This window comes from Tamandua tetradactyla, chromosome 2 (genome assembly GCF_023851605.1).
Source record: "Tamandua tetradactyla isolate mTamTet1 chromosome 2, mTamTet1.pri, whole genome shotgun sequence".
In the NCBI taxonomy this organism is placed as follows: Eukaryota; Metazoa; Chordata; class Mammalia; order Pilosa; family Myrmecophagidae; genus Tamandua; species Tamandua tetradactyla.
The window spans coordinates 34114813-34186901 of NC_135328.1; the positions used below are offsets into that span (position 1 = coordinate 34114813).

At 43.3% G+C, this 72089-nt stretch overlaps 2 protein-coding genes and 1 pseudogene across 2 annotated transcripts; 2 read left to right on the forward strand and 1 right to left on the reverse strand.

Moving 5' to 3' along the window:
• Positions 1-8670: 8670 nt before the first annotated feature.
• LOC143655930 (ral guanine nucleotide dissociation stimulator-like) lies at positions 8671-38837 on the forward strand. Its single transcript, XM_077127480.1, has 8 exons — positions 8671-8847; positions 9066-9216; positions 34074-34404; positions 34693-35242; positions 36988-37062; positions 37963-38084; positions 38172-38270; positions 38606-38837. Exons 4-8 carry the CDS (start codon positions 35081-35083, stop codon positions 38835-38837), a joined length of 690 nt encoding a protein of 229 aa, XP_076983595.1. The 5' UTR covers positions 8671-8847; positions 9066-9216; positions 34074-34404; positions 34693-35080.
• A 5387-nt stretch (positions 38838-44224) lies between these two features.
• LOC143655936 (olfactory receptor 1L1-like) lies at positions 44225-45195 on the forward strand (annotated as a pseudogene).
• A 15131-nt stretch (positions 45196-60326) lies between these two features.
• Positions 60327-61271, reverse strand: LOC143655942 (olfactory receptor 1Q1-like). The gene is given in 1 exon segment (XM_077127501.1): positions 60327-61271. A coding segment is annotated over 1 exon segment (945 nt).
• Positions 61272-72089: the final 10818 nt, after the last annotated feature.

A 72089-nucleotide genomic window follows, 5' to 3' on the forward strand; every position in this document is an offset into this window, starting at 1 on the left:
GGCTGGTCAGGGCCTTTTTGGGCCACTAATGATGGATCTGGCTTTGTGTCTTGTAGGGGAGATTGAGAAATTATGAAATAGGATTGAAGGTGAGGAGCTGAGGGCATCACTGCGGGGTTGAGGTGCAGGAGGGAGGGTCTGAGACTCACAGGGCATGACGTCCTATTGCTCCGTCACCTGCAGTTTCTCACCAGGAGGGTTTGTTTCACAGAGACGGGGTAGAACTTTCCCATGGGGCTTGTGGAGGTGCTGGCATCCAGGACATTTCCCTGCAGGAGGGTCTGTGAGAATCCTGGGCTGAGACCACGGAGGCCTTGGATGAGAGTGCAGGGAAGAAGGCAGCTCCTGTGACCAAATCCACAGACCCCAGCTGCAGCCCCTGTCCCACCCAGCAAGGCCACCCTGGCCTCTTCTCCATCTTCTTCTTCCCTCTGCCTCAGGAATACAAGGTCATTCCCAGTATCAAGTGCCTGCAGGCGGGATGCGTCTATATCCACTTTTGGACCATGGAGGAATTTAGGGCCTGGTTTGGGGCTGTGGATCACCTCAGGGAGTCTGCGTGGTAAGGCCAGGGCAGAAGGTAGCAGCAGCAGGGCCCCGCCATGAGCTGTGGCTTTCTGTAGCCTCAGAGCAGCCCTCTGCCCTGTAGCTACCATCTCTCTTGTGAGCGGGAGCCCCCAGCCCTGTTGGCCAGCAACACACTCAACGCTCTAAACCTCCCAGATGTTGTCAAGCCTCGGAGCACAAGGTGAGTTCCCTTTCCAGGCCAGCAGGTGCAGCTGCCTCGGTTCTCAGTTTCTTTTTGGACTCAGCGTTGCCTCAGGGAGTCAACACTTTAGTATTGGGGACCCTTCTCCTCTCCTGACCAGCCTTGTGACAGCATCATGCCCCCATCGTTCTGTGCCTGGGTGTCCCACAATGGAAATAGGAGATGCTGAGTGATCTCTCTGGTGCCTGGGGTTCAGGCCTCCCGTGGCCTGCAGGAGCCCTTGGCAGGGCGGCCTGAGCGTGGATGGTAGTATGCCCAAGAGGGAGTGGATGGGTCTCTGGCTCCGGCCCCAGCTAAGGTGCCCTTCTATCCAGCCCGCAGGAGCTCAGCGCTGAGCCCAGCTGCAGCGGTGCCTTCCTGCCCAGTGTCCGGCTCCAGTTTGGGCGAGACCTCAGCAGTGGAGTCGCAGCTGTCTCACTCCCCGGACATGATCCCGATGCACCCAAGTCTGACCTGGAGATGAGTGTGGGCCTCATCTCCAAATGCCCTGATCTCTAGGAGAAGCAGGTGCCTGCCCATTTCTCTCCCTGAAGCTCTGTCTTCTGGGCCCCTTTCCAATGCCAGCCTTCCCCTCTCCACACCCTCAAAAGGGGTCCGGGGTCCTGCCTTGGAAACAGGTTCTCAAACCCCCTGAAGCTCGTCTTCAGCCGGAAGTGTCCTGCAGGCTCTGGGGTTGACCCTGCTCTCACTGTCCTCCCACAGATTGGTGACTCAACCTTTGCCTCAGACCACCTGCAGCCCGGGGCCCCTCTGAGTGCCCACAGAGCCTCAGGCCCCCTGCCATTCTACAAGAAGCAGGTGGGCAACTCCTGCATCGTCCTTGTCAGCCTGGATGGGGACCATGTCAACGTGCCAAAGAGCATCGTGGTGAGCTGGGCAGGCGGGTGACCCCGGGGGCCCCTCGCTGGAGAGACAGGAATGCAGAATGATTGACATGTTCTCTCCCTGCCCTCCTGGAACCATGAGCCTAGTGGGTTGGGAAGGACAGACAGCCACGCAGATCCATAAGTAGTAAAGAAAGGTGTTCTGTGTCGGTCAGGGCTGAGGACAGTGGATGCAGATGTGAGGCTTCCACCTTGAGGTGGGCCAGCCTGGGAAAACCTCACTGAGGCAGCCCCTGGAAGAAGGGAGGGAAAGGGCAGCACAGAGAGCCCTAAGCTCAACATGGGCCTGCCCCAACGGAGGACACTCATGGGGTCAGAGGTGAAGAAACAGGGGCCAGGGGAAATGACTGAGGTCACAGAGGCCTCAGGGGTTGAATCACATCTCACTGCATGTAGGGTAGAGGCAGGGAAGGCAGTTAGGGGGTGCCACAAACACTCAGGAATGGAGTGTAGGGACTGATGCAGGGAAGAGGCCATGAGGGGAGCAGATTCTGGATAGATCTGCTGATGGAGCCACCTCATCCCTGACCTGTACAAAGGCTACCTGAGGTGCTGGATTAGACATAGGCCCATCTCTGTAGTTCAGTTGCAGACTGGAGTTTGGGTGGGTGCATTGAGATGTCACTAGTATGACTCTTTATCTGAGCCCTGCTCCAGCTCAGGGCTTGGCTCAACCACCACATGCCTGACACACAGTAGGCCTCTGGGCATCCAGCTCCCCTTCCTTGCTGCCATCCAGGCTTAGACTGCATGCCTCTTGTCAGAGTCACTAATTCTGTTATCCTTGAGTGGCCTGTTCAAGAGGACAGATCTCAGGGAGAAAAGAGATGTCCAAGGAGTGGTGGGAAGAGCTGGCCCTGAGTGGCCATCTGTTCCCAACACCCTGTTATAAAGTGATATTTGGAAGCCAGTAGGAGCTGAGTGGGCCGAGGATCAGAGGCAAGGGGCTCAGCCCTAGGGCAGTGACCTGCAAGGGAGACATGCCTTTCTTGTAGGAAATGGGATGGAATGATCGGAACGGACCCTCCTTCCATGTAGGCCTATGAAGGGAGCAGCAGAGGGCAGTGGGGCCACTCTACACCCAGATCCAACTGGGGTGGGTCTTTGAGCCCTGTGCTCCCTGCTGAGACAGCTCCAGCAGGGTCCCTGCCACTACCTTTGTGGGAGCCAGCTCCAGAACCCATGTCCTGATGGCCTGTCTCCCAACATGCCCAGATCACCTGCCATGACAGGGCTCCGGCTGTGATCCTCAAAGCCCTGGACAAGTACCACCTGGATCAGGAGGCAGCAAAGGACTACAAGCTGGTGTAAATCATCTCACCAGATCGAAGTAAGTCAGGGAGCTGGTCCAAGAGTTTCTCTGTGAGGAGCTGCCTCAGCACTCTCCTCCTAGCCCCTGCCACCTGGGGTGTCTGCCCAAGACAACCTCCAAAAGGGAGGTGTTCAGCATTTCAGGGCCCTCAGGGTCTGAAGCGTCTCACCCTGCAACTGGCATCTCCTCTCCGTGTGTCATCCTGGGTGTGGCCCAAGCACTGGAGCCCTAGTGCAGAGCTGCAGGATTGAGATCCAAGACAAAGGCCTCTCTTCTTGCCCCAGGAGCTCTGCGGGCAGGGCACCCTCTAGCCAGGATGGGCTGAGTTGTGCATCCCAAACAATCATGGGTCTGTGGACACCAATAGCAAATACTGAAGTCCATGTTTTATGATGCAAAGCAAAACAAAAGCCTCTTGATCCCCTTTGGAGGCTCCAGGAACCCAACTCATATTCACTGCAGTGACTCAGAGTCAGGCAGCCTAGGGCCTGGGCCTGTGGAGCAGTTACACATGTGGGCTCTGTTTCTTGTTCCCAGTGGGAGAAGAAAACACTCCATGTGAGAGCGCAGAGCCTCTCCATACACTATAAGAGTAACTATTATTATTATTATTATTATTATTATTATTATTATTTTATGGTGAGCTGCTCAGGCCTTCTCACCAATTAGCCCAGGGAATCAGTTCTGACTCCCAGAACATTGTTGTCTATACCCTACCTTATCTTCCATCAGCATTTCATTGAGATGAGCAGAGTAAGTGGGACTGTGTCTTTCAGAAAAGGAAACCTGAGTTCCCACAGAAGTAGGCAGACAACAGAGGCAGGAGCAGGAAGTCTGATGAGCATTATGGTCATCAGCACTCTCTAGGCCGGAGCAGTCAGGTGGCAAAGAGGATCAGAGCAGAGGTCAGTGTTCGCTTGAGGGACCTCAGGTCATGGAGGACTCCCTGGCCCCCATCAAAGCCTGCACTTGGCCTGCCCTGCCTTGGGCCTCAGTTACCTTTTCCCCAAGAGTGCAGTACTCAGGGGCATCCACATTCGAGAATGGTTCTTATAGCACCTACCTCCCCATCAGTGAAGGCATCCAGCACTTGGCCATAAGGTGTGCTGGTGGGAGGACCCTCTGTTAGCTCTAGGCTGAGGTTCCCAGGGGTGCAGCCAGAGTCACGTGTTAACAAGATTTGTTGGGTTCAGTGATTCTTGAGTTTTGCCCCTGGGCAGGCATCAGTCCAAGGGCTCTTTGGTGGTTCTGGAGCTAATTGGGAGACTCATGTCTCTGGGAGAGTCTGATTTTGTGTGCTGCACAAGGGGTGGAGTGGTTTGGGAAACCTGTAAGCACAGGTGACTCTGCCTCTGTCTGTCCCCACCAGGGCTGATCATTCCTGACGATGCCAATGTCTTCTACGCCATGGACCCCTCAGAAAATCATCACTTACTTCTCACAAAATGGACTTTCTGCATGGTGAAGAAAGTGAAGAAGAGAACCCGCTGCACCCTTCTTCACAGGAAGAAGAAGGGGATCAAGTGGTCAAGGGGCTGCTTCTAAGTGGTCCTGATGCCTGTCGGCCTTAGGGTCATCCTGCCTGTCTCCAGCTGGTCAGGTGGCTTAGCCATCCCCAGGGAGACTAGGCCAGTCCAGGTAGCCACTTCCCTCCCACCAGTGACCCAGGGCCTCCCAGCCCCAGGCAAGTTCCAGCCCTGAGCCTTTCCTCCTGCCTGGCATGACCCTGTCCCTTGACAGGCTCACCTGGACTCCAGATATTATTCTGCCCCCCCCCCAAATAAACGATGTAATTTGAGATGAATTTTGAAGTGCATGATGGTATTTTGTTTTCACACTTTTGTCAAAACCTTCCGGGGCATGTTAGCCTGCAGTATAGGGGCATCTTCCCACTAGTATAGGGCACTGAGTTAGAGTAAAGCTAGGACTAGCTCACAATTTTGCATCCTAGTTATCAAAGTAGAGAAGATGACAGGGATTCTTAATGCCTTTGACCTCCTTTATGCTTATTCTTTTAATGTAATCATAAGGCAATTTCCTTAGCAGGCATGGAAATTTTAGGCACATACAGGCCAAAATGTCTAATTCTTGGCTATTAGAAGATGTTGTTCTCAATTTAATGAATTCCCCAGCAGAATATTCCTTTACAATGATAGTTTCACTTGCTGGCTAAGTAGGGCTCTAAGAGAGGTTTTGCACAGGTTTGACGGTTTGCCCTTTTGCTAATACTTGAATTGCATTGGTTATTTCTCAATGTTCTTCCAGGGATTTCAGGATTTTGGACCCTGATCTTTTATTTATTTATTTATTTATTTATTTATTTATTTATTTATTTATTTATTTATTTATTCATTCATTCATTCATTCTGTTTTTAGCTAACATAGCTGTCACATTTGGTTTGACCTCTGTCAACCCCCACTTCCCATATTGTTTTGGGTCATAATTTTTAAAATTGACAGCCTAGCACCTCTATTTTATTATCTGTCCTATTTAGTGTTCCTATAAGCTCGTTATTCAATGGGAGGTGGGAATCTGCACACTTCTATTTTGGTGCACCTTCAATTCTTTTGTTTCTGTAACATGCGCTCCATTTCCACCACCATTTCAGGTAGTTCCTTTACATACACTTAAAGGGGAGTTTGCACAGTTAAGCAATCCAGTATCCTCTCCTTACAGCAAAGAAGCAGGCCCGGCCCCCCCCCCCCCAAGATCACTCCTGCTGGACCCTACTCTTTCTAATGCTGTGGACCCAATAAACAAAGGAGTAGTGAGCATCTGTGATTCTATGCTGTTCTTAGTTTCTGTTCTCTTAGATTTGATTTTGAGGTTAGGGAGGATATTGGGGCGGGGTCCGATGGGCTAATATTTAAAGCATTAGGGGGACTGGAAAGGAGGTTGAGCTTGAGGAGGGGAGGAGAGAAGGCAGAGAGGGTTTTTAGCAGCACTGCCAGAAACAGAGAAAAGCAGCCAGCACAGTTGAGGGAAGAAAACTAAAGCAGCCAGGGGAAGCACAAGCTTTTTTTTTTTTATTTTGCTGAACTAGGAGCTATTTGTCAAAATATCTCATTTAGCAAATAATTTTAATTTGGGGGCTGTTAACATTTCTCCTTGAGATAATTCAATTTAACTTGACCAAAACATCCCCACAGGGGCTAAGTAAATTTGTGGTTATTAGAGTGCACCCCTTTCTGTTAGAATGGAACAAGAACTAGGACCAAAATCAGAAAACGTCAAGTGAGAAGCCATCCTTCGCAGATGTGCTTCCCCAGAGTTGACTGTCTGCCTATTTTTCATAATAGCACCAGAAGAACCAGAGAGAAATAGTTGAGCATTCTTTTACTTAATGGCCAGAAAACTCCATACCAGTGGGCCTGACAAGATTTTAGCTCTACAAACAGATTTGACATTACCTGCAACTCAGCGGGAGTTCAAAGATCCTAGAGGGGCTAGCCAAGGCAGGAAGATGTTAAACAGGAGAAGATGGACACAAAGAATCCCTGCTGGCACCAAGCCCTTCCCTGAGCTGTCATCCTGGTGTCATCCTGGTGTTCACCTTTGAGACCCACTCTTCGCATGCCCACTGAGTCCTTAGTGTTGGAGTTAGTTTTTGATCAATGTGTAAGAAATTACTCCCACATTTCAAACAACACAAACTGATTACCGTGGGATTTCTGTAGGTCAGAAGTCTGAACAGAGTGGTCACGTACTCTGCTCAGGGTGTCATGAAACAGATCAAAGTGTTGGCTGGCTGAGAGCTAACTCGGGTCTTTAGTAGGGAAACTCCCACACCTTCTCAGGCTGTTGGTAGACACATTTCTTGGTGGTTAGACAACTGATGTCTTCCTTGTGTTGCCACTTGTTGACCATATTCTGCTTTCAGCCCCTAGAGGCCACTCTCAGCGCCTTGCCACTTGGTCCTCTCTGTATGACCTCTCATATCTCCAAGCTGTGACTTCACGAAGGGCCCAGTTCCCTTTTCAGGCTCACCTGATCAGGTCAAGCCTACCCCAGACAGTCTCCATATTGATGAACTCCATGTCAACCAAGTAGACACCTACTCATGGCAGTGACATCCCATCCAGTCATAAGTTTCTCATGCAGTAAAGGGTAGGAGACCATACAAGGATCAATCACCAAAGATGGAAATAATGATGCCATATTAGATTTCTGTCTCCAACAGTATTTATAAGGAATACATTCTGGTGTGCCAAAAAGTGGATGTCAGGAGACTGGGGCAAAGCATTGCTGGGATTATTTAAGGAAAATGGGACAAATGTATTTTGCTGAACAGAAAAGTTGGTAGAAGAACAACAAAAAAACTAGTAATAAGATTGTTAGGCTAAACTTAATCTGATGAGAAGCACTCTGAAGAGTGTTTCTTAGGATCTCATTGAAGAAGCCTTTAGGATTGGATTCAGACACAAACTGAAAGGGCAGGTGAAACCTCCAATTACCAACCCCCATTAGCACTGAGGTGACCCCTCTGTTACCAGTTTGGAAAAGTTTTCATTTCTTTTGCTTGAACTCTCACATCCTCATGTTGATTCAGAAAAAGCTTGCTTCATGGCAAGAAAAGTGAGTTTCCTATGACTCTGCAGTTCCTGCCTTGGCTGGTCCTGGTGGGTTCTAGCCACACTGGGCATTCTAAGCTTCTATCTAAGACCAAGCATTTTTGGCAGCACTGATGCTCTGCTTAACCCTCCCCCTTAGGCCTGCCTTCCCCCAGACTGATTAGGCCACAGCCTCTCCCCCAATCTGTCACCACCCCTTTTGCCAGCCTTCTCCAGGCAGTAGAAAAGCCCAGGCTCTATTTTGTTCATGGAGCTGTTCTAAGGTTTCCTCCAGTCTCCTTATTAGTCAATGAAGCAATAAACCCTTTCTCTTCTCAAAATACATAGTGACTAAAATGGCTTCAGTGCACATCAGGCTGATGAGCTCACTTTTGGCAACAGTATAGGTTCAGAAAGTACAACCATGACTTGCTTTGAGCATTAGGGAGTGTTTACCTACGTGAAAGGTGCGAAGGGTCAAGAGGAGCCATCTATTTGGGATAACTTCACCACCTCTTCTACCCCTAGGTAAATTTCTCGAGGGCAAGTCAGTGCCCCAATCTCTCCCTAGGACCCACCACAGCACAGCTCTTAGTCTGCACAAAGTAAAATCTCAATAAATAACTGTTTAATGAATAATGTGTACATGAAATAGCACCTTGAGACACTATTTTTGCTTCAATTGCTTTATGATTTGGACAGAACATCAAATCTAGGCTCTTTCTGAGGAGTGGTGTATTCATGAACCTGCTCCTTCAAGTTTCTCATTTTTCTTATACTGCCAAAGAAATGATTTGTCATGTACTTAAGAGGATGGTATAAATATGACTTGATTTCCTCCTTTCTCTCTCTGATTTCTTTTGTCCTAGCCCTCTAAGACTGTCTATGCATAAGAATTCCCGAGTGCAGAGAACCTGGAGGCCTGAGTTAGAGATTCTGGGTCAGCAGTGTTCATGGTCCAACCAGCAGGACCAGGGACAGGGCGGCAGGCGCCCGGCCTTCCTGCAGGGACTGACTGAGCCCGCATCTGTTAGCTGCCACCTCACCAGCCCAGGACCCTCTCAGGCCCCCACCGCAGCCCGCTCCCCCTCCCGCCCGCCCCCTCCCCAGGGGCCCCAGAATCCCCCGCGTCTCCCCTGCAGGGGGCGCCATTGTCAAGATGGCCGCAGCATGGCCGCTGCGGGCCCCCTAAGGCCACGCTCCTGGCGGTTGCCCAGGGGGCCTCCCACTGGGGCCTGACGAAGCAGAGACCAGGCACGGGAGCAGGAGGCGGGCAGCGCGGGAGAGGCCGGGGTCCCGCGCCATGGCAGGAGCCTGGGGGCAGCGCCGTGGTGAGGCCACAGGGGGCCAGAGGCGGTTTAGAGGTCAAAGCTGGTCCCCCAGGGCTCAGGGGCTGGGGGTGGCTGTGGTCGGCCGGGGGCGGCACTTTGGGAGTCGGTGGGGTCCCTGTTGTGGGCTTTTTGGGTTTAGAAAGTGTTTTCTAATTGGGGTGTTTTTGTGGGCCCCATTGGTTTAATAAGCAAAGGTTACACATTCCTCATTTCAACAGTCTCTTACAATTTCATCAGAAAAGAATGAACATGTCAATGAAAAAAAGGAACTTGGCAGCAGGAAACCTATCAGTAAAGAAGAATTTGCCCTAACCAGTAAATCCCAAAGAATGCATGAATGATCCGAGTACAACTGAAAGCCAAAATGAGGTAACATGATTTTACTTACTGAATTGAAGTAAAGAAAAATCAATGATCATTGGAGATGTTCTGAATACAGTAAAAAAGATGCTCCCAGGTACAGAAGTCTGTGATATATGCTTTCGGTAGCCCCTTGAGGGAAAGCAGCTGAGTGCCTGAATCAAATGGGTTTACTACCTCTTCGAATGAAAAATGTCCTCACAGATACATCCCTAAATATTCCATGTTGCCGCTCATTTCAGTATTGCTTTAGATTAACACAAAAGGATTAGAAACCTAAATACAGACTAGGGAGGAAATTTATATGTAAGTTTTCTTAAGATGAAATTTTATGGAAGTATATTCAAAAGAGATGTCTTTCTCAAACTATTTTAATGTGTAAGAACATACACACAGTTTTAATATTCAGGTAAATTTCATGCCATATAGAGACTGATCCAAATTATAAATCTTTAATGTTTTCAATGTCATATATAGGAAATACTATGTCTACATGTAAATATATCTTATTTATTAATCAAAATATATTGAAAATAGGAAAATAAATGTTCATAGTAGATGTATTCAATGATCAGATTGTGGGTTGCTTTTAGTTTCTGCTTTTTGTTTCATAGATATCTTAAAGTATCTGTAGTGCTCACAGGATGCATTTACAGAGTGAAGAAGATCTATCTTTAGAAACATAATTCAGTAGAATTGGCCTTAGTTTTAACCCCAAAGTACCACATTACCCTGGTTTGAATTTATTTTTCTTTGCATATGAAATATCCAAAACCCATTGTACTTTTTTTTCTTGTACCAAATAAACATTTTGCTTTAGTCTCACATGTAAGGTAAAATTTTAAAATATAAATTACCATCTATTTTCAGCACCCTGTAGTAATAACATTCCTTTGTTCTTCCTCATGAAAAAACAGCTTTTAAATTTGTACATGTAGTCACTATCATTATACACTCTCGGCATTCCTAGATTATAACATCTCAGCCTTTATCGTCTATCTTTCTTTCTGATTTCATTTGTGCCCCCAGCCCTCCTCCTTCTGTCAGCCTCACATTCAGCTTCATTCAGTGTTTAACATAATTGTATTACACTTAGGTAGTATTGTGCTGTCCATTTCTGAATTTTTACATTCAGTCCTGTTGCACAATCTGTATCCCTTCAGCTCAAAATATCCAATATCTTACCCTATTTCTACCTCTTGATGGTCTCTGTTACCAGTGAAATTCTTCAAGTTTATTCACTAATGTCAGTTCATTTCAGTGAGACCATACAGTATTTGCCCTTTTGTTTCTGGCTAATCTGACTCAGCATAATGTCCTCAATGATTATGTTTTACAGCTGTATAATATTCCATCGTATGTATATACCACAGTTTGTTTAGCCACTCATCTGTTGATGGACATTTTGGCTTTTTCCATCTCTTTGCAATGCAAATAATGCTGCTGTAAACATCGGTGTCCAAATGTCTGTTTGTGTTCTTGCTCTCATGTCCTCTCAGTAGATACCTAGCACTGGTATTGCCGGGTCATATGGCAATTCTCTATTTAGCTTTTTGAGGAACCACCAAACTGCCTTCCACAGCGGTTGTACCATTGGACATTCCCACTAACTGTGGATAAGTGTGCCTCTTTCTCCACATCCTCTCCAGCATTTGTCATTTTCTGTTTTATTGATAATGGCCATTCTGGTGGGTGTGAGATGCTATCTCATTTTGATTTTGATTTGCATTTCCCTAATAGCTGGGGAAGTCAAGCATCTCTTCATGTGCCTTTTGGCCATTTGTATTTCCTCCTCAGAGAAGTGTCTGTTCAAGTCTTTTGCCCATTTTGTAGTTGGGTTGGCTGTCTTTGTGTTGTTGAGCTGAACAATCTCTTTATAAATTCTGGATACTAGACCTTTATCTGATATGTCGTTTCCAAATATTGTTTCCCATTGTGCAGGCTGTCTTTTTACTTTCTTGACAAAATTCTTTGATGTGCAAAAGTGTTTAATTTTGAAGAGTTCCCATTTATTCATTTCTTTCTTCAATGCTCTTGCTTTAGGTGTAAGTCTAGGAAACTGCCTCCTAGTATAAGATTTATAAGATATTTCCTCACATTTACTTCTAACAGTTTTATCATCTTAGATCTAATGTTTAGGTCTTTGATGCATTTTGAGTTAATTCTTGTATAGGGTGTGAGATATGGGTCCTCTTTCTTGTGCATATGGATATCCAATTCTCTAGGCACCATTTATTTATTTCTTTTCTAAAAAAGTGTTTTATTTTAAAATGTGACATATATACAAAGCAAAGGAAAAAGGAAAGAAAGAATTTTTAAGACACACTTCAACAAGCAGTTACAGAACAGATCTCAGAGTAGGCACCATTTGTTGAAGAGACTGTTCTGTCCCGGGTGAGTTGGTTTGACCACTGTATCAAAGATCAGTTGTCTGTAGATGAAAGGGTCTATATCTCAACACTCTATTCTATTCCGTTGGTCAGTATATCTCTCTTTATGCCAGTACCATGCTGTTTTGACCACTGTAGCTTCATCATATGCCTTAAAGTCAGGTAGTGTGAGACCTCCAAGTTCATTTTTTTTCTCAGGATACTTTTAGCTATTCGGGGCACCCTGCCCTTCCAGATCAATTTGGTTGTTGGTTTTTCTAATTCTGAAAAGTAAGTTGTTGGGATTTTAATTGGTATTGCATTGAATCTGTAAATCAATTTCAGTAGAATTGACATCTTAACTAAATTTAGTCTACTAATCCATGAACACAGTATGCCCTTCCATCTATTGAGATCTTCTGTGATTTCTTTTAACCATTTCTTGTAATTCTCTTTGTATAGGTCTTTTGTCCTGTAAGTTCAATTTATTTCTAAATATTTTCTTCTTTTGGTTGCAATTGTAAATAGAATTATTTTCTTGATTTTCCCCTCAGATTGTTCATTACTAATGTGTAGAAACACTGCAGATTTTTGAGTATTGATCTTGGAACGTGCCACTTTGCTGTATTCATGTATTTGCTCTAGTAGTTTTGCTATGGATTTTTCAGGGTTTTCAACATATGGTATCATACCATCTGCAAACAGTGATAGTTTTACTTCTTCCTTTCCAATTTTGATGCCTTGTATTTCATTTTCTGCTCTAATTGCTCTGGCTGGGACTTCCAACACAGTGTTGAATAACAGCGGTGATAGTGGTCATCCTTGTCTTGTTCCTGATCTTAGGGTGAACGTTTTCAGTTTTTCCCCACTGAGGATGATGTTAGCTGTGGGCTTTTCATCTATTCCCTTTATCATTTGGAGGAAGTTCCCTTCTATTCCTATTCTTTGAAGTTTTTTCAACAGGAGATGATGTTGAATTTTGTCAAATGCCTTTTCTGCATCAATTGAGATGATCATGTGGTTTTTCTGCTTTGATTTGTTGATACGGTGTATTACATGAATTGATTTTCTTATGTTGAAGCATCCTTGCATACCTGGATGAGTCCTACTTGGTCATGATGTATAGTTCTTTGAACGTGTTGGTGGATTCAATTTGCTGGAATTTTGCTGAGGATTTTTGCATCTGTATTCATAGAGAGATTGGTCTGTAGTTTTCTTTTTTTGTAATATTTTTGCCTGGCTTTGGTGTGAGGGAAATGTTGGCTTCGTAGAATGAGTTGGTAGCTTTCCCTCCTCTTCAATTTTTTTGAAGCGTTTGAGCAGGATTGGTACTAATTCTTTCTGGAATGTTTGGTAGAATTCACCTGTGAAGCCATCTGGTCATGGACTTCTCTTTTTGGGGAGCTTCTTAATGACTGATTTAATTTCTTTACTTGTGATTGGTTTGTTGAGGCCATCTATTTCTTCTAGAGTCAAAGAGTCAAAGTCAAAGAAATTTCCTCTACATTGTCGTGTTTATTAGCATGAAGTTGTTCATAGTATCCTGTCATGACGTCCTTTATTTCTGTGGGGTCAGTGGTGATGTCTCCTCTTCCATTTCTGACCTTCTTTATTTGCAGCCTCTCCCTTCTTCTTTTTGTCAATCTTACGAAGGGTCCATCAATCTTATTGATTTTCTCATAGAACCAGCATCTGGTTTTGCTGATTGTCTCAACTGTTTTCATATTCTCAGTTTCATTTATTTCTGCTCTAATCTTCATTAGTTCTTTCCTTTTGCTTGCTTTGGGGTTAGCTTGCTGTTCTTTCTCTACTTCTTCCAAGTGGACAGTTAATTCCTTGATTTTTGCCCTTTCTTCTTTTTTGATATAGGCATTTAGGGCAATAAATTTCCTTCTTAGCACTGCCTTTGCTGCATCCCATAAGTTTTGATATGTTTTGTTTTCATTTTCATTTGCCTCACGATATGTACTGATTTCTCTTGTAATTTCTTCCTTGACCCACTGGTTGTTTAAGAGTGTGTTGTTGAGCCTCCACATATTTGTGAATTTTCTGGCACTCTGACTATTATCAATTTACAGCTTCATTCCTTTCTGATCTGAGAGAGTATTTTGTATGTTTTCCATCTTTTTAAATTCATGGAGACTTGCTTTGTGACCCAGCATGTGGTCTCTCCTTGTGAATGATCCATGAGCACTTGAGGAAAAGGTGTATCCTGCTGTTGTGGGGTGTAATGTTCCGCAAATGTCTGTTAAGTCTAGCCCATTTATTGTATTATTCAAATTCTCTGCTTCTTTATAGATCCTCTGTCTAGATGTTCTGTCCATTGATGAGAATGTGGAATTGAAGTCTCCAACTATTATGGTAGATGTGTGTATTTCTCTTTTCAGTGTTTCCAGTGTTTGCCTCATGTATTTTGGAGCATTCTGGCTTGGTACATAAATATTTATGATTGTTATGTCTTCTTGTTGAATGTTCCTTTTACTAACACATAGTGTCTGAAATCCATTGTACCTTGAAGACAAAAACAGATGTACCACCTGAATATATTTGCCTGAACTCTATATTTCAGTCCAATGTTGCATTATGAGCCGGGCTATGTAAGTGAATTAAGTCAATGTGTCTGTAGAAGCTGAGAAAAAGGAACAAGTGATACAGTCTGACAGAGTCAGAATAAACACTGTTTCTTAATTCAACATACCTTGCATTGAAAAAAATCAAATCACTTCAGGAGCATAGTCTCAGGAGGTTCAAACAGCGAAGCTGCATTCTCTGATGCACTTGCTTTCCCCAGTCACACCAACAAGTTATCACCGACACACACTTACTACAAGAGATGTTTTGTTCTTCCTCTTCATTAGAAATGAAATGATTCTCCTCTGGTTCTTGCATCCTGTATTATGTTCTGTTATAATAACCTGTGATTCTTTTCCTTTGTAAAGCTTTTCATCGGAAATTGTTGAATTCTTATCTTTTTTTATCTGCTCATTTATTTATTGCTATTTCTGTCTTCTAGGTCCCCTGAGACCTATAATAGCAGAAATTTGATTTTTTTTGTTGACCGTCAATGCCAAGATCACAGAATAATGCTTGACCTATGGAAGACATTGAATAAATAAGAGGAAACTTGCTTATTGAATGGAGATACTACCAAGTAATGTTTTTCCTATTTTACCTAGTTCTAGTGTTTTCAGATTTAATTTTCACAATCTATGAATCTAATTTCTTTTACCTACAGCATAATTTGTGCCTATCATTTTGTTTATTTTCTCTAAACTTTTTGGCAATCCCTGAAGATAGAAAATTACTACTCTATGAAAATCTGCTCCTGGCCTCAGGGAGCCAATGGAGGGGCACCTAGAAGTGGGTAGGGATCAGGAGCCAATGCTTCAGCTTCAGGGTAAGGCTCAGGTGTCTGAGGGCTGGGCTGGTGCCTGAATCTGGCCCCTTGACCTTGGGCAAGGAGCTTCAAACTTTTGCCTGCTCACTCATTTTGTGACTATTGAGTGCTTACTATAGACAGGCATGGTGCTTGGTGCTCAGCGGTGAACAGTCTATGGGGCAGATAGCCAGACAGACAATGATTGAATGGAAAATGGAAGAATGAATGATTAAATGACTATCAGATGGTGCTGGATGCTAAGAGAAGGAAAATTGGTTGGGAGACAGTGAGTGCTTAGGGTGCAGGTTGCTGTGGGTTGTTATGGGATGTCCTGATTGACAAGTTCACTCTTCATGGGGTGCCTGAATGAGGTGAGAAAGGAGCCCTGTGGCTGCTGGGGAACGAGCCATCCAGGGTGAAAGAACAGCAGGCACAAAGGTCCTGGGGCAGGAACATGCTTGGAAACCCTCTGGGGATGATAGTTTTCAGCTCAAAGCATCAATGTGCTTGCCACTTAGTAAGTGCTCAATAAATAGCAGGAGTCATTGTTCCTCTTTGCAGTTCCCAGCTGGGTGAGGCTCTCTGTACTCTGTGACCTTGGGCCAATGGCTTCATCTCTCTGGGCCTGGTTTCCCAAAGTTTAAGTTGCAGAGTGGGGTGTGGTTAACTGAAATGATCTTTGAGGGCCCGCTATTTAGAACTGAATGATCTGATGGTTATGAATCACTAACCACACTGGAAAATGCAGCCCCTGCAGTAGAGGTCTTGCTCAGGGGGGTCCTGAGCCAGGGTGGCTGGGGCCAGGCCTCCTCAGGGGTCCTGAACCAGGGTGGACTCTGCACATGCACCCCAGGCCCTGTGCTCCCATCCAGCCTGCTCTTTGTCTCTGCCTCTTATATCGGTCTGGGGGACTTTCTCAGCAGTGATGTGGGTGACTTGATGGCTGGGTTCTGTCTCATCTCCTGGGCTCACCTCCACAGCCACCCATGGGAGATTTGCTCAGACTCTCCTGAGAGCCTCACAGAGAGCTCAACCCTGACCCTTTGCAGACAAGGACACCGAGGCTCGGAGACATGAATGGCGTGGCCAAGGTCCTGTGGCTTCTGAGCATCAGAGTCAGCTAACCACTCAGCCAGAATGTTCAGTGCCTGCCCCAGAGGGGAGCAGGACCCAGGCTCACAACCACTGCACCTGCTCATAGCCATGACAGAAAGTGAGAAACTTCCCTGAACGGGTTTCCTCCTCTGTGAAATCGGGCTAAGAACAGTGACCCCCTCAGAGGTTTGAGGGAGATTAGATGAGTCAGTGCAACGTGGCATCAGGACGTGCATTTGCTTGCAGTGAACTCGGGGCCCTGACGGCCAGGGTTCAAATGCTGCTCTGCCCTCCCTGCACAGCGACTTTCCTCTTAGTGCCTTGCTTTTCTCATCTGTAAAATGGGCTTAATAGCAGTGCATTTCTTATTGTCGCCATATAACAAAACTTAGTGTCTTAAAGCAGTTTATCATCAAGCGGTTTCTTAGGGTCAGACATCTGGGTTTGGCTTCGCTATTGGGTTCTGGTTCAGGGTCTCTCGGGAAGTTTGGAGTTGAGTTATCAGCTGGGTCTGAAGCCATCTGAATGTTCGCCCTGGGCCAGGGGGCTGCCTGAAACGTTGCTCCCTCACGTGGCCATTGGCAGGAGCCCCTGGGCTGCTCAAGTCACCTCAGATGTGGTGGCTGGCATCACCCAGAGAGAGAGAGAGAGGCAAAGCTGCAATGCATTTTGTGACTTACCCTGTAAAGTTGCTGTCGCCGCTGGTGTTCCATTGATCACATAGACCCCAACACGACGTGACGGGTGTAGGCACCACAAGGCGGGGTCTGTGGGGGCATCCAGAGGGCGCTGCCACAGACAGTGACTTCCTGATAGAGCTCCTCCGGGGATGAAATGAAATTATACATGGAGGACCTGGAAGGCTGTAAATGCTCAGTAAGCGGGGGCTGTTAGGATACATTTGCTCCTCTCCTTGAAAGCTTTAGGACCCGAAAGCATAGAATGTTTTGACAGATGTTGGGATTTTGACTTTGGGAAGAATACAGACTGAAACACAGAGTTCTAGAAGAGCCCTAACCTGGGGATCAGGAGACCCAAATTCTAACACCACCCCCACCGATCATTTGCTAGGTGGCTTCAGGCAAGTGCCTTTCCACCCTGGGCCTCAGTTCCCTCATTCCTGTGAGGAAAGGTGGGTCTTCCCTTAGGTTCTTGACACCTGTGAGAAGTGGCGGCACTCAGCTGTGTCCCGAAGGCCCTCCCCTCCCCAGCCTGTTTCTCCCAAACCCACCCCTGCCCTGGCTGAGGGGGCAGTTCTCAGCAGACCCCAGAATCAATGACACTCTTCAGACCTGGGCCATCCTTGCTACCTGGAGCTTTGCTCTGTCACTCAAGTCACGTGTGCCCTTCCTGGCCATGTCGGGTTCCTCCTCCATGGAGCCCAAACAGGGCAAGACCCGTGGAACCCTGGGCATGGCCTGGCTTCTTTTCCAACCCGACAAGCAAGGAATGCTTCTGAGGCTGCCGTGCCCCTCAGCCGACATGCTTCCTGAGAGGTCTTTAGGGCCATTCCCCTGTTGACAGCACTGCTTCCCCCTTGCTCCACCTGGTGGGGTTGGGTGCTCCTGCCATGTTTTTCCCTCCTTGTCAAAGCCTTGGGCCGGGAGATTTCTAGGCACTTGTTAACAAGAGGAAACATCAGGAGAATGAGCTGCACTCTCTCCTTCTGGATCACAGCCGGCCTCATTGCTGCCAGCAAAATGATAATTTTGCTGTAGTCGATCTCTCCCCAGTAGGCAAAATCTCTGGCCCATGCCTGCAGCCTTGTATCCAGCTTGGAAGGTGGGTGTGTGGGAATCTTTTTGCTGGCAGGACCTGTGGAGGAGGCAGTGGAGGTCAGAGGTTAGGGAATAGCAAACCTGTGGGGCTTAGTAATAACATGTCGGACGGAAAAGATAAGCAAACCTAGCCCAGAGAGGGCAGGTTCTTACCTAGTGTCATACAGAAAATTGGTGGCAGAGTCAGGTTCAGGACCCTTGCTTACTAGTACAGGGTGCTTTCCACATCCCTCTCTCTGTGTTCACATCTTCAGCTTTCTGAAGGAAAGACCAGTTCATGGTCTCACCTATATATTTGCCAATATGCTTCTCACATAGGGCATTTTGGCTTTAACCTCAAAACTCTTTCCATTCTTCCACCTCACAGTTGCCTGCTCATATCTCCTGCTAGAAAGAGAGATGTGTTGTGGTTTCCTGATGAAGGGTCTGGATAGAAGATGCTGTAAACTTGACTGGAGCTCCTGGAGGGGTTTCTCCTCAGCTGTGCTGGTGTGTTTGGGGCACAGCTCAGTGTCAATTGCAGCTGAAGACTGTGCTTTGCCTCCCAGCCATGGAGCTGTCCCAGGGGCTGGGAAGATGCTGCAGTGAATCTTCCCATCTTGTGCTCAGAAAATCCACTCCCAAGCCCTCTGCAATCCCTGGCAGGGCTAGTCACCACTTGCAGCCTGTCCTGTGGCCCCAGTCAGGCTGCAAGGCTAGTCCTGTGCAGCGAGGCAAGCAGGCAAATTGAAAGCTTTGAACTAAAAGGCAACCCCCTTGGTGTCCAGCTCAGGTAGGATTGGGACTGGCCCAAGGCCACACAGCCCAGCCATAATTGAACAGTATTTCTAATATGCTGCATGTAGGCTTTAGGAGCAGGGAGCAAAACCAAGTGAGGAAACTGAGGCCTTAGCTGTGGTGGTTCTTAGCTGTGGTGAGCTCCTAGCTGACAGTGTGGTTCCCAGCTGCCCAGCCTTGAACCAGAGCTGTCCCCGGGCTTTGGGTGACTCTCGGATCCTTGTGGGGCCTCTCCCTATCCATTTTCTCCTTGCTTCCTGTGATGACTTGAGTGGATTTCCTAGTGGATTTCAAATGGGCAGGGTGAAAAAATACTCAGTAGTGTGATAAAAGGGGGCTGAGGAACCTCAAGAATTAAGTTGTTTCAAGTGCAGTACGGAAGAGGCGGGTTAGACTTGTGTAGAAACTTCCTGACTCAGGAGAATTTAAGCATCATAAGGATAGTCCAATGTCTTCTGTCGGCTCTTCCTGGAGATCATTACAGATTCCCACGTTGGCCCCTAATTAGTGTAGCAATGGCACATTAAAACTTACCAGGTAAATATTGTAAACATCTAATGTCTTCCTCAGCCTAGCTCTTTAAGGAGGATTAGGCAGAGATAATCATTTTGCAGGCCAGGGAACTGAGTCAGAGTTTATCGAGTTATGTGTTCCAGGTGCTCCATGCTTCCCCTGCCCCAGTATCACCTCCTCTGGGGCAGGGACTACCTGGAGGCAGAGGGCTGGGTCCGATGGTCTTCAGAGGCCTCTTCTGGTCCTGGGATCCTGCCATGGACGCAGTGACGTGGACCAGCCTTGTCTGCAGCTCTGCTCTGAATGGCTTTAGCCAAGAGAGTAGTGGAGTCTCATCCCTGGGCCATGTTCTGCTTCCTCCTGGTCCTTGTTCAAAGTACGAGGCGTTCAGTTCCCCAGAAGGGCCCGACCTGGGGAAGTGGAGAAACCACGTGGCTGGGGCCCCGGCAGGGAGTGGAGCTCATTCTTTGGGCCTCAGGCTAGGCTGCTGCATCTCAGAGCACAGGCCTGCAGAGGATGGCCCCCGTTCCCAGCCCAACTGGCTGGGTGGGCATGCGTGTGATACAAGCAGATGCAGCCAGACGGATGGAAGGAGATGGGGCACCAGCGGGGGCCACATGTCCAGCTCAGCCGCTGTCTCTCTGAGAACCAGAGGGGAAAGCACTGGGGGCCCTGGGGTGAGCAGAGCTGCTTGGTGGTGGAGCGAGGGGCAAACTGGTGGGGCAGTGGGGCCTTGGGTGTGAAGGCCAGGAGCTCCTAGGGTCTTTCTAGCTTAGCCCATCTATGATTGTTCCAGTCACAGGTCTGTTCCAGCACTTTCAAATCTCCTATCTTTTTTCCTAACCATTGTGCACTTAATTCTAAACCTTAGATTCCCAGAGTTCATCCACTGTAGCCCTCCAGAGGAAGGAAGACTGAAGCCAGTGACTGGGGACCAGGGCCTGAGGCCTCCCCACATGTCTGAGGTGGAACCAGTCCTCAGCACCAGTAATACCATCCCCTTTTGTGTAGTACAAGGCTCTGATGAGCCCTTGGGGCACTGCAGCTTGCTCAGGTCCACTTTGTTTATTTGGTGTCCAGTCACAGCTAAGGGAGCAGGCTTAGGAGTCAGACTGCCTAGGTTCAAATCCCAACTCCGTTGTTCAACAGCTGTGTGACTTTGGACAATTTCCCTAACCTCTCTGGACCTCAGTTTCCATATCTCTAAAATGGACCCAATAATTGTAGGACCGGTCCATGACCCACTGGCCTACCTTTGGCTGCATTATGTTCTGTACAAGTGAATCCGTTGGGATTTTGACCATTCTGATGGTGTCTCCCTTGCCTATATCTCAGGGGTACCATCACATTGCTGCTGCTGGCCCTGTGCCAATAAGGGCTTAACTTCCATGCATCATCTCATTTCATGCTCATGGCATGCCCACTGTGCAGCAGAGAGAACTGAGGCTTAGAGATGCATCAGATTGCTCTGGTTCCAAAGCCTCATAGGGTAGGCAGACCTGGTAGCTGGGTCCTCAAGCCAGCCTGGAGTGGCCTCTGATGCAGACCCAGGGTGTTGATAGCTGTGTAGGGGCTGCTGGGTCTGAGTGGGCATTGCTACCAGGGCGGTGTCTAGAGGGCACTGTCAAGGTTTCCGTCATCTTGCCAAGGCTGGATGGAGATCCTGGGCTGAGGCAGAGGCCCTCTTATTACCATGACTTTTCTAGGGCTTGGGCTGAGCTGAAAGAGTTCTTGGAGATCTCCCATCCTCAACCTGAGCAGGACAGAGGGTCAAGTGGAGCCTGGGGTGCCAGGCCTGCCCAAGTCATTAGAAATGGGTAATTTTCTGTGATAATTTCCTCCACTAAGCTTTCTCCTCCTTTTCCCTTCTCTTCTCCTTCTCAGATGCCCACAACATGTATGTTCATGGGCTTCATGTTGTCATTCCATTCCCTGAGACACAGCTCATATTTCTCCATTGTATTCCTATGTTTTCTTTGGTATGTCCTATTTCAGATAGCCAGTCGTCTAGTTCACTAATCCTTTCTTCTACCTCTTCAAATCTATTACTGTCAGTTTCCTTTCTTTTTCTCCATCTCTTCTATTGTGCTTTTCATTCCCATAAGTTCCATGATTTGTTTTCCCAAACTCTTGATTTCTTCTTTATTTTGACTAATGCCTTCTTTATATCCTCCCTCAACTTATTGATTTGATTTTTGATGAGATTTTTCATGTCTGTTTGAATGTCCTGAGGTGGTTGTTTCCACTCATGTATCATATTTCAGTTGTTGGTATGTTCCTTTGACTGGGCCATATCTTCAGTTTTCTTAGTATGACTTGTTATTTTTGGCTGGCATCTAGGCTGTTGATTTCCTTAATTAGTGTATTGTGGAGATTGTGTTTTTTCCTCTTTTAATAAGGATTTTCTTGCTGGATGGCTTTGTTCTCTATCTGTTCTTTGACATTCAGTTCAGCTTATTCTAAACCTCTAGCCTATAGTTCCTTGGGGGAGGGATTCCACTTGATGTGGGCACCACCTTTCTGTTGGGGAAGGTGCAGCTTTCAGGGAATTAACTCCTTTCACCTGACTAGTTATTTTGTCTTTCTGAGAAGCTTAATTTTGCCTTTGCCTTGAGCAGTTGGAGGCTGAGAAACAGCTTCTGCCTTGATGTGTACTTTGTGTTTTGGAATCCTGTGGAAATGGTGACCTTGGGAAACCTCTGCTATAACTTGTCATCAGTCCCCTCATGAACTCATATGTCTTTCAAACCTTTGTAGCACTCATTTGGGGGGACAGAACTTCTTTGTGGTTGGAGTCTCCTACTGGCAGGTGAGCAGCATGGGCAACTTAACCAGGGGCTGTCACATGGTTATCCTAGCAGAACAATCAATCACCCAAAGGATCGTTGACAGGAAGAGACCTCCTGACCTCCCCTTCATCACTATCAAGCCTCCAAAGTCCTGTCCATGAATACCCTTGGGGAAACAAGAGCCCCTTCCCTACTTGTCTGAAGCTGATAGGATTTTCCACACTGGTGAAGTATGTCCTCTATCTAAGGAGGTGATGGGAGAGTAGGGGCTTCCAAGCACCTGGACTAAGATACCTGCTGCCAGGAAACCCCAGCAGAGCCAAACTATTCCAAGGATTCTCTTCTCAACGCCTTAGGTGGGGAGGAGACCTGGCCTGTTGGCCTCAGACCCAGCACGGGTGAAGGCGTTGTAAACTGTAAAAGGCTAAGTATGATGGAGATGAACAAAAGCATCCGAGAATGTGAAGCCCCATTAATGGTCAGTCAGTAGGAGGGAAGACCAGAAGTGAAAGCTACCAGGGCCATAGCACATGTCCTCAAGGGCCCCTGGGTTTGAGGCCAGGAACTTTAGGACCATCTCCACAGTCCCCAACATGCTAGAAATTCCACTTGAGTCCCCACTCTTGTTGCATATTAATCTACAGGCAAATTTGAACATGGATCTCCAGATCCCTTCCTGTAACTAGAGGGCTCCAGAGAACTGTGAGGCCTTGGGCCACAAGTGGCCAACTCTTTCCCCTGGGGCCAGGAATCAGCATTGAAAGGGGCAAGACCTGGGGTTTCCCTGGGTCTGAGTCCTACCTGCACCCCAAGTGGAGTCAGAGGCCCTTACTCTGACCACTGCCTGTGGAAGGGCATCTCAGCAGGATTTCAGATGAGTTCTTGTGCTAGGTCACTAAGCAGGGCTTTGTCCACCTCACATTAGAGGGTCTGCTATGACAGGCAGTGGTGATACAGATTGCCTGTCTTTGAAAAACACCACGCTGCAGGGGGCTGCAGGTTCAATAGCTATACAACCCTGGTCTCAACAGCAGCCTGGGGAATTGACTACTGTTCCTCTGGGCAGACTGGGTGATGTGGAAACATCCTGACTCTACTCACATCTTGTAAGTGAAAAGAAGCAAAGCCCATCCTCGGGAGCATGCTGAGGATTTGGTCTCCCCCTCCTTGAGTGCACAGTCATGTGCATGGGGGTTAACCTCAGTCCTGTGAGGCCACTGGCTGGCAAGACCCTCAGGTGGAGATGAGAGCTCAGGATAGAGGAGCTGGGGCCGAGGAAAGCTTGATGGCACATTGTCTCATCTGCACTCATTTGAGGAAATCAGCATTCAGCCCTATCCGCTCCTCATCCATCTTCCTCTTCCCACTCTAATCCAGAAATTGGCAAGAGCCTTTGGTTCAGGGAACCAACTACAGTGAGACAGCTCCCCTGCCCTGCACTGATCTGTCTGACGGACCTCCCACCAAGCACAATTCATGGGGAAAGAGGAAACAGGAGCAGAAACAGGGCTTTATCCATTTATGATCTGATTTAAAGAACAGACTTCACGATTTGGCTGTTGATACCTTTTTAAATTGTCTTAATCATGTATTTCAACAGCTTTGGTGAATTTTATCAGCTCAACCTTGCTCTTGTCACAGAGAAGACATAAAAGTCCTTGCCATGGGTTGAGGGCTCTGAAAAGAAGAGGTGAGCAAAGGGATGGGAGTGTATGGGGCAGAATCCAAGGTAGGAGACCTTCAGCCTGCCCCTGGAGGAGCAGGGCAGAAGTTCATAAAACACAGGTGTCAGTGTAACCAGGGCAGGTCAATGTTTGTAGTACCTGAAGCTTTCATCACTTGGAAGGTACCACTTTGTTGAATGTAATGCAAAATTACTCCTCAAATCTTCCTGCAGCACCCCCTGGCATTGGGTCACTGCAATTTCTTCTTCATGTCATTTCTTTAGGCTCAGTTGTCTCCCTTCCTGCCTTTGCAGTCTAATATCATCACATGAACTCTAAGGCCTGTTGCTGAACACATGTGTTTACACTGACCACCTATCAGTCATATTCCCTTGATGTCTCCGTCATCTCCTGGACAAGACCCAGTCCCTCTTTTCTATAATCCCCTCCAGGAAGCCTGCTTGGATTTTTGCACTCTCTGGAGAAGAAGCCTTTCTGTGTCCTCAGAATAAGCCCTCCTCATCTCTAGGTCAGCGTTGAACATGTGGAAATGCCACCTCTTCTCCCTCCCAGCTACAAGCTCAAAGAAGTCCAAAACCTGCCCCAAGGCCTCTCCATGTTGTTGGACATGCAGAAAGTGTTCCAAAGGTTTTAGTTGAATGACTGCATAAATGTTAGAAGGCTGAAAGGAAAGAGTTTTAAGTATCATTCCCATTATCTCCACTGAGCTGTTGGACGTCAGGCAGCTCAAGTCACCCATCTTAACCCAGGTGTCAGGATTAAGTGATTTAGAGCTGTGAGGTCTGTCTGGGTATGATGTTTCCTGAGCAGCAGTTTTTTTTTTTTTTTTTATTAACGGAAAGAAAAAAAAAAAGAAATTAACACAACATTTAGAAATCATACCATTCTACATATGCACTCAGTAATCCTTAACATCATCACATAGATGCATGATCATTGTTTCTTAGTACATTTGCATCGGTTTAGAGGAACTAGCAACACAACAGAAAAAGATATAAAATGTTAATATAAAGAAAAGAAATAAAAGTAGTAATAATAGTAAAAAACAACAACAACAAACAAACCAACAAGCAAACAAAAACAAAAAAAACCCTATAGCTCAGATGCAGCTTCATTCAGTATTTTAACATGATTACTTTACAATTAGGTATTATTGTGCTGTCCATTTTTGAGTTTTTGTATCTAGTCCTGTTGCACAGTCTGTATCCCTTCAGCTTCAATTACCCATTATCTTACCCTGTTTCTAACTCCTGCTGAACTCTGTTTCCAATGACATATTTCAAGTTTATTCTCGAATGTCCATTCACATCAGTGGGACCATACAGTATTTGTCCTTTAGTTTTTGGCTGGATTCACTCAGCATAATATTCTCTAGGTCCACCCATGTTATTACATGGTTCATAAGTTTATCTTGTCTTAAAGCTACATAATATTCCATCGTATGTATATACCACAGTTTGTTTAGCCACTCTTCTGTTGATGGAGATTTTGGCTGTTTCCATCTCTTTGCAATTGTAAATAACGCTGCTATAAACATTGGTGTGCAAATGTCCGTTTGTGTCTTTGCCCTTAAGTCCTTTGAGTAGATACCTAGCAATGGTATTGCTGGGTCGTATGGCAATTCTATATTCAGCTTTTTGAGGAACCGCCAAACTGCCTTCCACAGTGGTTGCACCCTTTGACATTCCCACCAACAGTGGATAAGTGTGCCTCTTTCTCCGCATCCTCTCCAGCACTTGTCATTTTCTGTTTTGTTGATAATGGCCATTCTGGTGGGTGTGAGATGATATCTCATTGTGGTTTTGATTTGCATTTCTCTAATGGCCAGGGACATTGAGCATCTCTTCATGTGCCTCTTGGCCATCCGTATTTCTTCTTCTGGTAGGTGTCTGTTTAAGTCTTTTTCCCATTTTGTAATTGGGTTGGCTGTCTTTTTGTTGTTGAGTTGAACAATCTCTTTATAAATTCTGGATACTAGACCTTTATCTGATATGTCGTTTCCAAATATTGTCTCCCATTGTGTAGGCTGTCTTTCTACTTTCTTGATGAAGTTCTTTGATGCACAAAAGTGTTTAATTTTGAGGAGCTCCCATTTATTTATTTCCTTCTTCAGTGTTCTTGCTTTAGGTTTAAGGTCCATAAAACCACCTCCAGTTGTAAGATCCATAAGATATCTCCCAACAGTTTCCTCTAACTGTTTTATGGTCTTAGACCTAATGTTTAGATCTTTGATCCATTTTGAGTTAACTTTTGTATAGGGTGTGAGAGATGGGTCTTCTTTCATTCTTTTGCATATGGATATCCAGTTCTCTAGGCACCATTTATTGAAGAGACTGTTCTGTCCCAGGTGAGTTGGCTTGACTGCCTTATCAAAGATCAAATGTCCATAGATGAGAGGGTCTATATCTGAGCACTCTATTCGATTCCATTGGTCGATATATCTATCTTTATGCCAATACCATGCTGTTTTGACCACTGTGGCTTCATAATATGCCTTAAAGTCAGGCAGCGCGAGACCTCCAGCTTTGTTTTTTTTCCTCAAGATGTTTTTAGCAATTCGGGGCACCCTGCCCTTCCAGATAAATTTGCTTATTGGTTTTTCTATTTCTGAAAAGTAAGTTGTTGGGATTTTGATTGGTATTGCATTGAATCTGTAAATCAATTTAGGTAGGATTGACATCTTGACTATATTTAGTCTTCCAATCCATGAACACGGTATGCCCTTCCATCTATTTAGGTCTTCTGTGATTTCTTTTAACAGTTTTTTGTAGTTTTCTTTATATAGGTTTTTTGTCTCTTTGGTTAAATTTATTCCTAGGTATTTTATTCTTTTAGTTGCAATTGTAAATGGGATTCGTTTCTTGATTTCCCCCTCAGCTTGTTCATTACTAGTGTATAGAAAAGCTACAGATTTTTGAATGTTGATCTTGTAGCCTGCTACTTTGCTGTACTCATTTATTAGCTCTAGTAATTTTGTTGTGGATTTTTCTGGGTTTTCTACATATAGTATCATATCGTCTGCAAACAATGATAGTTTTACTTCTTCCTTTCCTATTTTGATGCCTTGTATTTCTTTTTCTTGCCTAATTGCTCTGGCTAGAACTTCCAACACAATGTTGAATAATAGTGGTGATAGTGGACATCCTTGTCTTGTTCCTGATCTTAGGGGGAAAGTTTTCAATTTTTCCCCATTGAGGATGATATTAGCTGTGGGTTTTTCATATATTCCCTCTATCATTTTAAGGAAGTTCCCTTGTATTCCTATCTTTTGAAGTGTTTTCAATAGGAAAGGATGTTGAATCTTGTCAAATGCCTTCTCTGCATCAATTGAGATGATCATGTGATTTTTCTGCTTTGATTTGTTGATATGGTGTATTACATTAATTGATTTTCTTATGTTGAACCATCCTTGCATACCTGGGATGAATCCTACTTGGTCATGATGTATAATTCTTTTAATGTGTTGTTGGATACGATTTGCTAGAATTTTATTGAGAATTTTTGCATCTGTATTCATTAGAGAGATTGGTCTGCAGTTTTCTTTTTTTGTAATATCTTTGCCTGGTTTTGGTATGAGGGTGATGTTGGCTTCATAGAATGAATTAGGTAATTTTCCCTACACTTCGATTATGTTGAACAGTTTGAGGAGAGTAGGTACTAATTCTTTCTGGAATGTTTGATAGAATTCACATGTGAAGCCGTCTGGTCCTGGACTTTTCTTTTTAGGGAGCTTTTGAATAACTAATTCAATCTCTTTACTTGTGATTGGTTTGTTGAGGTCGTCTATTTCTTCTTGAGTCAAAGTTGGTTGTTCATGTCTTTCCAGGAACCTGTCCATTTCATCTAAATTGTTGTATTTATTAGCGTAAAGTTGTTCATAGTATCCTGTTATTACCTCCTTTATTTCTGTGAGGTCAGTAGTTATGTCTCCTCTTTCATTTCTAATCTTATTTATTTGCATCCTCTCTCTTCTTCTTTTTGTCAGTCTTGCTAAGGGCCCATCAATCTTGTTGATTTTCTCATAGAACCAACTTCTGGTCTTATTGATTTTCTCTATTGTTTTCATGTTTTCAATTTCATTTATTTCTGCTCTAATCTTTGTTATTTCTTTCCTTTTGCTTGCTTTGGGATTAGTTTGCTGTTCTTTCTCCAGTTCTTCCAAGTGGACAGTTAATTCCTGCATTTTTGCCTTTTCTTCTTTTCTGATAAAGGCATTTAGGACAATAAATTTCCCTCTTAGCACTGCCTTTGCTGCATCCCATAAGTTTTGATATGTTGTGTCTTCATTTTCATTTGCCTCTAGGTATTTACTAATTTCTCTTGCAATTTCTTCTTTGACCCACTTGTTGTTTAAGAGTGTGTTGTTGAGCCTCCATGTATTTATGAATTTTCTGGCCCTCCGCCTATTATTGATTTCCAACTTCATTCCTTTATGATCCGAGAAAGTGTTGTGTATGATTTCAATATTTTTAAATTTGTTAAGACTTGCTTTGTGACCCAGCATATGGTCTATCTTTGAGAATGATCCATGAGCACTTGAAAAAAAGGTGTATCCTGCTGTTGTGGGATGTAATGTCCTATAAATGTCTGTTAAGTCAAGCTCATTTATAGTAATATTCAGGTTCTCTATTTCTTTATTGATCCTCTGTGTAGATGTTCTGTCCATTGATGAGAGTGGTGAATTGAAGTCTCCAACTATTATGGTATGTGTGTCTATTTCCCTTTTCAGTGTTTGCAGTGTATTCCTCACGTATTTTGGGGCATTCTGGTTCGGTGCATAAATATTTATGATTGTTATGTCTTCTTGCTTAATTGTTCCTTTTAATAGTATATAGTGTCCTTCTTTGTCTCTTTTAACTGTTTTACATTTGAAGTCTAACTTGTTGGATATTAGTATAGCCACCCCTGCTCTTTTCTGGTTGTTATTTGCATGAAATATCTTTTCCCAACCTTTCACTTTCAACCTATATTTATCTTTGGGTCTAAGATGTGTTTCCTGTAGACAGCATATAGAAGGATCCTGTTTTTTAATCCATTCTGCCAGTCTATGTCTTTTAATTGGGGAATTCAGTCCATTGACATTTAGAGTTATTACTGTTTGGATAATATTTTCCTCTACCATTTTGCCTTTTGTATTATATATATCATATCTGACTTTCCTTCTTTCTACACTTTTCTCCATGTCTCTCTCTTCTGTCTTTTCGGTTCTGACTCTAGTGCTTCCTTTAGTATTTCTTGCAGAGCTGGTCTCTTGGTCACAAATTCTCTTAGTGACTTTTTGTCTGAGAATGTTTTAATTTCTCCCTCATTTTTGAAGGACAATTTTGCTGGATATAGGAGTCTTGGCTGGCAGTTTTTCTCTTTTAGTAATTTAAATATATCATCCCACTGTCTTCTAGCTTCCATGGTTTCTGCTGAGAAATCTACACATAGTCTTATTGGGTTTCCCTTGTATGTGACGGATTGTTTTTCTCTTGCTGCTTTCAAGATCCTCTCTTTCTCTTTGGCCTCTGACATTCTAACTAGTAAGTGTCTTGGGGAACGCCTATTTGTGTCTAATCTCTTTGGGGTGCGCTGCACTTCTTGGATCTTTAATTTTAGGTCTTTCATAAGAGTTGGGAAATTTTCAGTGATAATTTCTTCCATTAGTTTTTCTCCTCCTTTTCCCTTCTCTTCTCCTTCTGGGATACCCACTACACGTATATTTGTACGGTTCACATTGTCCTTGAGTTCCCTGATACCTTGTTGAAATTTTTCCATTCTTTTCCGGATAGTTTCTGTTTCTTTTTGGAATTCAGATGTTTCATCCTCGAAATCACTAATTCTATCTTCTGTTTCTTTAAATCTGTCGTTGTAGGTATCCATTGTTTTTTCCATCTTTTCTACTTTATCTTTCACTTCCATAAGTTCTGTGATTTGTTTTTTCAGTTTTTCTATTTCTTCTTTATGTTCAGCCCATGTCTTCTTCATGTCCTCCCTCAATTTATCGATTTCGTTTTTGAAGAGGTTTTCCATTTCTGTTCGTATATTCAGCATTAGTTGTTTCAGCTCCTGTATCTCATTTGAACTATTGGTTTCTTCGTTTGACTGGGCCATATGTTCAATTTTCTGAGCGTGATCCGTTATCTTCTGCTGGCGTCTAGGCATTTAGTCAGATTTCCCTGGGTGTTCGACCCCACAGGTTGAAAGATTTTTCTGTGCAATCTGTGGGTTCTGTTTTTCTTATCCTGCCCAGTAGGTGGTGCTCGTGGCACACGTTTGTCTACGGGTTCCACCAGTTAAAGTTGCTGTGGGTCCTTTAACTCTGGAAAATTCTCGCCGTAGGGGAGGTTCGGCAGCCGAAGCGTCTTGGAAGAATGCCAGCCGGCCCGGGGTTCCGAATGCGGGGAGGGTCGCCGGCCGCCGCAGCACGGGAGAGCGTCCGACCGAATTAGCTAGTCGGCCCGGGACACCAAGCGTGGCGGGAGGGCGCCAGCTGTCGCAGCCCGGGAGAGTGCACTATTCCCAGCCGACAGGGGAGTCACGTGTTTGGAAGGGATCCCCCGGTCACTGTTCTCCGCAGTCTGGGGATTTCCGACCCAACTACCTCAGTTGTTCCGGGGGGCCTCGTGTGGTGGGGGCACCAGCCGCCACAGCCTAAGGGGACCGCCTGTCCAATTCTACCAGCTGGCCTGGGAAGGTGGAAGGGAGGGACTCCGGTCGCTTGCCGTCCCACCCAGGAAAGCCCGTGCCCCTTGGTGATCTCACCGGAGCTGGTTCTCCCAGATAGTCAGCTGAGCAGCAGTTTTGACAGGTAGTTCAACTGTGAGCATTCCAGTTAGCATTCCCATACAGGAAGAAGGCCACTGGCCATCCTAGTCCATGCCTTGTGCAAATGAAGACATTGAGGTATGCCTCCTCTCCCATGGGCGAATGTCAAGGATGTGGACTTCAATGGGATGGATGTACGCCCTCTAGAATTCCTTCAGGTCTGATTTGCTGAGGCTGTCATGAGACCACGTGGACTTTGTCCTGTTTATCATCCTCTTCTCTTCCTGTCTGACACATCCTGAATCCTGCATACCATATTCTTTGCATTCTTCTCATAACCTACTCCCTAGCCTGCTTCCTCCATGGCCAGCCTCACTGGCAGCATTTTCACCCTGGGAAAAGGACAAGAGTTTGCCTATCTGAAAGGTACCCCTCCCGAAAACCACGTTTCCTTGTTTGATTTCTCTTTGAGGCTGTGCCTTGAGAACATGTCCTTGGACTCTTCTACAAAGCTCATACTTTAGCTTCAGCTTGACATAGCCTGTCCATAGCCAAAGCCATTTTGCCCACTTGTGTCTGATTCTAATTATAATGTCAAACCATGGGAAGATGTCATGCCACACAGCCATCCTATCTAGATTCCATTTAATTTCAACTTCTTCATGGTGCTGACCTGGAAAGCAATCTACTTTTCCAAGAATGACACAGTCACAGCCAGCCCTTATGAGTGAGGCATTCCATGTTTTGGAATGCTGTTGCCTCTGCATGTTAGCTACTTGAAGACCAGCCATGGCTTTTACACTAATGATCTCCAATCCTCACGATGACCCAGGAAGTAGATGGTAGAATGACCCCATTGTGTAGGTGTGGAGATTGGGGAGACCCTGAGATGAGAGTTACAACGACTACACCAGGGTCACAAGATTTCAAAGAAAGTTCATCTGTGTTGGAATTGAGTTCTCCCTCCTTATGCATGGGGTCCAGTCTGCACCCAGGCCTTCCCAAGTAGCTGTGGGAAGTGATGTGTTGAGGAAACTTGGTCCAGTCAATAGGATAACATTTTTAAGGAGGATGAGCATCAGGAGTCAAGAGGGCCTTTCCTGGAGGACCTAACGGTTGAGACGTTTCAGTTAAGGGGCTTCAGGAGATGACCTCACTTCCTTTGAGCTGCAGTCCAACGGAGTGTAGAACCTTGGTAACCAGGCACCTAGATTCCACAACAGTCCCACTACCAGGCTCACTTAGCCAGAGACGATCGACAGTACAACATGTTCTCATGTTGCATCGATAGAACAGTAGGATCTGGCATGAGAAAACCAAGGAAGGAGACATTTTTCAATAGATGTAGGCGCTGGCTGAACCCTCCACCTCACCGCCGCAGTCTGTTGGTCAGGGTGTTCACAAAGGTAAGTCAAAGTGGCCCAAGGTCAGAGAAGTGAGGAAATGTCAGCATTGTTATCTTGCTTCTGTAGCCCCTTAATACTCCTCCTTTCAGTGTGAGGAGACATGAGGAACGGGGTCATCCATGGCCACGTTGGGAAACTTCACGTGCACTTTGTGTTCAAATGTGAAGTCATGGATGGCTGTTGGGAAGGCAGGTGGTGATGGTGAAGTAATCCCCATGCAACGTGTTAATCCTGGGCCCAAAAGGTGTCATCTCCTATCGATGTGGATTGGGGAAGTGTGCAGACACTTGATCTTTGGTCTGAGCAGGGATCACCATGGCTGCAGGTACTCAGAACTCCCTTTAAGGTAAAAGACAGTCAAGTCTTGTTGTCGGTGTGAAAACAAAGGTGTTCTTGCCATCTTGATCTTCTTGATGCACTGCCTTCACAGTAGGGAAGAATGAGATGTGAGCAGGCTCTTCCCCTCCATGTCTGGAGTAGAGCCCTCTTCCATAGGATGGAGGGAAGATCATAAAGCTCCAGTGTGAATGCTTCTGGCTTCTGTCCTGCAAGAAGATGAGTCCCCCCATCTCATGAATGGGTGTGATTTGTGAGGAATGATGTGGATACAGTGCTTTCCATGCACTGATGCACAACTCCTCATGACTTCATCATTCCCCCACCTGAGTTCTACTTTGGAGTGTGGGACCTTTTTCTACTAGATGCGTTCCTGTCCCACTTCTTGCCCCAAGACAGGGAGGGACAGGGAAAGGCAGGTCTGCATACACCCCCAGCCCTGGCCCTCTCCTGGTTCCTAGTCCAGTGGCTAACCACCTACTTCTGCTATTCCAGTCTCGGCGCAAAAATGTCACCACTCCAGAGTGATCTGGAGTATACCGGCAAGGTGGGAGCATGGGAAAAGTTCATGGAGCACATGGTGGCAGCTGTTGCAGAGGACGACCAGGCCTACGTATCCCTCCTCATGTTAAATTACCGGGGCTTCTTTTCCATCCAGCAGGTCCTGGACCGGGTGTCCAACAGGGGAGCACGGGTTCCTCCTCAATCTCATAATTGATCTGGCATGCCTGAGCTGAATGTCTGGGGAAGGTCATTGCAGCATCTGAACTCAGTTTCCTCCTCTTGCTAGTGGGGTCATAGGAGGACCAACCTGCTGAGGTCAGAGTCAGGATTGAATGATTCTGGGCCATGGAAAGTGTTTCCCCATGCCAGGCTTTCTGGAGAGGGAGCTCAGTGGAGAGGGCTTGTCAACGTTGAGAAATTTCTTTTCCACTTGAAGAGGCTCTGCTCCAAAGTGACCTTTGCAATCCTGTATTCTCATTCAGAGGAGGTTTGAGATTACATCAAAGTGGATTCTGTCCTCAGTGTGGCCTGAGTTGCCACTCATGCTGGGGTCTGACAGAGGAGCCCCAGGCCTCACCAGTTATCTGTGAAGGAGCAGCTCAGGGATCATTCGTTCATCTAGGATATAGGAAGAGTAATCTATGTGCAGGCCCTTTTAAAGGCACTTAGCCTACTTCATTGAACAAAACTGCAGAATTGCCTGTGGCCTTCTGCTTGCCAAATCATAGGGGATCAGATAGCAGCACTAGATGTCACGAGTAGGGGCGCACCGAAGAAGTTACATGTGACACCCCCATGTCCCCTCCAGGTATGGAAATAGCTGCAATTTGTGAGACAGGGATGGAGGAGGCCAGAAGTGCCTGAAAAAGTGAGTGGGCTCTGCGTGAGGAGAGAGGGGCTCCTTTCTCACAGCCCAAGATGGGGAGTGGGGGATGGTGCCAGGAGGGACTGGGAAGGTCCCTGCATCCATCTCATGATTCTCACTGGAGTTCAGAGGTCTGGGCTCCACCCCCTGCAGGGTGTCAGGACTCTCAGAGACCCATGTGAGAGTTCCTGGGACATGGGTGCAGAGTGCTCCCGGAGGCTCAGAGCACACTCCACACGCACCCAACTCTGCTGCCCCTCCACCATGCCAGCAGCACACAGACATAATTCAGGAGATGTGGGGAGAATGCAGCTCACAAATCCACCTCACTACCCAGTCCTATGAGCCTGACTGCGGGTGGCTGCAGTGGGGTGTGCCCGTGCCCTTTAGGGACCATGACAGTGGGAAGAGGAGAGCCTCACATGGCTCGCAGAGGAGGAGGCATGATCTCAGGTCATGAACTCCAGACTGAGATGACACGATGGCCCTGGGTAGGCTGAGGCGGGGTCATGCTGTGTTCCCTCATCAGGCAATGTATGCAGTTCCTACTGTGTGCAAGTGCAGTGCCATCAGCTGAGCAGACACAACTCCTCCCTGTCCTCATGCTGTTTCTGTTCCAGTGGGAGGTTGCACAGCAGATACAGACAGAAATAGTCTGGCTGGTCCTGCTCAGGAGACCCCACCCGGGAGGGTGGTCACCAGAAGGCAGTGTGGCAGGAACAGCCATTCCTCGCTCTGCGGCCCTGTCCACTCCCAGCACCTTCTCCTGCCTCCTGCTGACCTGGCTCCAGGAGTTTCCTGATGATTTCTGTGAGCCCCCGGACTTTTCCAGCCTCCATGAGCTGGTGACCTTCGCGCAGGTGGTGCTGCCTGGGTCTGCCCTGGAGAGGCAGGCTCAGGTCCTTCTCTCTTGGCTGGAGCCCTCAGTGGCCAGTGAGACCCAGACACAGGGTGAGGAGCATGGAGGTGGGGATGGGTGGGATGTACAGGAGGGGATGGGGGTCCCGGGACCAAAATCTATTTTTGCCTTTGGGCAGGGAGTAAAGAGGGGCATCAGCCCATTCTCCTGAGTACTTGCAGTCTGGAAGACTTTGTGAGGGTGGCGTCCCTCGGGGAGGCACTGCAGTCATTTCTTTGTCGAGAGGGGCCATAGAAAGCCAATTCTGTTGTTGCATCTTTCACCTCTTGGGGCTCGTATGTGAGACCCAGCATTACAAACCACAGTACTGCTTCCTCCAGGGCTAGTTCCATCGATGGCAGCAGAAGTCCTGCCAGCTGCAGACCCGAAGGCACCTGTGGCAGCACCTGCAATGCCACCTGCTGACGTGGAGCCACCGTGGCCTCCAGAGCTCCTTCCACCTACTCTTGACAGTCCTCACTATAGCTCCAGAGAGGGAGGCAGCTCCGAGGTCACCTGCCTTGCCACCTTCGGAGGCTGCATCATCCCCAGATCAGGAGCTGAAGCTGGAGACATCACCTGCTTTACCAGCAGAGCAGGCGGTGGCTCTGATGCCACCTCAGCTGCCAACCTCAGGCCCAACCTGTGGCTCCTCTGGATCTGGCACCTGCTGCCTCACCACCTGAGGCACCCACTGAGCAGCAGGAAGCAGACCAGGTGCCACCTGCAATGCCATCTGTTGAGCTGCAGTCAGTGTCAGCTGTCACTCCACCAGGAGATCATTCTTGCTCCTCATGTGGGCACCAAGAGCAGGGGCTGAGGGAGGGGAAGGCCACCATCTTGGTGTTCCGTCCCAGGCTGCTGGCAGAGCAGCTCAGCCAGATTGATGTGGTGAGCATCTGGGCTCCTTAGGGGGGAACGTGGTGGACCTTTTCTGGCATCTGCTGTCCTTGAATTGCCATTCCCAGGCCTGGGGTCCAAAGATCTGGGTCCAAAACCCAGCTCCCCCATTTTCCAGGGGGGTGACATGGTCAAGTTCCTAATTCCTAAGGCCTCATGTTCCCAGCTGGCAAGGACATCACAGGACCCTGCCCTGACAATGTGTGTCACAGCACGGGAGTGCAGAGAATAAACGTCTTAGGATCAAGGAGAGGTGGACAGGGCCTTGCTTATTGGGGGACAGAGGGAAATCTCAGGTGTGCAGCAGAGTCCAGGGCTAGCCCAGCCATCTATCCCAGAGGCCTCCATGGCTTCCACATGCATTAGACATGATGTGTCCTGGACATGAGGACAGGCTCCACACCAAGGTCCTAGATGTAGCAGCAACAGGGGACATGCATGTGAATGAGATTAGAGGGAGTCACATAGCTGTCAGGAGGTGCGGAACGTGCTCCCTGGGCTGTATCCTGGGCACGTGGGTTTGGAGTCCCCGTCCTGTGCTTGGCAGTGGTGAGGAAGGATTTGAGGGAAATGCAGCTCTCTCCTCCCTGCCAGCATAAGGGTCCTGGGTTTTGCAAATGCACCCACAAAGCATGAGGGTGGGAAAAACACCCTGGGCAGTGGTGCTGAGTGCTGAGTTGACTTCAGCTCAGACCAAGCTGGGCAGAGCCAACCACTCCTCGGACTCCCAGCAGGACCAGGGGTAAGTGACAGCCCTGTGGGGCCTCTGTTACTCATGTGGAAATGCTGTGAGACCATGCTGTGCTGCCTTCCTCACAAAGGAGCCCACAGGAGTTCAAGAGAGCACAGGAATGTGGTTGAGCTTTCCTCTGGTTCTGATGGGAGAAGGTGCTGGAGAGAGCACCCTGACAACATTTTAGAACACTGAGTTGTCTGGGGCACATTTCATGCCTGTACTTTGTACATGACACAGGAGACTCCGGGTGGCCAGCCCACTTGGTCAATTTCACACCACAGGGAGTGCTGCTCCTCGGTTGCATCCCAGTCAGGGCTGGCAATTGGTGACAGCAGCATTTCTGTCAACGGACACCTCCAGGCTGTCCAAACCCCAGTCAGGCAGGTGGGCTGAAGAGGTGAAGGGAGGATGGCTTCCCTGACCGTGTCCACCCTGGCAGGAGGGGATCTCTAAAGGGTCCACCCGGAAGGTGATACCAAGGAGAGAGCAAGAGAGACCACTGTGGGAGAGAGTGAGGGTGCCTGAGGACACCGAGGGTCAGGGTGGGTTTGGCATCCATGACTGTACAGGTCTCCCTCCTTCTTGCACCACTGCTTTCTGTGCCCCTGAGTCTGGGAAGCCTCCATTAGACGTGCCATCATCTGGACCCTGAGATGGAGGCTTGACCAGGTAGTATAGAGGAGGCCCTGATTGTTCGCAGTCAAAGGAAGGCCTTGGCAGAGCCCAGTTGAAGGTAGATCTGGGCGAGATGGTTGAGCAACCTCATACTGTTTTGTGATTTGCCAAGGGCCATCACTGGGAGGTGACTAGCAGTGCTCTTGCGGTACAAGGGGTTGGAAGGGAACTTGATAGGTGGTGGCTGAGAGCCCCAGATGTTGGCAGGGTGAGGTCTGGGTGGGGGAAGGGGACTGAGGGAAAGAGACTTCAGGGTGGGGGCCTTGGTGGGTTCCAGCGGGCTTGGGCACTCCATCCCACACCTGATGCCACTGTTTTCCCCCAGCCCACCATTCCCCACCTGTGGACGCTCTTGTCAGAGCTGGCCTCCCTTCAGTTAGCTCCCACGGACTCTCAGGAAGTGAGTAGGACTTGGGGCCAGGAAGAGGTTGTCGAGTCCCATCAGCATAGGGAGAGAGCCCCTCCCTGAGCCCTGTGCTCTCAGCCTAGGGCCCAGCTCATCCATAGGAGCCCTGGGAGCTGAGGCATCATGTCCCCCTTCCAGCCGCGGAAGCAAAGAGCACACAGAAGCCATAGGCGTTGTCCCTTTCCCACATCCCCTCCTGACTGAGCTGGGCACAGACTGTCCCTCAGGTGTGGGCATGGGGGGAGAGTGGATTTGGCCCCTCCGTGGTGAGACCGCTGCTGAGCCCCTTCCTGCCTGACCCGCAGTCTCCCCATCTGCGTTCAGAGAAGGTTAGGCTGGAAGATCCCTACGCCTCTGCCCAGGAACCCCTGTTCTGGCGCCCAGATCCCTGAATGGGTCTGAGCCCTGCGAGGGCTGGCCTGGCCCTGGTGGCCCCTCCCAGTAGTGCACGGGAGAGGGTGAGGGGGCTGGTCAGGGCCTTTTGGAGCCTCTGCTGATGGACCTGGCTTTGTGTCTTACTTACATTACCAAATAGTACTGAAGGTGAGGAGCTGGTGGCATCACTGCGGGGTTGAGGTGCAGGAGGGAGGGTCTGAGACTCACAGGGCATGACGTCCTATTGCTCCATCACCTGCAGTTTCTCACCAGGAGAGTTTGTTTCACAGAGACGGGGTAGAACTTTCCCATGGGGCTTGTGGAGGTGCTGGCATCCAGGACATTTCCCTGCAGGAGGGTCTGTGAGAATCCTGGGCTGAGACCAGGGAGGCCTTGGATGAGCGTACAGGGAAGGAGGCAGCTCCTGTGACCAAATCCACAGACCCCAGCTGCAGCCCCTATCCCACCCAGCAAGGCCACCCTGGCCTCTTCTCCATCTTCTTTTTCCCTCTGACCCAGGAATGCAAGGTCGTTTCCAGGATCAAGTGCCTCCAGGAGGGATGCACCTCCACCCAGTTTTGGCCCATGGAGGAATTTAAGGCCTGGTTTGGGGCTATGGATCACCTCAGGGAGTCTGAGTGGTAAGGCCAGGGCAGAAGGTAGCAGCAGCAGGGCCCTGCCATGAGCTGTGGCTTTCTGTAGCCTCACAGCAGCCCTCTGCCCTGTAGGTATGATCTCTCTTGTGAGCGGGAGCCCCTGGCCCTGTTGACCAGCAACACACTTGATGCCCCAAACCTCCCAGATGTTGTCAAGCCTCGATGCACAGGGTGAGTTCCCTTTCCAGGCCGGCAGTTGCAGCTGCCTCAGGGCTCAGTGTCTTTTCAGACTCAGCATCGCCTCAGGGTGTCTACACTTTAGTATTGGGGACCCTTCTCCTCTCCCGACCAGCCCTGTGACAGCATCATGCCCCCATCGTTCTGGGCCTGGGTATCCCACGATGGAAATAGGAGATGCTGAGTGATCTCTCTGGTGCCTGGAGTTCAGGCCTCCCATGGCCTGCAGGAGCCCTTGGCAGGGTGGCCCAAGCACTGAGGGCAGTATGCACAGGAGGGAGTGGATGGGTCCCTGGCACCGGGCCCAGCTTAGGTGCCCTTCTATCCAGCCCCCAGGAGCTCAGCGCTGAGCCCAGCTGCAGCGGGGCCTCCCTGCCCAGTGTTTGGCTCCAGCTTGGGCATGACCTCAGCAGTGGAGTCGCAGCTGTCTCACTCCCCGGACGTGAGGCCATGGCCTCCCAGGCTCACGTGGAAATGAGTGTGGGCCTCATCTCCACATGCCCTGATGGCCAGGAGAAGCAGGTGTCTGCCAATTTTTTTTTCAAATTTATGTTTATTTGATTTATTTTATTTTTGTTTTATTGTTATTCTTTTCAATTTGTTAATTAAAAAATTTTTAACACGAAATAAAACGTTAATGTAATCAGTAATTCACAAAATCATCATTTAGTTGCATATTCATCATTTCTTAAAACATTTGCGTACATTCAGAGAAAGAAATAAAAAGACAATAGAAAAAGAAATAAAATGAAAACAGAAAAAAAAAACCACGATTATGCCTATCATACCCCTTACCCCTGGCCATCACTGATTACTAGCCTTTCAAATTAAATTTATTTCAACATTTTCCCCCCTATTATTTATTTTTATTCCATATGTTCTACTCCTTTGTTGACAAGGTAGATAAAAGGAGCGTCAGACCAAGGTTTTCACAATCACACGTCACGCTGTGAAAGCTATATCATTATTCAATCATCCTCAAGAAACATGGCTACTGAAACACAGCTCTACATTTTCAGGCAGTTCCCTACAGCCTCTCCATTACATCTTGAAGAACAAAGTGATACCTACTCAATGCATAAGAATAACCTCCAGGATAACCTCTCAACTCTGGAATCTCTCAGCCATTGCCACTTTGTCTCATTTCACTCTTACCCCTTTTGGTCGAGAAGGTTTTCTCAATCCCTTGATGCTGAGTCTCAGCTCACTCTAGGATTTCTGTCCCACGTTGCCAGGAAGGTCCACACCCCTGGGAGTCATGTCCCATGTAGACAGGGGGAGGGTGGTGGTGAGATGGCTTGTTGTGTTGGCTGGAAAGAGACCTGCCCATGTTTAGGGGAAGCAAATGAAGAAGAGAGCCCACTGTACCCTTCTTTGCAGGAAGAAGAAGGGGTTCAAATGGTCAAGGGGCTGCTTCTAAGTGGCCCTGATGCCTGTCGGCCTTAGGGTCACCCTGCCTGTCTCCAGCTGGTCAGGTGGCTTAGCCGTCCCCAGGGAGACTAGGCCAGTCCAGGCAGCCACTTCCCTCCCACCAGTGACCCGGAGCTTCCCAGCCCCAGGCAAGTTCCAGCCCTGAGCCTTTCCTCCTGCCTGGCATGACCCTGTCCCTTGACAGGCTCACCTGGACTCCAGATATTATTCTGCCCCCCCCCCAAATAAACGATGTAATTTGAGATGAATTTTGAAGTGCATGATGGTATTTTGTTTTCACATTTTTGTCAAAACCTTCCGGGGCATGTTAGCCTGCAGTGTAGGGGCATCTTCCCACTAGTATAGGGCACTGAGTTAGAGTAAAGCTAGAACTAGCTCACAATTTTGCATCCTAGTTATCAAAGTAGAGAAGATGGCAGGGATTCCTAATGCCTTTGACCTCCTTTATGCTTATTCTTTTAATGTAATCATAAGGCAATTTCCTTAGCAGGTGTGGAAATTTTAGGCACATACAGGCCAAAATATCTAATTCTTGGCTATTAGAGGATGTTGTTCTCAATTTAATGAATTCCCCAGCAGAATATTCCTTTACAATGATAGTTTCACTTGCTGGCTAAGTAGGGCTCTAAGAGAGGTTTTGCACAGGTTTGACGCTTTGCCCTTTTGCTAACACTTTAATTGCGTTGGTTATTTCTCAATGTTTTTCCAGGGATTTCAGGATTTTGGACCCTAATCTTTTATTTATTTATTTATTTATTTATTCTGTTTTTAGCTAACATTGCTGTCACATTTGGCTTGGCCTCTGTCTCCCCCCACCTCTCATATTTTTTTGGTTCATAATTTTCAGAACTGACACTTATCACCTCTATTTTATTATCTGTCTTATTTAGTGTTCCTACAAGCTTGTTATTCAATGGGAGGTAGAAATCTGCACACTCCTACTTCACTGCACCTTCAGTTATTTTGTTTTTGTAACGTGCTCCATTTCCACGACCATTTCTGGTAGTTCTGTTACATACACACTTAAAGGGAGGTTTGCACAGTTAAGCAATCCAGTGTCCTTTCCTTACAGCAAAGAAGCAGGCCTCCCCAGGATTACTCCTGCTGGACCCTACTCTCTCTAATGCTGTGGACCCAAGAAACAAAGGAGTAGTGAGCATCTGTGATTCTGTGCTGTTCTTAGTTTCAGTTCCCTTAGATTTGATTTTGAGGTCAGGGAGGATGTTGGGGCTGGGTGTGATGGGGTCATCTTTAAAGGATATGGGGTCGGGGCTGGAGGTCGAGCTTGAGGAGGGGAGGAGAGAAGGCAGAAAGGGTTTTTAGCAGCACTGCCAGAAACAGAGAAAATCAGCCAGCACATTGGAGGGGAGAAAACTAAAGCAGCCAGTGGAAGCACAAGCTTTTTTTTTCCTTTTGCTGAACTAGGAGCTATTTGTCAAAATAACTCATTTAGCATATAATTTTAATTTTGGGGCTGTTAATGTTTCTCATAGAGATAATTCAATTTAACTTGACCAAAACGTTCTCACAGGGGCTAAGTAAATTTGGGGTTATTAAGTGCACCTCTTTCTTTTAGAAAGGAACGAAAACTAGGACCAATATCAGAAAACGTCAAGTGAGAAGCCATCCTTTGCAGACATGCTGCCCCAGAGTTGACTGCCTACCTATTTTTCATAATAGCACCAGAAGAACCAGAGAGATATAGTAGTGAATTCTATTACCTGGTGGCCAGAAAACTCTAAGCCAGTGGGCCCGGCAAGATTTTAGCTTCACAAACAGATTTGACATGACCCGCAACTCGGCAGGAGTTCAAAGATCCTAAAGGGACTAGCCAAGGCGGTCAGAGATTAAACAGGAGAAGATGGAACACAAAGAATCCCTGCTTGCACCAAGCCCTTCCCTCAGCTGCCATCCTGGCATCATCCCGGTGTTCACCTTTGAGACCCCCTCTTCGCATGCCCACTGAGTCCTTAGTGTTGGAGTTAGTTTCTGATCGCTGGGTGAGAAATTACCACCACATTTCAAATAACACAAACTGATTACCACAGGGTTTCTGCAGGTCAGAAGTCTGAGCAGAGTGGTCCCGTACTCTGCTCAGGGTGTCACGAAACAGATCAAAGTGTTGGCTGGCTGAGAGCTAACTGGAGTCTTTAGGAGGGAAGGTCCCACACCTTCTCAGACTGTTGGTAAACACATTTCTTGGTGGTTATACAACTGATGTCTTCCTTGTGTTGCTACTTGTTGACCAAATTCTGCCCTCAGCCCCTAGAGGTCACTTTCAGAGCCTTGCCATTTGATCCTCTCTATATGACCTCTCATATCTCCAAACTGTGACTTCACGAGGGATCCAGTCCCCTTTCCAGGCTCACCTGATCAGGTCAAGCCTACCCCAGACAGTCTCCATATTGATGAATTCCATGACAACCGAGTAGACGCCTACTCATGGTAGTGACATCCCATCAAGTCATAAGTTTCTCATGCAGTAAAGGGTAGGAGACCACACAAGGATCAATCACCAAAGGATGGAAATACGAGGCAATATTAGACTTCTGTCACCAACTGTATTTATAAGGAGTACACTCTGGTGTGCTGAAAAGTGATGTCATGAGACTGGGGCAAAGCATTGCTGGGATTATTTAAGGAAAATGGGACAAATGTATTTTGCTGAACAGAAAAGTTGGTAGAAGAACAACAAAAAACCAGTAATAAGATCGTTAGGCTAAGCTTAATTTGATGAGAAGCACTTTGAGGAGTGTTTCTTAGGAGCTCATTGAAGAAGGCTTTAAGGATTGGATTCAGACACAAACTGTAAAGGCAGGTGAAACCTCCAATTACTAACCCCCCTTAGCACTGAGGTGACCCCTCTCTTACCAGTTTGGAAAAGTTTTCATTTTTTTTGCTTTAACTCTCACCTCCTCATGTTGATTCAGAAGAAGCCTGCTTCATGGCAAGAAAAGTGGGTTTCCTATGACTCTGCAGTTTCTGCCTTGGCCAGTCCTGGTGGGTTCTAGCCACACTGAGCATTCTAAGCCTCTATTTAAGACCAAGCATTTTCAGCAGCACAGATGCTGTGCTTAACCCTCCCCCTTAGGCCTGCCTTCCCCCAGACTGATTAGGCCACAGCCTCTCCCCCAATCTGTCACCACCCCCTTTGCCGGCCTCCTCCAGGCAGTAGAAAAGCCCAGACTCTATTTTGTTCATGGAACTGATCTAAGGTTCCCTCCAGTCTCCTTAGGAGTCAACTAAACAATAAACAGCCTCCTTAGGAGTCAACTAAGCAATGAATACTTAGTGACTAAAAGTGGCTTCAGTGCACATCAGGCTGATGAGCTCACTTTTGGCAACAGTACAGGTCCAGAAAGTGCAACCATGGCTGGCTCAGAGCATTAGGGAGTATTTACCTATGTGAAAGGTGCAGAGGATCAAGGGGATCCATATATTTGGGATAACTTTACCACCCCTCCTGCCCCAAGGTAAGTTCCTCCAGGGCAATCAGTATCCCCACTATCTCCCTAAGACCCACCACAGCACAGTTCTTAGTCTGCACAAAGTAAAATCTCAACAAATAACTGTTAAATGAATAATAATATGAGTACATGAAATAGCACCTTGAGACATTATTTCTGCTTCAGTTGCTTTATTATTTGGACAAAACATCAAACCTAGGCTCTTCCTGAGGAGTGGTGTGTTCATGAACCTGCTCCTTCAATTTTCTCATTTTTCTTATACTGCCAAAGAAAGGATTTGTCATCTATTTCATAGGTTAAGAGACCTCCCTTTTCAAAGGATGGTTTATAACTGATCGTACTTTCCTCCTTTCTCTCTCCAATTTCTCTTGTTGTCTTAGCTCTCTAAAGACTGTGTAAGCATGAGAATTTCCATGTGCAGAGCACCTGGAAGCCTGAGTTAGAGATTCTGGGTCAGCAGTCTTCATGGACCAACTGCGAGGACCAGGGACAGGGCGGCCGGCACGGGCCTTCCTGCAGTGACTGACTGAGCCCGCATCTTCTAACTGCCATTTCACCAGCCCAAGGCCCTCTCGGGCCTCCCACCCCAGCCCAGTGCCCCTCAGCAGAATAGAAAGTCTATGTTTTCTTATTTTCATATATAAATATAGTTTGTTTTTGCTACATTGAATTGTGGCAAGGATCAAATCTAAGATATTTAACATGCTTTCTAGCACATAGCAAGTACCACAGAAATCCTCTGTTTAGTGATGCCCTTCTCATTATTCAGAGAATTTCATAAAAGCAGGAATTTATCTTTCTGTTCTTAGTATCTATCAAGTTGAGAGATTTTAAATACTGAATACATGAACCTGGAATGAATGAAAAATTCGGTGGATGGATAGGTGGATGGATGATATGGAAAAGAAAGTTTTTTTGGGGGGAAAAAAAGTTTATTTTAGAAACGAGAGCATCCATGCAAGGATGTCTCCTATAAACTACCCTTGGAATAAATTGCAGTCTCATTTGATTCTAATACTTCCTCTTTGCAGGTGATGGATACTGTGTTTGATGGCCAGTAGAAACAAGACAGAAGTGACTGAGTTTATCTTATTGTGCCTGTCCACTCGGCTGGAAATCCAGGCAATTATTTGTGGAATTGTCCTTGCCATGTAGTTATGGACAATTCCCTATTAGTAATTGTTACCTGCTCAGAATCTAAGCTTCAGACTCCCGTGTATTTCCTGTTTATCCAGCTTTCCTTTATTGATATATTTTTGATGACCATCACTGTTTCCCGGATGCTGGTGCACACACTGTCTGTGACTCAAATCATCTCCTTTGACCACAGCATGGCTCAACTGTTCTTCTTTATGACTATAGGCAGCATGGAAGGCAATTTGCTGGCTGCTATGGCTGATAACTGCTATGTTGCCATCTGTGATCCCTTTAGATAGTCTGCCATTGTCAGCCACTGCCTCTGTCTGCCCATAACCTTGACCTCATGGGTGGTTGTCAGTCTCAATGGCCTCCTTTATACTGCGCTGGTTACCCACTTACCCTTCTGTGGCAACCAGGTCACCCACTTCTGTGACATCACACCTCTGCTGCCGCTTTTGTTCACCCGACCAGTGGTCAATGAAATGTTAATATTCACTGAGGGTGTAGCTGTGGTAGTCAGCCTCTTCTTCTTCATGTTGGGCTCCTATGCCCACATTAGTGTTGCTATAACCCACATGCTCTCAGTTGCTGCCCTGCGCAAAGCCCTGTCCACCCATAGTTCTCACATTTTGTCTGTCTTACTACTGTATGGATCTGTGACCCTCATGTACCTCCAGCCATCTTCCAACTATGACCTGGACCAGGATCGTCAGGCTGCCATCTTCTACACAGTAGTTACCCCGATGCTAAACCCACCAATCTACAGCCTGAGGAATCAGGAGGTTAAGAGTGCTCTGAGGAGGCTTGGTAAGAAACTCTGCATCTCAAGAAACTTACAGCCTGGTTCCCAGGCAAACAGAGAATGGTGGCACAACTTCTGAAATAAAGGAGTTGATAACCAACCTGAGAATCCCTCAAGTTCATGGGTTACACATTTAATAACTGATATGGCTCATATTCCCATGGAATACTCGTCCTTATTGGGTCTCTCTTGGGTGGATTTGGGAAGATGTGAGTTGATAAATAAATGGTTAAGGTCCCTGTTGATCATCATAGAACCCTCAGAACATTGTATCTGAACAGATATTTTAAAACCACCAAATTTAAACCTCTTATCTTTCAGATATACCATGCAGGATGCAGAGGACTACTTAAAAATGATTACATATTACAATATGGCTTGCAGAATTTTGAATATTTCAGTGATGCTGTAGCATATAATTTATCCTGGAGAGACGTTAAAGTGAATTCTAAAACCATTACATAGAGGAGTGAGTTTTGACCAAGGCATAAAATAGCCTCAGCCTCTCTTAAAATTCTAAGATTTTACAGCTTCCTCATCAGTGCAATGACCTCTCAACTCACAATCATAGAAAACAATTGAAATACTTATAGCAACTCTATTCACAAAATGTAGTGTGGGTCATTGATAGTTGAGAGTAGAGGGCTTGACACTGTATCTCTAATACCAAGAGCATGCAGTCAGATGTGGGATATATGGTAGTGGAACTGATTAGACGTATTGATGGATTAGGTGTAGTATGTAAGGAAAAAGAGGAATCCCTATGTCATTCATTTAGATGGGGAAGAAGCATGGGTAGAAGGCAAATGAATGGGGATGGCATGAGGGTGGACAATAACCAATAGCTCTGTTTTGGTCATATTAATTTTAGATACTAGTTATGCATGTGGAACTGTTTCAAAATAGGCAGTTGGATTTTTAAGTCTTGAGGTTCAGAGGGAGGTCTTTTTTGGAGATAGAATTGTCAGGGGCAACAAAATATTTATGATATTTGGAACCATGGATTGGATAAAATCACCTACTATGATAGTATAAAAAAGAGTAGTGAACTATGACCAGAGATCTGAGATGGGTGGGCCTTCCAACATTTAAAGGTCTAGGAGAGAGATAGCAAAGGAATCTGAGAAGCAGCCATTGGTAAGAGAAAGTAGGCTAAGTTTGGCATGTCGTAAGCATAGAAAGGAAAATGTTTTCAGAATGTAGGAGTGGTCATAGTCAGAAACGTAGTTGAGAGGTCGTTAATGAGAATGGAGAATTGAGTATTGGATTTGGCAAGGTCTAGATTATTGGAAACTTTAATGAGAGCGTTTAAGTGAAATTTTAGGGGCAAAATTCCAATTAGAGTAATTTTAGGGAGTACTAGAAAGAGGAAGTAAAGACTGTGGTTATAGACCCTTTTTGGAAAATTATTTTTTATTTGTTAATTAATTTAAAAATATTAGAGAAGTTGTAGGTTTATAGAAAGATCATGCATAATGTACCAAGTTCCCATATATGCCTTATATTGGTGTGGTCCATTTGTTACAATTCATGAAAAATCATTTTTTTAAAAAAAATCATTTTTATTATTGTACTATTAACTTTAGTCCATGGTTTACAATATGGTTCACTGCTTGTATTGTACAGTCCTATTTTTTTTGTTTTAGTAACCTATATACAACCTAAGATTTCTCATTATTAAGCACATTCACATATATAATTCAGTGCTGTTAATTATGTTCACAATAGACCCTTTTTAAGTGCAGTTTTACTGACAAGGTAGAGAAAAAATGATGTATAATTGGTGGAGAGGATAGAATCAAGTGAGGGTTTCCTTTAATATTTTTTAAGACTAATAAAATTAAAGCATGTTTATATGCTGATGGAAGTAATCCCAGAAAGGATGAAAAAATTAATAAATCAAGACGTGGAGGAAATCGTTGCAAGGAACATACATTAAGGGGATTATTTTTTCTTGAAACTGAGCCACTTCTTCCACTGTAATAAAATGGAAATCAGTGTATAAGAATACAGATGGAGGTGGGTTAATAGATTTGGGGTGGAAAATGATGTATAGTTAAAGAGAATTCAACTGAGTGGGGGTATGGGTGTTTTAGAAAATTATGGAAAGAGAAGATGTGAAATAGTCATGCTGGCATTGGGAAAGTGAAATAGTAGGTAACATTATTGGATTATCTGAAAACATTGAATATTTGGTCATTTTATTATGCTTATTAGTCAAATCAACATGGTTGGGTGACATTCACCAACAATACTTAGGTACTCAGAGGCAGGCATGAATAAGCATAACGTTAGGTTTACCTAGGGATGGCATTTTACCAGAAGAAAAGAGGTCAAAAAAGTTAAGGGTGTTTACAAGAAAGTAGTTAAGATTTTGGGTTACAAAAGTTGTTCTTGGTAAGTGAGAAGGAAGTTCATAAATGAAATAATAGATAATGAGAAATAATTTCAATGGATAATAAATCTTAGTGGTGTCAAAGCCTTGTTGGTGTGTGAGTACTAAGTTAATTTAGCTGAAAGGATAGAAGCTGATAGGAATGGGATGTTCAAAATTAAGATTTCATATGTAGTACAATCATTGGTAAGGGCTAAGTCTAAGATATGCAGATATGAGTAGTTGACTGAGATGGTTAAAATACAAGACTGTTGAAGTGAAAGACATTAGCACCTGAGAATCCAAGGTTTTAGTTAGATAGACCATATTTGTGGATGTTGATGTTTCCAAGAATGATAATTAAATAGAGATAGAGAACAAGATGTTGAATTCATCAATGAATGAGGGAGAAACACCACAAAATTGGTAGATGATGGCAATAAAAATAGGAAAAGTCTAATTGAGACAACTTCAAAGAAGTTTGAAATTTTGAAGTCTTGAGGGCCAAGGTCTCATAATAGATTGGAACCAGGAACTGGAAAGCCATGGAAACTCCAAATAACTCCTCTTTCCATCACTGTGGAATAACTTTGGCTTTTAACTTTGCTTCCCTTTATAAATCCAAGTCATTTTTCATTTTTTCTACAGATTAGCACTCTCTCTTGCTCCCTGAGCTGACTGCTGCAGAGAGAGAATTTGATTGGCCAAGATTGAACCAGGTTCACTTTGGTCCAATCCAGTATGTCCAGGGGGATGGAAACACATAATACAAACACAGCTGCATAGGCCAACTCTCATATTATTGGTTGTGTTTGTGTGTGCGCATGCATGTGTGTATGTGGTGTGTGTGCGTGTGTGATTTTCAAAGTAAAAGGGAAACAGATCCTGAAACTCAAGGAAGAACCTAATTCTCTGTTCTGTAAGTTGGCCTTTTCATGTACATTCAGAAAGGAAAATTCAAGTTACATGCAGTCCAGAGACGAAGGCAGTCATCAGTAAGAACTCAACCCCCAAGGTACATTATTCACACCCTGTGCTTAGTTATCTCCCAAGGAACTCCTTTATTCTTAAAAACAACTATAAAGCAAGTACTTAAATGAGAAAGACTATATATTAAGATGATAAATACCTATGCTCCCTTTTATTGTTCAGTTGGTTGTCTGTGTTCTCTACTTCTTTCTGTGCTAGGAGGACAACCTTAGCTTTAAGTCTTTGGGACAGTAGCCAAAGCATCATGGCTTAGAATGGTAGTGAAATAGAGAGGAAAATATATTAGAGGAAAGAGGAAGTTGACTAAGAAGCTGCATGCAGAGAATATGAAAGAAGAAACATCTTTAAACACAAGTCTAACAGGAAAAGCATTTTCATGGCTAAAAGCTTGGATTTTGGTGTCACTCTGTCCCTAGCAATCTAGGATGGGTGGTATCTCTGTTCAATAAGGTTATCCAGACCCAGATCCTTCTGTCCAAGTTCTTTGTCATTCCCAAGGTGTGATTCTTGCTTGAATGGTTGCATCTGGGATATCAAGACTGGGTCTATGTTCTAACCAAAAAAAAAAAAAGGCAAAGAAAATAATTGAAAGGAAAACAATTTCCTATTAAGCAAGTGGAATGTTACTTCTGCTCACATGCTACTGGTGAAAACTTAATCATATAATCACATCTAAATGCCAACTGGGAGTAGGAAACAGTCTTTAGATGTGCCCAGTTAAAGATTTGATAATTCTGTTATTAATTAATAATTGAAAGATTCTGCTACAAACCTCTTTCCACATTTAGTAAGGCAGAAAATTCCTTTCTTTCACCTCCAAGTGTATGAGTTCTTCAGCTCTGTGTGTTCTCTCTGAACAATTCCCAGTCCAAGTGGATAAGTCAGGGTTATTTAGGTAAACAAACTAAAGAGAGATATATATTATGTAAATAGTATGAGATTTTTTATAGCAGTTGGCTCACATGATTGTGGAGGGTGAGCAAGTCCAAATTTTGCATGGCAGGCTGCAAGCTGGGAACTCCGGTAAAGGTTTTGAATTTCACAGATGTAGCTGACTGGCTAAGCAGAGATGGAAATTCTCCCTTCTGACTGCTGAAATCATTACTTCTTTTAAAACCTTCAACTGATTGGGTGATACCTCGCATTTTTGAAGGCAGTCACCTCAGTTGATTGTAGATATAATCAGCCATAGATGCGTGACCTTACTGATGATTTTAAACCATGATATAGCCTCACAGTAACAGTCAGGTCAGTGCATTCTTGACCAAATAACTGGACACTGTACCCTGGCCAAGTTGAGAGATGGACTTAACCATCACACTCAGCTTTTGTGCGGTTGCCAAATTTAAGACTGCCTTCATGTTTCTTTTTAAAGAAGTCACTCTGTGATCTTTCTATTTGGCCCACTGATGTCATATTTCTATAAACTTTCTTGAGAATGTTGCTACTCAAAATGTGGTCCAAGCACCAGCAACATTAGCATTCTGGGAGCTTGTAGAAATGCACACTCTCATCCACCTCCCCCATCCTGGATCAACTGAGTCATAATGTCTTGTTTAACAAGATCCCCAGCTGATTTATGCCCACATTAAACTCTGGAAAGAACTCTTCTTAGGTGATACACACTTCAGGTTGCATTATTTAAGTTGACAACAAATGTTTAATTAAAACTGGGCAGATCGCCCTCTATCTTCACCCACCATCAAGGAATGTGGCAAGGAGGGTACATATTTTTCTCCCATTTCTCACTGAGGTATAGACCATGTTGTTGCAAATAACCACTGTGGACATACCGATCCTCAGTTGGGGGAATGTAGAGGAGCATATTTGCTCTACTTGAGCTGCCTAGCATCTCAAACTACACAAAGAGAAAGACTCCACTCTCATACACTCCTTCCAAAGACTTTTTATTTGACCCCCACTTAACTCTGGTTATCCATAGTGTAATACATCAGTTAGACTTCAGTGCAAGGCTTGACAAGACATCAGCAACAAGAACAGAAGGGGATTGAAGTGTGTGAAGGGCAGATGAAACCTCTGATGGGGAAATAACCTGGTGTCAATCTGGTTCTAAAGGGGAATAACCAGTAGCCCAATGCTTGGTGTTCAGGAGTGGAATGGCATGCTATCAACATCTCTGTGGGATCAGGAACAAGGCATGGATGCTCACTATCACCACTGTTATTCAACATTGTACTGGAAGTCATGGGCAAGAAGAAGAAATAAAAGGCACCCAAATTGAAAAGGAAGAAGTAAAACTTTCACTATTTGCAAATGATATGACCCTATATACAAAAAAATCCTGAAAAATTCACAAAACTCCTAGAACTAATAAATGAATTTAGCAAAGTGGTGTGGCACAAGATCAACACCCAAGTTCAGTAGTGTTTCTATAGACAAGCAATGGACAATTGGAGTAAGAGATCAAGAAAGAAATTCAATTCATAATAGCAACTAGAAGAATCAAATATCTAGGACTAAATCTAACCAAGAATGTAAAGGACTGTTACACAGAAACTACAAAACATTCCTAAAAAACAAAAAAGAAGACCTAAATAAATGGAAGGATATTCTGTGTTCATGGATTGGAAGAATAAATATCATTAAGATACCAGTACTACCCAAAGCAATATATAGATTTAATGTCATCCCAATCAAAATTTCAACAGCCTTCTTTGTAGAAATGGAAAATCCAATAATCAAACTTACATGGAAGTGTAAGGGGCTCCACATAGCTAAAGCCATCTTGAAAAAGAAAAATGTAGTTGGAGGACTAATACTTAACAACCTTAGAACCTATTACAAAGCCACAGTAATCACAATAGCATGTTACTGGCACAAGGATAGACATATAGACCAAAGGAACAGAATCGAGAAATCAGTCCTCACATATACAGCCAACAGATTTTTGACAAGGTGACAAAGACCACTCAACTGGGAAAGAATAGTCCTTTCAACAAATGGTGCTGGGAAAACTGGGTCTTCATTTGCAAAAGAAAGAAGGAGGACTTCAACCTCACACCATATACAAAACTCAACACAAAATGGATCAAAGACCTTAACAGAAGAGCTAGAACTCTCAAACTCCTAGGAGAAAACTTAGTGAAGCATCTTCTGGACCTTGTGTTAGGCTACGGTTTCTTAGACTTTATACCTAAAGTATAAGCAGCAAAAGAAAAAAAATCGATACATGGGACCTCATTAAAGTTTAAAAAAAAGTAAAAAGTTTTGCTCCTTTTGTTCCTTTATCATGAAAGTAGATAGCAACCTACACAACAGAAGAAGATATTTGGAAATCACATATCCAATAAAGGATTAATATCTAGTATATATAAAGGAAACTTTCAACTTAACAAAAAGACAAACAGCCTAATTTAAAAATGGGCAAAAGACTTGAACAAACATCTCTCCAGTGAAAATATACTAATGGCTAAAAAGCACATAAAATGATGTTCAACATCAGTAGACATCAGGGAAATATGGACCAAAATCACAATGATATTCCATTTCACACCCATTAAAATGGATACTATTAGAAAATAGAAAATAAGTTTTGAAAAGGATATGGAGAAATAGGAACACTCATTCACTGCTGGGTGGCAATGTAAAGTAGTGCAGCTACTGTGAAAGACAGTTGGTGGTTCCTCAGAAAGCTCAGGATAGAATTACCATATGACCCATCAATCTCACTGCTAGGTATATACCCAAAATAATTGAAAGCAGAGATTTGAACAGATATTTGCACACCAATGTTCATAGCAGTATATTCACAATTGCAAAAGATGGAAGCAACCCAAGTGCCCATCAACAAATGAATGAATAAATAAAATGTGGGATATACACACAATGGAATATTATTCACCTGTAAAAGAGAATGGAGTCCTGGTATATGTAGCAGCATGGATGACCCTTGACAACTTCATGCTGAGTGAAATAAGCCAGACACAAAAGGACAAACATTGAATGATCTCACTGATTTGAAACAATAAATTGGGATAAGCAAACTCATAGAGTCAGAATCTAGAATATAGGTTACCAGGGGACAGGGGATAGTGGGAAAGGGAAGGGAAGTTAAGGCTTAAATGCACATGGTACCTATTTGGAATGATGGGAATGTTTTGGCAATGGATGGAATTGATGGTTTCACAACAATGTATACACAATTATCAGCACTGAAATATATATATCTGAATTTGATTAAAAGGGGAAATGTTAGATTGTATATATGATATATATGATAAATAGAATTAAAAAAAATCCACGGTACTACATTACACACTGTGAACTCTAAGTTAAACCATGCATTTTAGTTTAAAAAAGTAAAACCCTGTGAAAATGATCAAAGCTTAAGCCAAAGCACAAACTCCAGTGATTAGATTTCAAGCTTGTGGGTACCTAAGGACTTCTCAAAGTAACAGAAATCACGGAGCCTTAGAGATAGCCACGATGTGCTCTGGTCAACAGGAGATGCAACTGCTCTGGATTTATCAATGCAGCTTTTGATCACAGCTGTAACAGTATGGGGTTTTCATTTAGTTCTTAAGTTTATTTAGCACATATTTATTAACAATGTATTATATTACAATGTTTGGAATATGTGTCCTACAATAACTTTAAAAAGATTGGAGATAGATTTTAAACATAAGAGAAATGAAACAAAGAGAAGGATTCACAGTGTTAGTTGTGGGGATCCAAAAAAGTATGTCCAATTATCCTGGGGTTAGGACTTCATAATTTGGGTGGCCATGTAATTAATTACCCAGATCAGCACACCTTTGAGAGATAAAGTGGGCAATATTTATAATTACGCTAAGACAATAGGAGTAAATAGATCTTTTGGGCAACCATCACATCTCCTAGAAATTCACCTTCAAGGGGTCACAGTGAAAACAGTGTTCAGAAGCCCAAGGGATAATGCCAAAAGGCTTTGTTTATGGTGATATAAAATAGGTGGTTAAGAGGATGGACTCTGGAACCAGGAACCATGAGTTAGAACCCTACCTTTGTCATTTTTTGCTGTGTGATCTTAGACAATTATTTAATTACTCTGTGCTTCAATTACTCACCAGTAAAGAATGGAGTAGTTTTAGGGTTGTTGTAAAGATTTGTTGAGTAAAATATACGTAAAGTGATTGGTTCACAGTAGCATATATATGTATTCCATTATTATTGTTGTTGATTTGCCAATAGCATACCAATGAAAAAAGAATGAGAGAAAGGGGCAAAGAGCTGCTAAGTAAAGAACTGGATATCTATATGTACCTAAAGGGTAGTGATGAAATGAGAATATGGTCAGGAATTAATGTGCCTCATTGTTTCTATTGAATGCATAGAAATTCATGGAATATTTGTATTGTGTTTGATTTCCTTCAAAGTGTGGTATAAGAAATAATCTTCAAACCTCAGTGGCTTGTAACGGTGCATTTATTTTTCGCTCAAAAGTCTACAGGTTGGACCAGCACTGAGATACCTGTGTAGCCTTCAGAGATTAGAGGAAAATCCATGATTGGGAAAAGACAGTGATCATGGCTAAACAATTTCTAATGGTGAGCAGACGTTTTATCTGTCTGCCCTATTTTGAGAAGCCTAAAGTCTTAAAAAGTGGATACAAGTGCCGTTTCTGATGCATCAATTTGCTGCCGAAAAACCCACATGAGGGTATCATCTTGTGCCCCAAGTGCTTGGAGATCCCTCAGGAGAATGAGATTAGGGCCACTCGAAACTTCAGAAATTGGTTTCCAAGGTCAAGGATCTGGAGCCCCAAATGAGGGGGATTCTCCAGATGAACCTAAGAACATTGAAGTTCCAAGATAAGAAACTTGCTCTCTCTGCTTCCTTCCTCACTAAAAACTCAGGGGTAATTGACATTGGCTCTCAGTAAAGGTGGGAATTACCCAAATTTTGACATGTTCGTATCTGTGCTTCTCCTAAATGCTAAGGACAATAGCACTGTGGAATGTTCTAATGACTGATAAGTGCATTCTGTCCTGAAATGTATAATTAAATGGGAAAAACATAGTCGCCTTTGCTGACCACATGTAGTTAACCTGTAGAAGAAAGGAAATGTGATTTAATTTCTAAAATGGCACAATCTAAAGGAAAAATAAAAATAAATATTATCAGTGAGATGCATGTACTGCTACAAATTAAATTTGGATAATTTGGCCTAGTTAGGGAGTCAGGAAAGATTTCCTTGGAAAAGTTCTATAAAGTGAAGAGAAAAAATAGATATTAGGTCCTTGTCATAGAAGCAAAGGCCATGACAGGTATTCTGTCCAGTTGATAAATTACTTATATTCTTTCCCCAGTGGGTATGACCATGTATGTTGACATAGCCAATGAATTTCTCATCATTTTTGATGACTTGAGGCACATTCAAAGCAGGTGTATCAAGCAGACATGGTAAAAGTGTGCTGAGAGATTCAACCAAGTCTTGTGTGTTCCGGCTCCTCTGAGATCACGTCTGGCTGCCATCGTTAGGAGGTGGACCTGGAGAAAGCAAAGAATGGACTCTGGGCATCTGCAAAGACCCTGTTAATCTAAAAGGGAGGGTTCAACTGTCTTCAGAACTGGATTGTGAGTTTAAAAAAATGAAAGCTGCTTCTCTGCAGCACTGTTCCTAAAACTGTCCTCTGGGTGAAACCCAAATGCCCCTGTGTGGACATTTTCCTGGATGTGGACATGGGAAACATTTCCTTTTATAATGTGAGTACTGGATTCCATATATTCATGTTCACCAAAATTTCTGCTTCTGAGCCTCTAAGTCCGTTCTTTGCCCCTTCAAAACCCAAACCAAAAAAGTATACTCAAGGCTACTTGTGTATCTGCTCTGTGAAAAATGCAGGCACTGCAGTTCCTTCACAGTAACCTAGAGAAGGCAAATAAAATTGTTTTCAAATTATGAACATGTGTGGAAATAAAATATTCTTAAGATTAAAGAGATTCCTGTCTTATTCACATATCATGAAAAGTAAAAGGGGGAAAAAAGAGATTCTTTTAGATCATAAGTATAAATTTAAATAAGCAATTCTTTTTAAAAATAAAGTACTGTTGACTATTAAATATTTGTGAAAAGGCTTCTTTGAGATGTAAAATTTCCTTTTCTTGATCTCTTTCTTGAACTTTCAAATCAATTTTCAGCATTTTAATTTTTATTGTTTTAAAGGACACATGTTTTACTGAATCCCTAAACTAAACAAAAATCCATTGATTTGATCCAATCAGACCTCTAGCAAAATAGAAACCAAATTTTAGGGGTCTGATAGAAGGAGGGATAACCGCATGGATAATTTCTGAAGTTGGGAAACCTTTTTATAATCACTGCACTGTGAACACGACCCTAATGTTTCACTGGACCTCTTTTCTAGGTCAACAATACTTTACCTATCATAGACATTACCCTTTTTACCCATGATGGCATTTGGTGTGGTCAGTCATTCCATCCACTCTCAATGCTCCTCTCTTCTCGACTACCACTGTGCTGTAATTTTCTCAGTTGAGTAGGTATGGAAAAATAGAGCATCACATACTATGTTTGTTGATCAATCATAGTAAGCAGTGGGTCAGAAGGAGGGGATAAACTGTATTTGGAAATGCACTATTGCCTAATCTGGAGAGCTGCATTTTTCTCTTCAGTTTTATTGCCAAGAGAGTTCTTAGAAAATTAATGTTCTACCCATTTAAATGTAAATCAATAATACATCAATTAAGAAAGTGGGAAGATATTTTAAACAGTTCTTGAAACCAAGACAGACATATATATCTTAATAGTAGTTCATGAACAATGCTTTAAACCTCTTTAGATAATCCTGGACTCATGGTGATATGTAATTTTTTCTATTTTCAAAATAGGTTTCAGTCATAATTTTTCTATACAGTGTGATATACATAGTTTAAGTAATATGAAATATGACATGAAAAGAACAAGGCATGAAACCAGTTCTTCCTGAGGAAGTGTCAACATTTGGTTTGTAGTCCAAGTAGTGATGTAATTAACAGACACTATTTAGAAAGACTAAAGCCCATCTCATAAATTGATATAATAAAAAAACTTGATAGGCTTCAATACAAAGCAAAACCACCTGCGTTGGTCCTTCTTAGGAGAATTAATTAGAAGGACATTGATGAACTTGTTAAATGGTGCAGCCCCTGTGGAAAACAGCTTAACTGTTCCTCAAAAGTTAAGCTGAGAATTACAGCATGATACAGCAATTCCACTCCCAATTGTATAGCAAAAATAACTGAAATGAAGGACTCAAACAGATGCATTTGCCTCCACTGTATACGGCAGCATTATTCACAAAAGTCAAAAGGTGGAAACCACTGAAATGCCCACCAACAGATGAAAACATGAACAAAATGTGATCTCTCCAGCCAATGGAATATTACACTCATAAAAAGGAATGAAATTCTCATGCATCCTACAATATGGATGAACCTTGAAAATGTGATACTACCTGAAATAAGCCAAACATAAAAGGACAAATACTGTAAGCCAGTGTCCTGACTGATTCTCTCAAGAATATCAACAACACGGTGAGAAGAGGCAAATGCCAGGATCTTCTCAGGCTGCCCTGGGCTGGGACATCGCCATCCAGTTCTTAACTGTGATATGAAGCAGGGTGATAGATGATCACACAAAGTTGGGAAGACTGAGATGAACCCCACAAGCAGGCTAACCAAGTGTGGAGTGATCAGCTTCAGACTTGCTGTGCAACTCAAAGATCTAGAAAAATGCAGGAATTATCTGCTCATGTCCTGTCAGTTTGGCTTCATTGTGCTGATGACCTTAGCTGACATTAGGGAACATGAGGGAGGAAGAAGAAAACCCACAGGAGGGAAAATCCTGGGATCCTTTTCTAGGGATGTAATACTACGTGCAAATAAAGTGTCTCGACGGAGAAAAAGTCCCTATTTTTAAGACTCTATCTCAATAAATGTGACAATTTTTATAGCTTCAGCTGATACCTTTCAAAATATGGCATGGACAACTATCTAACACATGCAATGATCATCAGTATATTTTAGTAACTGCTTTTATTTGAGCAGATTAGCAATGGTTACACTTTTGAGAAGTTATTCAAGGTACATTACAATCTAAAAACTTGTTATTTTCTTCTGTTGCAATTTTTAAATAAATCTTCCTGTGGTCACCTGTGTATCTTTGTATAGAAATAATTGAAAAACAAAGATCAGAAAATCCACATTTATATTGAGCTAGATAATAAAATCTAAAACTTTAAAGGAATTCATTATACATATATATATATATATGTATATATGTTTTTTGCTTTGTATCAGTGACATTAACCAGCATGGTTTGGCCCCCTCAAGGATATTTGGAAATCTATGGGGCATTTTTGGTTGTCTCACAATTTATGGTGCAATTGTCATGTAATTCTCTGGAACCACAGAAGCTAAGTAACTTGGACCTCTTCAATCTTAAATGCCAACAGTCCTTGGAATTTATCAGAAATGAAAGCAATTGTGATTTTGTAATAGTCTGCTTATTTCACATAGTCCAGACAATAATAAACTCTTTGTGAAAGAAAAACAAATTCTGAAGGTTGGAAAAGCAACTGTCCTTAAGGCCCTGGGTCAAGTTCAAGTCTGCTCCAGTGTCTTGCAATCTGAGATCCAGGTTAAGGGACTGTCGCTACCTAGAATAACCTTTCTTATGGTGAAGGCAGGAGTTCAGGAGGGCAAACCAAATGTTCAATGCCCATTCAAAGCTTTTACTTGGAAGCAGCATATGTTACATCTGCTCAAAAACTGCTGGCTAAAGCAGGTCATATAATCAAGCCCAAGGTCAGTGGGATGGAGACATATATTATACCCACAGTGAAACCATGGGAAGCACAGGAAAGGAAGGAAGAATCATGAACAAATAACACTATCTGCCTAGCTACCATACTTAATCAAATTCCTATTAGTATACTTAAAGATTATTTCTCATATTTCACTGTTATAAGCAATAGTATATTGAACATATATATATGTGTACATATATGTAACATATAATTAATTCATTATATATATCCATTCTGTAAGATAAATTCCTATATAAGAGGAAGGTAACATCTAAGTACAAAAATTTTAATAGAAATGCCAAATTGTTCTTCAAAAACTTGTATTCGTTGACTCTTCTGTCCATTTCTCTACTCTAAGAAAGTTATTTAAATGGGGGCGGGGGAAAGTCTTAGAAGGGGCTACAGTGCTAAAGGGTAAAGCTAAGGAGACAGTAAAGAATAAAGGGGACCAGCAATGAAAATGCCAGCTAGTGACATAGAGAAGAGAGAGGTGGACCAGGAAGCCAGGAAATATGAAGTAAGGAAACAGTGGAGTTCAGAAGGAAAATATTGGGTATGTATGATAGGTTCTGCAAGTGTGAAGAATAATCAGAGTTAATTAAACCCAAGTTGATATTATTTCTTTGTAATTATCATTTTATGTAATAAGTGCCAGGGCCTGGTTTCTGTTAACTTGGCAGACTTTGCTAACCTGCCAAAGAATTAGAGAGTACAACTTCTCAAACTCGACGGTGTAAATTTTGACTAAGACCTATTTATAATTAACAAGAAACCCTTCCTCTAGTATAACATGACACAAAACAACCACAATTTTAGCTTCTTATCAACTCAGTGCCATAGCATATCCTGTAATAAAAATTTTTTCCAGACAAATGGAATAAACCAACCTGCACTTCCAACTTCTGCCCCATGTTCTGGGAGCCCCCTCACCTTTTCCTTTTAGTCTTACACCCATGAGCCTTGAAGAATCTACTTTTTAATAGATATCCTGGCTTTTGAACCTGTTCTCTACACTCAGAATTTATTGGGCAGAAGACAAATATCCAGAATCACGTTAGTTCTACTTGCCAACTACAGAGAAGATGAGGGACATGCTGAGACAGAAGAAGTTCAAGTCCTCTCTGAATGGTGTAGCCAATGAAGGTTAAGGAAATGTAAGTTGGAGAGCTGTGACAGTGCCAAGTCCGGGAGCATATGTAATTCCTGACTCCATATAGTAGATGTTTATAATTATGTGAATGCTCCAGTATCTGCACCCTTTTCTCACATTGGAGTAGGTCTCCATCTCATTTATCTTGGTGGGAGGTAGAACGTCCTTCCAACTTATGGGAAAAAAAGGCACTGATACTGTTTAGCCCATTTTCCCTGAAAGCTAGAGTACTGGCAAATGACCAAGACTTGGCCAATTGGATGCATCACCTCATTTTGAATCTAGAGGTAGTGTATGAAGAATAAGAATTCTTTCTGGAAGAGGTCACATAGGTTTTCAAGCCTCTGAAGGCTATGCCTAGTGTCTCTTGCTGTCTGTGTTGGTGGGGGTGTACAAGCTATAGCGAACAGAGTTTGGTGGCTGTTTTCATCAGACTGTTTGTGGGGTATAATTTTGATTGTGGTTCTCACTATCTGGCCTTTCTCATTTCTGTTCATTTTGTTAAGCTTGGTTCCTTAGCCTTTTTGGCAATTCATGGACTTCACAATATTTGAATCAATGAATTTGCTCTGTAAATTAGCCAGTGTTAATTTCTGCCTCTTGTGTCTAAGAACTTTGTAAGCTACAGCCCTGATGATTAATTTTAGGCCCAGAGAACTCCCTCAATTATAGTTAAAGTCATACTAATGTTTTGCACTGAGTACATGATGGTTCCCTTTTGTTTTGTGCCTTGGTTTTAAGGGATATCTTAGGACACAATCTATTGAGAAAATCTATGACATACACCTAGTTTAGATATTGTGGGAAGTTCTAAAGGAAGCAGATCTATGAGGGGTAAAAATGTGTCTCCCAAATCATAGGAAAACTTGAAACTATGCTTTAGGGTTTTATCCAAAGAAGGAAGTCCATATTCTGCTCATCCATTTCTTGAAGGCTCCCTTGACATCCCCATTCCTCAGGCTATAGATGAACGGGTTCAGCGTGGGGGTTACTACAGTGTACATGACTGTCACTACACGCCCTTTGCTTACTGCATAGCTGGAAAGGGGCCGGAAGTAGACCCACGTGAGGGTGCCATAGAATACAGCCACCACAGTGAGGTGGGACCCGCAGGTGGAAAAGGCTCTCCACTTGCCCTTGGCTGAGGGGATCTGGAGGACTACTGAAATGATGCAGGCATAGGAAGCAATGAGGAAGGCCAGTGCTCCATTGATGACAATGACACCTTCTGTGTGAATCATCAGAGTGTTGAGGTAGGTGCTGGAACAGGAGATCTTCATTAGAGGGTAGAGGTCACAGAAGAAGTGGGGGATCCTGTTTTCTTCACAGAAGATCAAGCAGCCCATAAGAACTGTGTGCAGCAGGGCGTGAAGGTGGGAGAGGACATGGCCCACAGCCACCATCTGTGCACACAGAATTCTAGTCAGAATTATTGGGTAGCGGAAAGGGTGGCAGATGGCTATGTACCTGTCATAGGCCATCACGGCCAGGAGGAAGTTTTCCATGGCTGCAAAGCAAATAAAGAAATAACTCTGGGCTAAGCAGCCCACATAGGAAATGGTCTTTGAAGGGGAGAAAATGTTCTGCAGCATCTTGGGGACTGTGGTGGAGGTGAAGCAGATATCTGCCACAGCCAGGTTACTGAGGAAGATGTACATGGGGGTATGGAGGTGTGGAGCAGAGATAATTAGTGTGATGATAGTAACATTGCCAGAAATGTTGACTGCATACATGAGTAGAAAAAAGAGGAAGAGTGGGATCTGCTCTTCTGGGTGGGTAGAGATGCCCAAGAGAACAAAATGGGATACACTGGTTCAGTTGGTTTTGTCCATCTGTTGCCATAAGTACAAAAAAGGATAATTTGTATTATGCAGTACTACTCAAATGTCATTTCCACTATAAAAGGGAAAGAAAGATCTATTTGCAAGGCACTAGTACATGTCCTTCCTAGTTTCATATCACAATAACCCAATGAGGCAAAGATTGTAAATCCCATTTTACAGAAAAGGGAATAGAAGCTCCAGGAAGGAAACTTTCTTGTCCATGATCCCAGAGCTCATAATTGTGTGACTGGAATTCCAGAGAAAGTTCCATGCTTTTTGCACTAATTTACAGATTCCTCTCATTAAAATTAATATTTCCTTTTTTGCCTGCTCAACCAGTAGCTAATTGTGTGAACTTGGGCTAGTCTTTTGACTTCTGTGATGATAATTTTCTTCCCTGGTAAATGGGCATGATAATATCCATCTCTCCAGAGTTGTAGGAAAGATTAATGTCATATGAATCATGTTAAGCATTACATCGCCACCACCATCACCACAACTATTATCACCTGCTCTTCTCTGTCTTTCCTCATCGGTGTGTTTGAAGGCTCTTGTCATATTATTCCTTGTATTATACTAATTACAGTTTTTGTCTTACCTCAGCTATTAAATTTTGGACTATTTTAGAGTGTTACATAGAAGATTCTTGATATTTATTGCATTCTGCCTTATCTACTAGACATGCCTTTTCCTCCTTTGTCAGTGTAATGAATTTCTTTTCCCTCTGAGTGTCAGATTAAGAACCACTTTCTCAGTGAAGCCTTCTATTCTCTCTAATGCCACCCATCTCAGTGCAGGTGAAATCAAACTTCTTTTGTGCTCCCAGTGTGTATTGTGCAAACCTCTAGTATAGCATCTGTGACACTCTATTTTCAAATGGGGTTGTTGTCTATTTTCAAAGCCAGAGACCCATTTTATAATCTGTGTATTCCAAATGTGTGGCACAATTTCTGAAACCTAAGAGAAATTGCTAAATATTTATTGAATGGATGCCTGGATAGATCTAACAGATTTGTAAAACGGGAAAGCAGAATTTATGCTCCCAGGACTTGGTTGGAGGTGAGAATGTTTTCACTGGGATCTTTACTATGAAAGGAAAAAAGGAAAGACATGGACAATGAGTAGACTGCTTAGATGTAATTGCTTTTGTATTTCAATGTAAACCTATAGTGTTGTTAAAGAGATCAGGTGCTTAACTTGGGTCATTTAGATTTGGCAAAATAATAAGCTATGAATTTTTCATTATCGTTAACATTATCATGATCATTATAGCTGACACTTTCAGGGCATTTACCTTGTATCAGGGATTTTGCTACATTATCATAGTTAATTCTTAGGATAACCTCATGAGTAAGTATTATTACCATTATCAGTATTCTTATTATTTCAGTTTTATAAATTATAAAACTGAGGCATGGACATTTAAATTCATAAGAGGCAAAATCTGAATTTAAAGACATGTTTATCTGGCTCCAAAACCTATACTATTAACCACCATATTAAATGACTTTCCAAATTAAAACCAAGGCATCTTAGCTCATGGTAATAAGACTTGTTGATGGGCTATGTAGCCAAGGAATCTGCTTGCTGAAAGGGCATTAGGTCATTCGGTCCAGCAATTTCCGATTTAGAGAATGCATACCCCTGGCGGTACCCAGGGTCTTCCCAAAGACTATATGGGCATTGTTTTAGGAGACCCAGTTTCTGGATTCTCAGGTTCCATATTTCTCCTTCCTAAAATCATTTGATCTTATAAAGTGCCTGCTGTGAAGATTTTTTTTATGCATTATCTTGTCTCCCACTTAAGAAATGAAAGACATATAGAGAGAATGTCAAATTAATCAACTGAAGGGACAATTAGAAATATTGAGACAATTAATGACTTTAGTGCCCAGATAACCAGTTTGCAGGCCAGGAAGTTTCCAGTTCTTTGCTTTCAATAAATATTGAAGGAGGGAACATTATCTTGTCAGTATATCATTGAAAATCATTTTAAATAAATGCAACACTGTAATTATGGTCAAATTACTTGGAAGGGGTTCAAAAGAATGAGGAGCATTACTATATAAAAACCTCTTTAATATTCCCATCTACTTATGTGAATAAGTCCTACATCTACAACAATAAAACATCCCAATAGAACTGATGTTGATTTTGACTCATTATAGTAATTGTAATAAGTAACATTCATGGAAGCATCATTAAATGCCTTTTCAAGAACACTTTTATTATTTAGGTTTAATAGTAATTTTTAAAACTTGATGTATTAGGTTGAATCATATGAAATTACCACTTTTGTAGGCCAGAATAGGTGAAGATTGGTAACTTCATGTAATTGAAAGCTGTAATTATATGATTTTGATAATTCATTTACTACTAATAATTGTAAAATAACTCAATTCAGAAGAATTTTAATACTTAAAATGTTGTCACAAGAAATCAATAAATTTAACTTTAAAGGATTTTTGTTGCAGAGAAGTTAGGTAGGTGATTGTAGAAAACTTTCCAGCATAAAACAATATTATAGTAGGATAAAATCTGCATGGGGGAAGAAGAATGGAAGTGCATGTTTAAATTGAAAAGAAATGATGTATGTGGTATTGAGGAAGCCTTCTGGACCAAAAAGGAGAAAAGAAATGAAATGAAGTTTTAGTGGTTAAGAGATGTCAAATAGAGCTGAGAGGTCATTCTGGAAGTTATTCTTAAGCATTGTATGGATATTCCTTTTTAGTTTTTAGTGTATTAAAATAGCTGGAAGGAAATAACTGAAATGGTTGAACTGTAATCCAGTAGCCTTGATTTATGCAGATGATTGTATAACTATATAGGTTTTACGGTGCAACCATTTAAATGTGAAAGCCTTGTGACCCACACTCCCTTTATCCAGTGTATGGGCAGGTGAGTAAAAAAGTGATGAAAAAAAAATAATAGGTGGGGATAAGGGATATGGGATGTTTTGGGTGTTCTTCTTATCTTTTTGGAGTAATGAAAATGTTCTAAAATTGATTGTGATAATGAATGCACAACTGTATGATGACACTGTGAGCCATTCATTGTATACTTTGAATGATTGTATGGTATATGCGTATATCTCAATAAAATCACATTAAAAAAAAGGAATGATGTAACAGTATAGCTATCAAGTATGACCTTGTTTTTGAATTTTTATAGTTGGTGATGTGAGTATCAAATCACTATGGTGTCTAAATGTTATTGGATACATCTTAAGAAATGATGTAAAATTTAATTTTAAAAGTTAATATTTACAATGGACCAGATATTACATCCTTACTAGTAGCTAAGCTTCTGATGAATAATGTTTATATCAATTTTTAAAAGTATAAGGGTTTTAATCAGGGGAAATGTGAACCAAAAAACTATCAAAATTGCAGATTTGACTCAACCTCTCAATCAATGCTCAACCTCTTTTTACAAGACTGTAGGACTATGTACATCCTGTCTGTTCTTGAATACTTCAAGTGGCAGGAAGCTCTAGTTTTCAGCTTTTTTTTTCTATTAGAGAAGCCAAAGTCTGATTATCTCTTAATCTCTTTCTACCAGAATTGGTTTGGTCCTCTGGGACATCACAGAACAAGCTTAATTTTTAACAAAAAAAGCATTTAAACATCAAACAACAAAGGAAGAATTATGCAGCAGTTAGAAGCCCAGACACTGGGCTGGGATCCTGGCTGCTCACTTAAACAGTTGGATAACCTTTGAAGAAGACATTTACCTTCTCTGAGTCTTAGTTTTGTTTTTGTTTTTTATCTGTAAAATGTGCATACTCATAAGATTGTGAAGATTTAATGAGAGTACCTAGTCCTTCATAAATGTTCCATAAATGCTACCAATAATTTGTGCTAATTCATCAAAATCTTATTATAAAGAATGTCTGGGTTTAATATCCCAGATTCTCCAGGTTTTTCTGGGAGGATATTATTTCTCCCATCCTGGTCTCTACTATGAACACAGGCAGAGATGTTGTCACTGTCCTTTTTAAGATGTGTTTTCCAAAACTAGGCAAAGTTCTATGAATCTGGTCTTTTATCATTGGATAATCATAATTATTTTGTCTGGTCATAAATCATAAACAACTATCCGTTTTGGTAGGTGGATTGTGCTTATGGCTATCCAAACAATTCTTGGACTTCATGATTTGGTTGTTGGAAGAAAAATGCGAACAATTAAGAATTGTCTCTATGTAAGGTACTTTCATACACATACCTCATATAATCCTTGTAGCAATTCTAGGTCACTTCTAGCTGCATGCCCCTGGAGCAATTACTTCTTCACTTCTCAGATGAGGAAGCCAAGGCTTAAGGAGGTGAAGTAATTTGCTCAGCATAACTCAGTATTAAGTGGTCCTGCCAAACTTCACACTTATATCTATACACTTGTGTGCTCATGTCTGACTAGCACACTGCCCATTGATATGGGCAGCTTTGTATATGTGCTTTTCATTTGGTGATCATTATTTCTGCCAGATAGGTATTATTATCTCTTTTCTATTTTGTAAAAGAGGAAACTGAAACTCAGAGGGGTTCTATGATATGCTCAGTGTCTTAGAGCTAATAAGTGGTAGAATCAGAATTAGAATTCAGCTCCAACTGACCCCAAAGCCCATGCTCTTAACTGCGAGGTTGTGCTCTTAAACTTTTCCTGACTATTTTATTTCCTACTTTTCTCTTTGACTCTTGCTTTTCTACTTTCCAATGCATTTAGTCAGTGATCACTGCCCATCACATATATTTATTTTTAGTTTAACCCTCATTATAGAGCTAGGGAGTAGATAATACCATTCCCATTTGTAGATCATTAAACTGTGGACCAGAGGGATGAATTACTTCTCCAAGACCACAGAGTAGGGTTGGAGCCAGGCTGGTCATAGATCCATCTGACTGGTCAGGAGCAATGCTCTTTCTCTCCCTCCTAAGCTTACTTCACTCCCTTCTTTAACTGTCTCCTTATGCTTGGTTTCCCTGGTTAGTCTGTCATTGTAATTTGACTGTCCAGATCAAAGCTCCCAATATTACCCTCCAGGGCTGGAGATCAAGGAGCCCAGATGGTTTAGGAAACATGAGATATTTCTTCTCAATTCTTGGGGAAGGCTAAGAAGGCTTTGAGACCTATCTGACAGCAGACCATGGAAGCGTCTGTTTTGGATAATGTCTTTTCAGCTCCTGTTTCAAAGCATCCTGAAAGACTAATGAGAGCCCCAGAAGTGCTTGGAGGGTGAGCTATGGAGTTCTGCTTGTCATCCTCATAGCTGACCCAGAGCAGCTTGCCTGACCAATAGCATTGCATAGCAGCTCATTACGGACAAAGAAGAGGAATGTGGAGTGCGATGAGGTGAAAGTAAGCCCAGAATGGAGAATCAGAGAAGAATCTTGTTTTATATAAGACTGTGGACAAGGAAACAGAAGTCCGGTGTGCAGGAATGGATTTTGACACAGAAACCAATCAGGTTGATGATCCCTGGTGTGTCATGAAAATTTTTTTCTTTGACGTTGGGAAAATCTCTTAATCTCTTGAGGCTTTGGCTTCTTCATCTTATGGAAAAATAATACCTGCTTTTGATACAGAGGTTTTATGAAATCTTCTTCTCTTGAAGAGATGTGAAAGCCCTTTAAAAAGTCTTATGAAAATTTTTTGGAAATAGTCCAGTGAAACAATAATAAGTTGTTTTAAATTCCTACAGGAACTTGGGTTCCTTATCACACAATGGATTCCTACAACTCTGACGTTCTGATCCATAGACTTCCCTAAATAGAGCTCCCTCTCATTCTCTCTTTTATAAATAGAGAAGATATTTGGATAACACAACTTAGTCTACCCAAGTTTCCCTGTTTGGCCAGTAATACCCAGAAATGGATCAGTTGTTAAGAGAAGACAAAGTGGATAACCATCTCCAGGGGGTGATTTCAAGAGCACCCAACCCTGATTCTCCACACTGCCTCCTCAACTGATTGATGCTGTCTGGGATTTCATTAGGTACTATCATTTTGGTTCAGGGGAAATTGCCCTGAAAGGGATTACTGTTGACTATATAAATCATACCTTTTTTTGTGGCTAGGTTTTAATAAAAGGAAGGGGAGAGAGCCCAGGAAGACACAGCATATCTGCAGGCTGTGTAAGGAAGAGGTGAAGAGAAGGAAAAAGTAAAAGAAGGAGGCTAGGGAGTCAAAGACAAACTTCACAATACTCACAGTATTGTACAGAGGATCAGATTAGAAAGGATTATCTTCCCTCCAGAAATTACTGACAGCCTGTGCAGGAATTGTCTGAGGCTCCCAGAAATGGCTGTGTAGATGTGCAGCCCTCTCAGTGCAGATACTTACCTTACTGTGGACTCCCGGCTGAACTGGGCTGAGTTTGGCACTTACATCTCTATTCAGGAGGCACATGTTATCATATCTTATTTTGATAGCAGCACTGAGAAGTCTGCTCAAGAAAGGTGGAGGAAGTTGCCCAGCACAGAAAAAAAGAAACTTATCAAGGAAGGGCTGAAGCGGGTAGAGAGCCTGACTCCTGCTGGTGTCTCTGCTTTGCCGGGGCAGGAGTGCAGGTCCGAGGTAGGTGCTGGGAGCTGGGGTTTTATCACATGCTTCTGCAGGAACTCCATGGTTGTCACTAGCCTGGAGCCCCAAGTGTGTCATTGTCCAAAACTTGCTGCCTTCACTGGGGAGAGGGACCCATGAGGCAGGTACTTCCAGGATCAGCATTAGAGACTGTGGCTCAGCAACTCAGCTGATCCCAGGATAGAGCAGCCAGGACCTGGGCGATCAGCCTGGATGATGGGTTCGCTGACATGTGCTCCAAAATTTGTCTTTGAGAAGGAAACACATAGAAACTCAGATATGGTCAAGGCACAGGCAGGTAGGATATTTCCCTGCCTCGAGTCCTTAGAGCTGTAGCCTCCTGTTTTATTTTTCTATTAAGTAATACATTGTTACTTTAAAAATAATTAGCAGTGGGCAGGCCATGGTGGCTCAGTGGCAGAGTTCTCACCTGCCATGCCGGAGACCTGGGTTTGATTCCCGGTGCCTGCCCATGCCAAAAAAAGAAAAAAGCAGTAAAACATATATGAAGTAAGAAGTGATAGTGTTTCTCATCCTCCCATTCCTCTCCAAGAGTAATCACAGTTCATATTTTGATATCTACCTGCTCAGACACTTTTTAATTCACATACAAATATATACATGTTCAATTTTGTTTTTACAAAAGCAGGATCATGTTGTACACACTGTTCTGGAGCTTTCTTTGTGTCTCTGCACAATATACATGGACCCCCATTACAGCACCATCAAAACGACCTTATTACTTTTAAAGAATGCCAAGTATTTCATAGAATATTAGGTGCACTGCAGGTTATAAGCATTTCCCTATTCACGCCACTTACTTACTGTGGTGGTTATGTCAACTTGGCTAGGTTGTGACACCCAGTTGCTTGGTCAAGCAAGCACCAGCTAGACTGCTAGTGTGAGGGTATTTTGTGGATGGGTTAACATCTATAGTCAGTTGATTGTACCTACAACTGATTACACCTACAGTCAACAAAGGAGAGTGTCCTCAGCAATAAGGGAAATCTCCTTATCTAGTCAGCTGGAGATCTTAAGACCAGAACTGATGATTTCAGAAGTCAGAAAGAAGAATCCCTGCTTCTGTTTCCACCAGTCTGCTTCTTCTGGAGAATTCAATCTCACCTTCTTCAGAGTTTCCAAACGTGGCCTGCCCTATGGAATTTGGACTTGCCACCCCATGGTCACATGAGCCAATCCCTGTAATAAATCTCATGATATTGACATGTATGTAATTCTGTTGGTCATGTTTCTCTGGAGAACCTCAACACACATCTCCATTCTTTTTTTTCCATTCTCTTTTATTATTACAAAAATAATACTGCAATTTTTTACAGGCATCTTTGTACACATAGATCATATTTTTCTGGAAATAGAAGTGATAGAGGAAAGTATACGTGAATTTTTAATTTTAACCCATACTACCAAATTATGCTCCACAAAGTTTGTCACAATTTATACAACCTCTAAGAGCGTGTGAGAGTGTCCTTTTCCACACAGCCTGATAGCACTGTTTGCAAACTTTATTTCCAAATCTAATGAATGAAAAGGAAACAATATGTTATGATAGTTTTACTATTTATTGTACTATTATTAGGGTTAATTTTTATATTTTTCACCATTTTAATTGTTTCTTTTTTGAATTTTCCAACCTTTGGAAAATAGGAAAATAGGAATATCCTTTCCTATTTTTTTCTATGTGATTGATGGGTTTTTGTTATTGATCTAAACGGGTTCTTATATTTTTTGAGAAATCTACTCTTATGCTACCAGCTTGAATAGACATTTTCTTTTTTATTTATGCTTTTCTTATTTGGGGACCACAAGTTATTAGTTTCCCCAGAAAGGGCATCATATACTACCAGTTTGAGCTAAAAAATCTGGTTAACTCACAGGAATGTAGATATTAGTGATTACACGCATGACGTTACTTTTGCTGGGTGCTTGCTATGTGCCAGGCCTTCTGCTTAAAATTGCTCAGTTGCTTTTATCTCAGTTAATCCTCACAGTAACCACGTGTGTTAGGTATTATTACCCCATGTTTGCAGATCAGCAAACAGTGGCTCAGATAAATTAAGTGACTTGCCCAGTGTCACCTGGCTAGTAGGTGGACTTTTTGGGTTGAACCTGGGGCCTATATACAGAACCACACTATTCCATGATGCCAAATATACTTGATAATTTAACTCTAGCTCCAAATAACATTTCTTTGATGTCTAATCTGCATAGAAACTGTATTATTTGATTTAAAATGTATCATTCAATTTATTCCTCACAACCCTCTAATTTAGCTTTTATTAAATCCTAAATCATAACTGTAGAAAATAACAAATTTCACAAGTTATGAAATTTGTTAAAATCTCGTATGAACTAAATAATTGGAATGAACTTAAAGCTATATCTTCTTACCACGTGGTTGGAGTTTTTTCTAGTCTATCAATTTGCCTTTCCATAAATATCGTGATAATGATCACCTCAATGAAATGTTCCTACAGAAAACAACGGCATTGACAGGGCAGAGTATAAGATATTTGGATTGACTTATGCAAAAAAATATGTAGTTTATTGGCAGACTTTTTAAAACATGTTTTATTAATATATTATGAAATATATACTATATACAAAAAAGCAATAAATTTCAAAGTACATTTTAACAAATAGTTATACAACAGATTTCAAGTTTGGTATGGGTTACAGTTCCACAATTTCAGGCTTTTCCTTCTAGCTGCTCCAAGACACTGGAGACTAAAAGAAATATCATTTTAATGATTCAGCAGTCATCTCATTTGTTAAACCCTAACTTCTCTGTTATAACTCCACCTTCTCCTTTGATCCTTCTCCCACTCTTTAGGGACATTTGGGCTCTGCCCATTCTAACTTTTTCATGTTGAGAAGAGGTGTTGACAATATGGGATATGGATAGAACTAGTTGATGTTCTTGGAGAGGCTGTGCCCTTTGGGTTTCAGGAGTTATCTGGCTGGGAACCAACTGGAGGTTTTAGGTTTCTGGACGGTAATCTTAGGGCGTGAAGTTCCTAGGTAGAATTAAAGATAGAGCCCTAGGTGTTCTTTAGGGTTAACAGGAATGATATTGGTTGGAGCTTGAATTAGCAGTATCAAGCTGAAGCTTGCATAAAAGTAGCTCCCCAAATAGCCTCTCAGTTCTATTTGAACTCTCTTAGCCACTGATACCTTGTTTTGTAACATTTCTTTTCCCCCTTTTGGTCAGGAAGGCATTGTCAATTCCCTGATGTCAAGGCCAGGCTCATTCCTGGGAATCATATCCCACATTGTCAGGGAGACTTTCACCCTTGGATGTCATGTTCCATGTAGGGGTGTAATGATTTTCCTTGCAGAGTTGGGCTTAGAGAGAGAAAGGCCATAACTGAGTAACAAAAGAGGATGTCTGGAAGTAACTCTTAGGCATAATTACAGGTAGTCTTAGCTTTTCTGTATAGAAATAACTTTTAAAAGAGCAAGCCTGAAGATCAAAGGCTTGGCCCATTTACTTGGGAGCCCCTAATGTTAGAGAGAGTACCAGGGGTTTCCCAAATGTGCAAGTTCAATACCTCCATATTTTTTCTCCAGTCTCTCAAGGGACCCTGCCAATACTTTTTACTTATCTACCCAACATACTTGGGGCTGTATATAGGCATTACAGTAAGCTATATAGAACTAGAAGCCTCATTCCCACTCTGAGCTCCATGTGTTTAGTTTGCTTAAATGAGCTGTCCAGGCAGGTTGAGTTAGACTGTGTGCTACACAAAATTTAGGTTTTGGACAAAATAAACCTCTCTTCCTTTGGTCTCATACAGTAGGTGAAGCTCTAAAATACAGACAATAACATCTTTCCCCCCTGTATTCTGATTTACCTTGGTCTGAACCAGATCAGCTTCATTCTTACATCTAATTGAATCCTGATTTCTTTTTTTATTTCTCTGATGGTTGTTGTCAGCAACACTGCTGGCTTTCAGAGCTGAAGAACTCCAACTCTGAGTCTTAGATGTCACAGAGGTACTCAAAGTTCCAGGAAAATACCAGGTTTTAAGCACATAACACCGCATTTCAAAATCTAGAAATAATGCTTAAAGCTCCAGACTAAATGTGATTGCTATAAGAAAGAACTCACAGTCTAGGCTCCAATTGTCTTATAAATATTTTCTAAAGGAGACCATACAATATATATATATATTTTGTTTCTGTCTTGTTTTGCCCAGTATAATGTCCCCAAGATTTCATTCACCTCATT

Coding starts and splice junctions, on each gene's coding strand:
- LOC143655930 (XM_077127480.1), top strand. CDS start 35,081: ATGCCATCTGTTGAGCTGCAGTCAGTGTCAGCTGTCACTCCACCAGGA. Junction 37,063..37,962: donor CTCCCACGGACTCTCAGGAA/GTGAGTAGGACT, acceptor CCTCTGACCCAG/GAATGCAAGGTCGTTTCCAG. Junction 38,085..38,171: donor CACCTCAGGGAGTCTGAGTG/GTAAGGCCAGGG, acceptor TCTGCCCTGTAG/GTATGATCTCTCTTGTGAGC.